This window comes from Talaromyces amestolkiae, assembly GCF_001896365.1.
Source record: "Talaromyces amestolkiae strain CIB chromosome Unknown scaffold5.1, whole genome shotgun sequence".
Classification (NCBI taxonomy): Eukaryota; Fungi; Ascomycota; class Eurotiomycetes; order Eurotiales; family Trichocomaceae; genus Talaromyces; species Talaromyces amestolkiae.
In genome coordinates, this window is record NW_024468041.1 from 1 (window position 1) to 68,891 (window position 68,891).

The window sequence follows — 68,891 nt, forward strand, 5'->3', positions numbered from 1 at the left end:
ATAATATAATATAAATTTTATTATAATATATATTTTTATATTATTAAGTTTAGGATTATTTAACTCTAAATTCTATATAAAAATAGATATTAAAGCCTAATATTAAAAAAAAAGAATTTTTATTTAAAGATTAAGTATATTAGCTTATAGTTTTCTTTTTATAAGATTTAATAAATAGACCTAGACATCCCTAGCTAGATATATTAGGATTAGGTTATTATTATTATTATAATATTATTATATTATAAGAAATATTTTATAGAATAAGATTTCTATTTATTAATAATATTATTATAATATTTTTTTTATTACTAATAATTAATCTAGTAAAATTAGGATTAATTAATAGTACTAGATTTAGTAAATAAACTATAAAAATTATAACTATTTCTAGCTAGATCTAGGCGCGCAATTTCAAAAATTCGATTCATGTGGACGGAGATGTTCGTSAACCCTGGATATAAGCACCTAATTCAGATAGCCAAAAAATGTGCTATAACCCAGGTGGTGCTTTATCTCGAGTGCCAGCAAACTGTTACGAAACCAACTTGCATGATACTAGGCAGAATCTAGTAGTACTATTAAAGGAAGGCGCCTAGTCATAGCAGCTAACACTACAACCAGTCAATTCCACGACTTAATACACGGGCGGTTAGCTAAAGGTACGGGCTTGAGAATAACTAAGAGAAGGTATATAATATAAAAGTATATACTAAAGTATACGTAGGAATATATAAGTAAAATATATATAGAGTATATATTTTAAGAATATATATACTAAAGTATATATTAAGAAAAAATCTATATAAATATATTTATTTAYTATATATTTAGTTATTCTTTATAGCTTTTTAATATAAGTTATTTAAATATAATAATAAAAATTAGTAAAATATTTATATTTATATAGATATTAAGCTATATAAAAGATCTTTTTTATCTTAGTTATATTAAGACTTTAGTGTTCTATATTAATTATTATTATTCTATTTACTTAGTCTACCTTATTAACAATAACTATTAAACCTTTATATGGTTTAATAAAGCCTAGCGTACCTCGACACAACGCTGTTTAACTAAGGTGAATCCAGGTCCGTGACATAATTGAAGCTATTAACGATTTCTAATTCCTATATGCAGTTATTAGGGTAACTCGATGGATAGCTAAAGTTTATTTTTTCATAAGAATAATAATAAAGTTGTGTAGGAACAGGCTTATAATAATAATAGATGGAGCAGAATAGGAAAAAATTTTGGACTCGCGGGGAATCGAACCCCGGACCACTCCCATGCTAAGGGAGTATTATACCACTAAACCACAAGCCCTTGTTGTGATTCGTCGGATATCTTTGAGCTATATTGGCAAGCAGTATTTTATCTTACTTGAAAACTAGTCTTTTTCACTAATTTTACATACATACCCGTCAGTCACATCGGCTCGTAGTATATGAATATCTTATTTCGTCTTCTTTCGAGGCTTCATCGGTCCACCTAATGTGAACTTCTATGACTGCCAATGAGAAGATATCTCATTTTTCTCTACAGAAGAAACCTTTTCTACATTTCCCCATATTCTATAAACTCTCCTTGCCCTCGCTTTTATATATCATCGAATGATACGTACGGTATAAGAGGGCGAGGCGTAGAGTTAATTTTTCTTATCTAGGTCAAACTAGTGACCTGTTGGGTAGACAGCTCAATAGAGTCATTGAATCAGGAAGTCCTATTGTCTTAATAGCAGATGCTTGGCCGGACACCAGTGACTTGTCAAGGAACTCATAGATCTGCATTGCTTCGGGCTAGGTTATTGGTCCGAGTTTGGTGATACATCTTACGTGGATTCAGAGAGTCTGTGATCTCTGGATCAGCTTGTAACATCCTAGTCGGTTGCTGTAGTAGTACTTATCTGACGGTTACATGGTGGACATGATTTATATGCGTACTATGTCACAGTGCTCTTCATAGAATTACATTATCATTATTTCTTTATGCAAGACTCGGGAGAGATTCTGTCGCAGAGCACCAAATTATTTTAGCATTGTGACTGTTGACTATCTAACCATGAGATGAAAGCATGACTACAGGCCTAATAAAGAACTTCCAATGGTCCAGCTATCGCAACATCATCAACCTGACAAAGTCTTACCACCATCAGAAACAATGGCAGTGCCATCTACTGAAGCATCCTTCATAAAGTACAAATAAGCCTCGGCAATATCCTCTGGTTTCCCCAATTTTTTCGTCAAAGTGGATTCCTTGACCTCTTGCAGAAACTCAGCTGGCCGCCCACTTGCAAGTTCCGTCTCAACGAATCCGGGATTCACCACGTTCACGCGAATAGGGGCGAGTTCAATAGCTAGTCCTCGAGCGAGACCTTGTAATGCACCGGAAAGCATGGCCACCATGGGCCAAGTAGGGCGAGGCCGAATATGGGCAGTCCCCGAGGTGAAAGTGAATGATGTCGTTGCTGATTTATTCACGTAGTCAGTTGTGGCGATGACCTTGGCTATCAAGGCCGGGGCAAAGACTCGTACGCCCATCAAGGAGTTGATGACGTGGATATCAGTGCCTGTGATTCCCCCGGCAACGTCAACTCTGTCCCCAGCGGTGAAGACAATGTGATCAATCTTTTGCTCTGCACCTTTCGAGGCAACATGGAGCGTCTCTCGGATTCTGGCTTCTAAGCCTTCAGAGCCGGTCAAGTCACATACAGAGGTGCTGATTTGACCATCTTTTAGGTCTGGATAAGATGAGCGGAGACGCTTGATGGTATTGCCCAGCTTTTCAGACTTGGATCCAGATATGGTAACTTGTGCTCCATGCTCTAGTAGCGCCTCAACGACAGCGTAGCCTATCCCAGAGGTCCCTCCGAAGACGAGGACACGCTTATCTTGCAATTTACCAAGGTATTTGAAGGCTTGCATTTTGTAGTTGAAATACTTTGACAATCGAAGTCAAGAAGAGAGACATAGAGGGACTTTTTATAGACAAAAGAATCGCTATTGACAGCAACCATGCTTCCAAGATGATTTCTCAACATGTAGGACTTGTTTCCTATTTCGGTAATTCTTGAGAGAAACGCGATTGATGCAATTGTGCTTTATAATCATTAAAGAGCGAGAAGATTAATTTGAGCGCAAAGTCAGCTATCGATTGATTGAATCAATATTTAAGCTGCTTATTACTGAATCATCTACTCCTTGAATTACTTCCTTGGGTTGCCGTTGAGGCAATGATACTAAACCACAAACGGTAATTCTTGCGACAGAGTTTGGGTTCGGCATCAATCATCCGATTTGATTGATATCAATTTCCCTTCTTACACACCACTGCGTCGATATTGGTTTTAGCAGGAGAATTTCTACTGGGTTCCATAAAAACCTGCTTTGGGTGGAAGATATCGCAAGGCAACATTCGGTTATTCGATGGTTTATCGCGGGCCTGCACGGGGTTGTCAGAGGTGTAAAGACCGCCACGTTAAGGTAAGCGATTCCTTGCAGTCAGCTACTAATCAGGACCCTAAAATAAATCAATATGGTAGTGTGACCTAAAGCGCCCCGTCTGCAGACAATGCGCAAAACTGAAATTCAGCTGTCCGGGCTATGGCCACGAGCTCGATGTGATCCTTAGGAATCAGACGGCATCCGTTCTATGTCGCAATCGACGGAAAGATGCACGAAGACTTCAGAATCAGTCGTCTGATCAGCAGATACGCAGTACTATGCCCAAGGGTCTCTCGCAAAGCGTGGAGATTCGTGCATTGACCTTTTTGTTCAAGTCAAGTACTATTGTATACAAGAAAGATAGAAGATCAAGTCATGGGCACCTTGACTTCCTTCAAAACCTCTATGACAGAGTTACATCAGACTCAGCCCTGGCGCTCGCCACGACATGGTTTGCTGTCCTGATTCTGGGATTGTGCGACAAGAGCGGGCGCCTTTACCGTAGAGAATTGAATCGGCTCTTGAGTCGTGCAATCCGAAGCGTTTCAGAGGCAATCGAAAATCCCAGGGATAGCATTACGAAAGAAACATTGACTGCCGTTGTCCTTCTTGCTCATGGAGAGCATCTACAGTACACGAAAAAGCAGAGTGACCTGAAACCGAATTTACTAGTCCACCAGGACGGTGCAGAGGCTTTAATCAGGAAGCGAGACAGGTTGAACTTTCAAGACAGCACATCAATTGCGCTTTTCAATGCCGTTCGCCATAATGCTGTCAGTATGGCATTCGCTGGGGTTAGACCTATCCGTGAAAATTGGGCGATGTGGGCTGTTGATAGTGATGACCAGGCTCGTCAATTGTGCGACTGTTATACTCTTGCCACTGAGTTGGATGCGTGTTGTCTTTCAATACTGTCTTTGAAGGATAAGATGATGTGCGCGGATGTCAGTGGGTATGCAGAATTGCAAACAGAACTGTCATCGCTCCTTGAACGTCTGAGGTGTTGGCAACACGCTCTTCCGAGCGAATGGTTCCTTGGTCTGCCTGCAGGTACCCATTCAGAAACCAAGTCATTAGAGGTCTGCTACCTTTTCAACGACTGGAATCTCCTCCAACTAGCTGTCAGGCATCTCCTGAAAGAGCTGAGATTGAATACCATAGGTCCGGGATTCTATGCCTCTGATTTCTCCGACGAGCTGGACTTGATAGACAATGTCATGGCCTCCGAGTCTTTGTTCATCGTTGCCGAGCAGAGCGCTGGCTCAGATCCTGAAAAGATTGACGTAGAGATTCAAGGCCGAAGACTTTTTCGGCAAACGACTGAGAAGTTGGGATTGATCGTCTCGTATGCGTTGCAAAAGCTGGCTTTGCCGCATACTGTCACTCTGTGTTACCGCGAGGTACTGTCTTGGGTAAGGAAAGAGCGATTCAGAGGGGAATGCTATGATTCAACATAACCATTTGAACCAGCCCTCCTTAAGAGCTGTGCGTGGTGGAGAAGGAAAGATTGAATTTGGAGAAGGAGTTATTGAGCAAATTCGACGGATTGTATTAGAGTTGAACCATCGAAATAAAGAAGAGTGAACAAGAACACAATCCTACCTATTGCTATTGCTGCATCATCCTAATCGAAAAAAATACAACTGGGCTTGCTCGATATACTGCATCAACTAGCAAGATCTGATGACCTGATTACATAATTTGATCAAGTGAAGCCCCAAACACACACTGGTATAGCGCAAAACTCTGTTGTACATACTATCTGCTACTCTTTTACCAGCCTGCCGGTCTAGTAGATGATGCAAGCATACATAGGTATCAGATTGAGAGCGTACTAGTACAATCATCAAGACAACTATGAGTAATACTTGAAACAGATCACAAGGTATATCCTAACATCTTCTAGTGGTATCCAAGGAAAATCATTCAAAACATCATGAAAAGCAAGAGTGCCTCCCTCCCCAGTATCCATAACCAAGACAAAATTGAAAATGACGACCGCGAAGAGGCTCGACTAGAAAACCGAGCTTGACGCAAGCTCTATAAAGTAATAGGGGGAGAGTTTATCTATCCTTATGTGCATCTATCCAAACAATCAATCATTTAATAGGGATGTGTACTCATGAACGATGATATATTAGGACTCATCTCACACGTGAGATAAGATCACTTTTAAGCAATCTTTGAAACATGCTCTTCACCTGCTGGCGGGGTAGCGGCAGCCGCGACAAATTCATCGCTATGCGCCGAAACTTTCTCCTGAGACTCCGTGGTTTCAGCAGGACCGAAGCCATACTGAATAGCCATACGCTCAATCTCCTCGTCAGTAAGGTATGGTAGCTCTCGAGCGGCCCGGACATAGCCGATCTTCTCGGTGTAACCCTTGGCAAAGATGAGATCAATCTCTTCAAGAGATCGTCGTGCAGTTTCGGGGTACCAGAAGTAGATAATTGGCAAGAAGCAGGCGTTCACGATCGCGAAAAAGAGATAAGTGCCCCAGCCAATGTTCGAAATCATAACCGGGGTAACCATGACAATCAAAAAGTTGAACAACCAGTTGGTGCAAGTTGAGAGTGCGTTGGCCTTGGCACGGGTCTTGATGGGCGAGATCTCAGCAGGGTACAGCCAGGGTAAGGGGAGCCACGTAGCACCAAAGCTGGCAATGTACGTGAACAGACCGACGGCAGCACCCTTGGCAGCGCTGGGAGTACCAGGAATCAAACAAGCAAAAGTGAGGACCATAGACAAGCACTGACCAACAGTTCCGTAGAGGAAAAGCTTCCGTCGTCCGACACGCTCAATCAGGAACCAGGACATGGTGGCAAAGATGGAATAAACAATCATGTTAACACCACCCAAGAGCAAAGACAAGGTATGTGTTTGACCAATGGATTTCTCAAAGAGAATGGGGAAGTAGTAGATGACAGCATTGCACCCACCAATCTGCTGCATGAGCTGCGAGGAGGCACCAAGCATCATACGACGGAAATGTTGGGTCTTGCCTCCGGTGAAGACAGCAGACAGGGGAGTCGATTTACCCATTTGCCCGGATGCGCGAATTGAGTCCAAGACCAAGGTCTTTTGCAACTGCACGCCATGGGAATTGGTCTCTTCATCCATCAAAGCTGCAATAACCGCCTCGCCCTCCTGGTAGCGCTCTCGCATGAAGAGCCAACGCGGAGATTCGGGGAGGAAGGCCATTCCGGCAATGATTCCAAGACCGAAGACAATTTGGAAGGCAATGGGGAAACGCCATGTCAAGTCATCCGGGCCATATGAGGCACCGAAATCGATCCAGTACGCGATCAGAGTACCGAAGGCGATCACACCACCCTCGATACAGATCAACAGACCACGGTTGGTGGTGCGGGAGCACTCAGCCTGGTACGTGGGGATGGTCGAGGTGTTGATTCCATTACCGACACCAGTGACGATACGTCCGACGATGAACTGCGCAAGGGGAACATGGCCGGGGTATGAGGTAACCTGGATCACGACACCCAGAATCATGATGGTGGCGCCCAACATGACGGATTTGCGACGGCCCAGCCAATCGCCAAACCAGAGAATGAACATGGCGCCAAAGAGACAGCCTATGGTTGCTGTCAGTGTCTATCTCTGGACGGGATGTAGAGCAGTCACATACCAATTTCATACAAGGCAGTCACGGTACCTTGCATGGTAGAGTTGCCATCTGTGGCAGTGAAGACGGAGTTGAAAGGCTTTGCGCTAATGATACCGCTCATGACACCCTCTGTGACGAAGTTAGCCTTTCCTGTGTCAATATGCAACGCGGGCGGGCGACTTACGGTCATAACCAAAGAGAAGAAAGCCCAAAGTTGCAATGGTCGAGATGGACCATGACAACTTCTTGCCGGACATGCCGGCGAACTGAGGAACGGTCATTGCGAGGAGGAAAGCGCCAGCTTGCCCCGTCAAGTATATCTATGTATATATACTGCTGCTGTAGATACTTAGGGTTATAAGCCTCAAGCCGACCTTTCTTTTGTGACCTCCAAGAACCAGCCTGGGAAGAGGAAAGGACAAAAGCACACGAGAAGAGCAGAAAGAGAAAGGACAATGAGGAGAATGCAAGGGCACGAAAAATAAATGCGGAGGGAGAGACGATCTTAAGTAAGCCCGCCCATCTGCACCTTCCCCCCATTGCCATCCGCATCCCCAGCTCTTTCCTTCTCCGGAAGAGAAATCCACAGGTCAGGTCGGGCACGCCAAGAGAAGAAATCGCGCTTTCCTCGAGTCCGACAACCTACGGAGCGTGCATGCATACTACTACTACTACTACTACGTACTGCCATGTAGTATGTATGTACGTAGTACGTATACATGGACGATGGAGCAATGTAACATGTGCCTGTGTGGGCAGACCCTGGTTTCTCTGGCAGACCGAGGCCGCTGACTGGAGGATGCATGACGGAGGAGGCAGCCCGCGTCCAATAGGCGCATGCTGATCTGCGTTTGAGTGGAGAAACCAGTGGAGAGATTTCTGTTTCAGGATAAGCCGGCGTTGTGATCATCTCCAATTGGCTGGACGCCATGCAGGCTGCCCCTTCAGCGGGGGCTGCCCAAGGTTCTCTCCAGCCTCAGTTACCGGATTCATCCCGACAAACGGAGCACCACCTGCTTTCCATGAATCACAGGCTTTCAAGTACTCTTCATTCATCCACAGTACTACTACATCGTATGTGCCATTTATGCTCTCAGTATGGAGTGCCGTTGAGAACCCCACATCACGTGAAAACTGGACATGTGAAACCCACATGTCAAAGATCACGAACTGACAGGCACCCGATATCTACAACAGAGAACTACTGTTGGAGCAGATGCTGTCGGCTACCAGAGTCGCTCGGCTTGCCGCACACAGAAAGCAACCAAAAAAAATAAACATAGCCAGTTCTGCTCTGTTTAACTTTGCTAGGACGTCATCTTGAATCTTCTTCCGCCAAGCAGTTCCATTCGATCTGATTGGGCTGGAAGTTGTCAGAGGAAATGAGATGTGGGGGAGCGCGACCCACATACATAGTAGTACACTTATATTATGTACTTCCTCTCTCAGGCTCTCTGTACGCTGTGTACGGAGTACTCACAGTGTGCCGAAACATCGGTAAACACTCGGCTATCAACTTACTCGGACGTTGTCGGCTTGGTCCGACTGACAAGGTCCTTACTGCCACTGATTGTAGAAAGCTGCACTGCATTGGAAGAGCCATCAACATCTATCTAATCGAGCCCCTCTTCCCCGCTCCCAAGTTCTACTCCAGGTCAATCTGTCAGGCCTTTCTCCATGTGCTTATGTCTGGAGACGAGCCCTGGAGATCCAAGTATCGGCATCTGAGCAGCATGTCAAAGCTCAACCGGGATGAGATCGTCAACTCTCCTTCTACTTTCCGTCTCGGTACGCTTTACGAGCCGCTCCCAATGCAGCGTCTCTGCAAGACTGAGCGTTAGCCTCCCTTAGTACGTACTGTTCAGAAATTACCAGTCTCCATCCACGACCCAAACAAAACTCACCACGGAGACATCACAGCCAGTCACATAACCGTTGAAGGCCGGCCTCTCCACAACGAAACTCACATGGTGGTCACCCTAAGGCATTTACATTGTGTCAAGAGATTTGATTTTAATTTTCCGGGCGGTGTCGTGAGCAATGGCGAGTGGACGATCAATATGTCGGAAACTCATGCCAGCACATAATATTCGAAATAACTTTTTTCGGGCCGTGTACTGACTCGAGAATTGTCTTTTCATGCAGAATTCGTAGGTTTTCACACACGGAAAATCTGCGTTTATTGCCCGAGACCTCTATATAAACTGCGCCGGATACATAGCGACAGGCATATAGTTCTTCACAGGCTACATAGATGGCAACACGTATATCTAAGATATCAGTCACCCAGTCAACCCGAGCCATCTTTCCCAATTCACTCTTGGTATTAACTTACTCCTCATTTTAATTTGATTTTGAAATTATTCATCGACTGCGCGCCACCAATAGAACCACCGGCACGGTATTCAAACCTCGCCTGTTAGTCGGTCACGGTGGGTCTGCTCTTACTCAACACTCTGCATACATCTCCTGTGGGACGCTATCAGAAATGCAAAGTCAGGTTCATTCCTCGCTTTCCAATAGTCGAGCCGCCTTTACCCGGGAAGTGTCAGATCAAGACATATGCTACTGTAGCATTATAGTCCGTGATAATGGATCGAGTTTTGTGCTCGGGTCTGATACGTATTGATCCGATAGTCACACCGCAAATGATGACGGTATGAACATATAACGAGTGCATCGAGGCTTCTCGGTCCCGCCAGACAGCCTATGGCTTGCTGTAATATTTGGCATCTTCTCACGCTGCCCGATGTGCGTGATATTCTTCATCCTCATTGCTAAAGCTTCTTGTCAGGAGTCAATGGTATCAGTGGTGTGTACTCATGCTCTTTCACTTGTTAGCTGTGGTATTTACTTTGAGTAAGAGTGAAAAGGACTCTCGGCTCCTTTGGACTGATTTTTCCAAGTGGATCTTTTTCTCCAAGCATACAGAAGACACCTGCATGACGATAGAATAAATGCTTGCTTACTTATTTGGCCATAAATCGACTTCCGGTGATCATTTTCTGGTTGTCGGAACGCTATATTTGCCACTTTTCTAGACTAGGGACATCGAAGAAAGCCACCTGCATGATAGTATCGTCTCCCATACGCCGAGTAAACGGCGAGTTAAAGGCAAGACGACCTGCTATCAACTCATCATGGTTTCCGCCGAGAGCATTACGCACCAGATGCACAGCAACGCTGCTATCCTGGATCGTTGTTCTCTTCTGCACAACTCTCCAATGCACTCCCCTCCAAAAATGACCAAAGCCAAACGAACCTTATGCCAGATCTGCTTCGTTCTTATTCATGCTCTCAATTTCTTGCGATCGTGACCATTTCTCTACCAAGTCGACTCCTTGCTGACTCTCTAGCGTATTCTACAAGCCGTCCGTCGCCTTGATCAAGGTTGAAAGCTTTGTGGGATCGATCTTGGTGCTTGTCACGACTGGTTCGCCAGTCAAATATGGGGGTGTCCGAACGTCGTGCTTTGGTGTCAAGGGAGCTGGACCAAAGAATCTGCGCTGAACATCCTGCTGGATTTCTAAAGGCCACTTCCATTGACCATCGCCAAAGGCTCTTGAAACCTCTATCCCTAGCACACGTCACTTCATCACCCTTTTCTGCCGGTCTTAAAAATACACTGACTACAAACAGCGAGAACAGAAGAGAGAAGTTTCGTAGATAACAGGTTGAAATGTCTGGGTAAGTTTTTCATTTGAAAATAAATGTATAAATTCATCACACCTATATACAAGGAAAGGTATTGTAACAAGAAGGAAGAAGGAACAAGAAATACTTGTTCCCACTACGAATCTAAACAAGGAAATGTCGACACATATATCATCATGTCTGTATAGTCACATTTCGTCGTCCAACAGCCTCCTCAACGTGGAATCCAAATACAAGTCTGTACAGATCTCGTAACCACGTATATTGCCCGTTTTGTACCATCGATTGCACCGCTCGTGCGACGTCCACGGCCCCTGCAAGACCTGGTGCTCCGATGACCCTAAAGGCAGCGTCGGTGGTGACTAGCTTTTTATATTGTTCGAGCAGTGACACTTGCCATGGCAGCGAGCCGAAGGAATCTGACGAAAGGGATTTGCTGAATGAAGATAGCGTCTGATTACTACCTCGTTGATATCCCGTGTCCATGGCTGCTTTGGTTATGAGAAGCTTCAACCGGATGATATTCGGATCCTCGGCCGACGTCACCACTGTGTTGGTCGATGAAGTATGCTCGGATGTACGTGACCGGCCTGACAACGTCGATGAGCTGGAAGACCACTTGTTTTGACTGGCTTGGACCGCCTGGGCATGTCCAAGCACGAGAATGTTAGGAATCGGTGCATCATCTGGCGAGATCGTTGCAGTGTCCTCAAAGATTGTAGTCGGTGTCTCGGGGTTCAATTGAGAGGCCGAGTCCTCATCCACCATCATCACCGGCGTTTCTCTGGCTTTCTGCATCGCCTCGGAAAAGCTGATTTGACTCGGCCTAGGGGTTCCTCGATCTGGCCGAATCTGCGTCCATCCTTCACGGAAGAGATCGCAAAGCTCCCAGCAAGCTTGAATGGCCGACCCCAAAAGTTCCTCGTCAGGGTTCTTGCCCTCCCGCTTGCTTTGCCGAATACTAAAGAGCATCTCAGCCAATGACCAGCAAGCATGCAGTAGCGAATCCGTCTCTTCCTCAAGGTGCATCCGCTGTTTCATGAGCCGATGGCACAGCGTTATGTAGAAATCAAGGGTGCGCTCCCGGAACATCGGAGGTAAATTGTGATCGCTAGCATTGTAAAGGTGATTGTTAAGCTCAAAGCTGACTCGCAATACAGAGTCTGCGTCTTCGTTCTCTCGAGCGCGGACTTCGAACAAGGCCTGACAAAAGTCCCGGCACAAGTCCAATGTAGGGTCGACTTGCGACGCATAGTCATCCTCTCGACCCTCGTATAATTTTCGACATAGTTTCCAGCAGGATTTCCATGCTAGCTCCTGCATATCTCCTTTGCTCGTCGAATTGAATAGACGTTCGCGATGATTAGAGCTCAAATTAGCTAACGTATTACAAAAAGTCCAGCACTCGTCAAGCGCTGTCCACAAAGCGGCAGTCTCGTCTCTCCGAGTCTGAATGCCTGGACTTGAAAATGAGAATATCTTTCTAGGTGTTGGGTCTGCATTGACCGTTATCATTGCTATTGGTGAGTTGGATGTAGCCGAGGTTACTGATATGTCGGTATCGTTGCCCTCAGGTATATCTGTCTAAAGTCAGCTCGGTCTTCCCAAGTGTTGGAATGATTATACTTACCCTCGAGACTGGTAGAATGGCGCCGATCAAGATCTTCGATTTCCTGCCGCGTCTGCGCGCGAGGTGTTGCTCTATCTGACCAGTCATTTGCTGGAGGGATGGTTGTCGTAAGTGGAGGTGGGGATGCAGGGCTATTGACGGACTTCTAAGTAGAAAATGCGTATAAGTCACGGTCACGATACCATATGTACATGGGATACTAACCTTGTCCGCTACTCTATCGTTGCTGACTATCGTCTCTTTGATATCCGCATCGCCGATGACCGAGGTGTGTTGTCCGTCATTCTGGCGATGGATCTGATTTGGGCCGCTTTTCTGTAGCAAACGTTAGGGCCTTTCTATACGCCGTGCATCAAAGTAGTCAACATACCCCAATAAATTCGCCAAAGCCTGCCGGAGCATGAATGACAGATTGAGGGGCATCCTCATCGGATCGGGGCATCGAGCCAAAGAACTGGGCATTTGGGGTTTTTATCTGCGCAGAAGCATCAGTATATACTCTAGCAGGTAAATCAATCGCGATGTGGTGTGGCATACCGTAAGTTCCGGTTGCATGGAGGTCAATATTCGCTTCCCATGATTCATACTTGGAGGTGTTGTCGCCTTTGGTTCTTCCGCCGCGGGCTCCTCCACGTCGATTGTGTTGGATCCGTGATCGTCGTCGGACGCGACACCATTGTCTATTGAAGTATTTTGATCCATCGTAGCGACAGAAGATGGCGCTTGGTTCCCGGATGCAACGCTAAACCTAGTCCTAACAATTAGCGGACAGCCATATATAACTGGTAATTGTGTGTCTTTACATATCCGACACCGTAGAGGCCGGTTGACTGGAGTTTCGGCGATTCGTCCGCGAGGGCCCCAGCTTACTCAACGACGCGGGGATCAACGGGGACTTCAGGGAAATCATTGCACGAGTGATGGCTGGCAGAACCAATCATCAACCTTTGAGTTTCATGTCAATGGGGATCGCTGTGACTTACCATCACCTTCACACCTGCGATTAAATAATAAAAGTAGTATACCGGAGCTAAGCTGCGACGTAGGATGATTTAAACGGGATGTCACGCAGAATTGAAACAATTGGCCAATGGTTGCACAAAAGTTGCTTTTGGAGAGCTGAGCGTGATGCGCAACAACAGTCGCTGTATGGGATCAGGGTATATATATGTATGTCAACGGCCAGCTAGCTCATGACGTTTTCTGGTATTAAGCTTGCTCGAGGCGTATATAGCATTGTCTGAGTATGCGCATGAAATAAGCGATAAAATGATACAATGACAGAAAGAAATAAAAAGGACGAAAGGTAGAACGAGGTATAGACGAGTGGGGAAGAGCTGTCTGCCTTATCTGGCTGAAGTTCGAAGTCACGAGTGCTAGACAGAAACAGACATTCTGGACCAATCCTTCTGGACGAGCTGAAGCTGACGGCGCGGATGCAGACACACAGACAGGCAGACACACACACAGAGAGAGAGAGAATGGGGGAGAGAGAGTTGAAGAATGAATTGTTGGAGGTGGTGGTGGTACAAGTCAGTAGTCGGCTGCCAGGAAGGAGACTCAGAGAGGGGCCAGACAAAGCAAGAACGGGTCGGGGTACTAGAAGACTACTATACTCATACTTAGTGCTGCGTGACGGCTCACCACTATTGCAGCGCCATCCACGCGCATTGGCTGTGTGTTCCCAGGGCGCTGGTTAGCCCGTCTTTGGCGGTCTTTTTAGTACACGCATTAAGTGCTGCTAACCTGCTCGGTCAGAGTCTGGTGGCTAACGCTCTGCGCTGATTGGCATCGCTGCACCGCGACTGCACCTTAAGCGCCACTAAAATCGCGCCTTTTCCTATTGGCGACATACTCGACCCTCTACTACGTATGTACATACTGGATACTCTCTCGAGAGACGCTATACACGAGAAACAGAGATCGTCCGTCGTCCCAATAGTCCGGTACCGTCAAACCCAATAGACTGCTTAATGGTTGTGTTTGAAATCTTGTATTCTATTTACGTGCTACTAATATATCTTGCGTACCTGACAAAGAAAAAGGACTAGACCAACGCCTGCTGTATGCTAATGCGTCAAACCAACAACAAACTTTTCTTCATGACTCGGGGCTCTTCAAGAACTGGATATAAGAGCATTGATAACATCCTTGAATAGCGCCGTTGCAGGCGGTAATGCAAAAGGCGGTGCACGGTCGAATATGTCCCCAAGATCTTCCAGTCTGGGTGTGGACGTCGTTGGTTGTTGATTGCTACGTGTCTGCTCCAACAGTTTTCGGCCGCCACGACCAAAGATATTGTCAAGGCCAGCGCCCGCGGCTGAAGATTGCTGTTCCGATGCCTCTGTCGACGCAGCCAGCGCTTGGATGTTTTGTTTGGGATGACTGAATCGCCAGAGGTTTGCCGCGCTATCAATGGCAATATAGCCTCCATTGTTCGGATCGGCAAGAAACTTAATTGGGGTCTTTTCCAATCCAGATTCGGTTAACAGAGTCATGGTCGAGGTGCTGTAAACGGCTATGCTGTAGGTTGTTCCGCGGCTGGGTTGACCAGCAGGATTCGCTGCCAGTGTCTTGGTCACAACGGCGAACGTATCTGTAGATGAATCGGCAGCCAATGCAATATTCTTGGAAGAGCCCGAGCTTGACGAGGCAGACTCGGCAGGTGTTTGTACCACATTATCGACCACGTTCCAGACGGCAAGAGACTGTTCAGACAGAATAACCAAATACCGACCCTGGAACTCGACACTTCGAATGCTATCAACAGAGAAAACTTGACGGCTAGAATACACAGACCATTGTCGAGTATCAACGAGATGAACTGCATTCTTCAAACCCACAGCAAGAATAGACCCATCCTCGGAAAAGGTTATTGAGCCGGTGGTAGCATCATGACTAGTATATGACAGGTCTATTGAGGTAGAATTCTTCCAGGTATGTTCCATTGTATTCGATCGAGGCTGTGATTTGGCAACAGTGTAACGAGCAGTGGGTTGCCATACTTTGATGGTAAGGTCCGAGCCAAGTGTGACAAATTCAGATCGATCCGATCGAGTCTTGAGAGAGAGAATCTGGACTGCTTCGCCGGATGCTGCCAAGTGAGGGGTCTCGACACGTGTTGTAAGTTCCCAAATTCCTTGCGCTTCACTCCAATGCCAAAACTTTAGAAACACTTCCTTACGCTTCTGTAACTGCGCGTCGTCGAGAAGTGGACCTAGAGATGCCTCGACGTCTTTCTGGGGCGGACTCCAGGAATCTATGGTAGCGAGCCACTGGCCGTTTCCACTTATTTCCATGAACTCCACATTGGGTGGTAGGATTGGTGTTCCTTCAGGTCCTTTGTGCAAATTCGTCACATTTGTTCGTGCAAGAGCTTGTCGGGAGACCTGTAATCCAGTCTGAATGTTGAACGTTTGGAGGAACGTAAGGCTTGACGAGTCACCGCTGGGACTTGCTAGGAGCAATTGCTCGGGTTGATGAGGATGAAGTATAGCAGGCAACCCTGCACCAAGACTGCGCTCAACGCCTCTGTCGTCGGCATCGTTAAATGCGTCGAGTGATGATGGAAGCTGTAGCCCGTCTATTGTAGCCAACGAATTTAACTCAGTTGCAGAAATCACTGTAATAGACCTGTCTGCTAGTTGAACTGCATATAAAGCTCCAATCGAGGAGAGTATGATGCTGCGGATAGGAGATGGTAAATGAGGCAAGAAATTGCGGCGTCCGGAATCTAGTTGCCAAAAGACCAAAACAGACTCTTTTCCTCCTGAAATGATGTAATTGCCTGATAGTTTGTTAGCCGTCTCTCAACCGCCTCTAACTACCTCGAACATCGTGAAGAAGGATGCACATACCATCACGTGACCATCGAAGAGAAGCGACGGCCTCACGGTGCCAATGCAACCGTTGAAGTAGAGGTAGACCAGATGTACCCTCACGGCCAATCGAACTCAAAACATCATTGTAAACCAGAATGACACCAGAAGCATCGCCAACAGCTATGTCAATTGACATAGTCGTATTCTTTCCGAGACCAGCAGCCTGCGGTTCTCGAACATCCAAGCAAGTAATGTGCTTGACTGGAAGCCTGTACTCTCTCCACTCATATTCGTTATACACGCCCTTCTCCTTAGACATCGGACTTAACGTTCCTATCATGAGATGCTGGCGAGCACAAGCAATAATAAACTGACCACCCTGAACGACCTTGAAATGAGTGATAGCATGCGCAGTGTCGAACACCACAGTTTCGCCAGCAGAGTCTTTTCTTTGAGTCCAATCCGTATTCACAGCAATATGGGAGCGAGCGCCCTTAGTCTTGATTGCAAAGTATGCCATGCGCTGTTGTTCCTCCTCTTGAACTTTGAGCGGAATGATCTCGAAGAGTGACACTTTGACAAAGTTTCCTCGGGCGGTGATTTCTCGACCTGCCTCCCAATCCCATTGTACGAGTTTACCGGAAAGAGTCGATATGTATAGGTGCTGAGGGTCCGATGGCACGAGCTGAAGTCCGGTGACGTGGGACGAGTCTTTCATCGTGAAACTCTTGACGGGTCGCTGCGTCGCCATTGAGTATACCTGAACAGCATCTCCGCGACTCAAGAAGAGATATCTAGATGATATAGTTAGTTATCGATTCTCTCTCTTTTCTTCTCTCACGAGAAACTCAAGGCAAAACGTACTTCTCATCAACTGAGAAAACTGGATCGATATTAAATATATTTCCTCTGAACATCAAGTCAAGAGACCATTCTGTCGATTTCTTGTTCTTCTTTTCCGACACAGCGACAACAGCATCGCCTTTAAGTGCATCGGTCTTGAGACGTTTGCTTCGGCCAGCCTTTGCATCTTGACCGGTATCTGCAGGCCGCTGTCGCTTGACTGTTTTTTCTGTTGGCGACATCTTTGCAGTTGACCGAGCGCAAAGAACGCAATCTGAAATAATGCTGTCAAGGTGCCGCCAGCTACTCAAGTCCGATCTTTGAATCTTTTTTCGATAAAAAATAAAAGTGGGGATCTCAGAAGTCCTGGACTAGCGTCTTGGCGCGAATGGAGCCAATGAAAATGCCGCCCAGCTACTTTTCTTCACTTCCTCTTCTTTGCAGTTTGCACTTCCAAGACAAGACTTACCCTCACATACCATAGCTGTCGCCCGTCAAGACAAGAATCGGCATACAAAATGATTATCCCTGTCCGTTGTTTTTCTTGCGGCAAGGTACGACTTTTGCCCTCCGTCTCATCACTAGCAAAAATCTGACAAGTTCTAGGTTGTCGGCGATCTTTGGGAGCGATACCTGCAACTTCTCGACGACGGTGTTCCCGATGGGTAAGATGCGGTCGCTTAAGTATGCGCTTTGCGATCGTTTGCTGACTGTTTATAGTGATGCTATGGATCAACTTGGTTGCAAGCGCTACTGCTGCCGAAGAATGGTCATGACACACGTGGATTTGATTGAGAAACTTTTGCGGTAAATGCAATCTACGCTACCAACAGCGAGACGACATGCTAATTTACTTCAATAGATACAACTCATCCGAACGAGAGAAGGCCAAGACTCAGGCCTAAGTCAAGACGCGCGCTGTTACGAATTAACGAACTCGAATGTAATATATGCAATGGTTCTTTAGAATGGATTGATTATTTGGTCTACTATATTTTCATCATACTTTTGGACTCAAACAAATCAAGAAAGATGCCTTTTTGCCATGCATGTGGCTCAAGTATGCATCCAGCTCGTCATCCTCTTCGATCAAAAGCAACACTTCGCCGCCTCTTTCGTCCTTTTCAACGCCCTCGACCCTCGTCACAATGGAATCGGGATATTTTGCTTGGACTAGATTTTGCAGCTCCAAAAGAGACGTCGAGCTTATTTTGCCAATCCACGTCCTAGATGCGGTGTGGGTTTGACTTTGCGGACTGATGCGGAAATAAACGGGTATCGATGGGTTCTGGAGTAAGGTGTCGACATAGGTGAAGGCTGGGTCGCTATTTTGTTGGAGCGCTCGAGCAAGTGATGTGTCGTTTGCCGCTTGGAGTAAGGATGGGTCTATTTGCATTTCACCAAGATCGTTTGATGCCATGGATGCACTCGCAAGCGCTTCGGACGCCAGATTGCTGATTCCATGAGTATATGCATTGGAGGCCACGTTTTCTGTATTGTTGTGATTTCGTGCTTTGGCTTGTTTGGAGCTAGAAATTCGTTTCTTTAATGGATCTCGCTTGGCTTGGTCATCTCGAAGGCGTTTCATGACATCGCGACACAGTACCTCAATGGCCTTGACCTTGGTGTTGTGATTAGGATCTGAGAGACCGGGCGCTAGAATCCGTTGCAATAACTCTGACCCCTGAATCCATTGCTGCTTGAGTTCATTCCAATGTTCATCTCCTGCTTCCAGCTTGCTAGTAAAATGGTCGGCTTTCAAAGTACTATAAAATGCATGTCGAATCTGCCGACTCTCTTCTGGGTTTATTCCTAATGCGTTCTTGGCCTCTGCAATGGTCATTCGACTCTCCAAAGTTCGCATGCGTTTGGTGACATCAGTACAGACCACGTCTAACGCAAGATTCTTTGCCTCTAGTTGAGTATCGTCCGGCATGCTGGGATCTACATAAAATACGCTTCTCAGGTGCGGTGATTCACGTATTAACCTATTTTTGGCATCCTGCCATCGTTCCGGGCCGGCAATCGTTTTCTTTAGAAAACCAGCCTCATGACATATTCTTTGAAACTCGTCGCGTATTTGACGATACATTGCAGCGTCCAGTTTGAGATACTGTTTGCTCTCATCGAGAGTGGTCTCCGAGGGAAAACGCGGTGGTCCTGGCGGATCAGCTGGCAAGCCTGCCCAGCCGCGAGTTCGACGACGCCGCTTTTTCGTTGCCCATCGCTCAGCACTCTCAGCTTGTAATCGCTCGAGGCGTTCCTTTCTTTTAGCAAGTACCTCCGGTGACAAGCTTGGTGAGAAAGATGATAACACAGATGGTTGCTCAGGTAGTGGTTGATTGTCGTCGCCAGGAAAATCGTCATGACCGTTGTACATCTCATGCTGTAATGCAAGCACCCCTTCTTCTACGGACGTCTCGATTGGCGACTGGATTGTTGTCTGCGATTTCATACCGTTGGGGACTCGGAGAAGCCATCGATTTTTGGCGCGAACACGCATGAGCTCTCTTTCTTTGATGTCGTAACCCTCATCGTTCAAAATCGTCAACATATCCCGTTGACACACATTCCGCTCCCATAGTTCCTTGACCCGAGCGACGAGTTGTGTGTTTTTATGAGCGGGGTTCTGTTTCGAAGGGAACCCCCATCGTTTGAATTGTGTTTGAAAGGCGCGTTTACTTAGACATAAGGATTAGCTTTAGATCTTCCATTCCCATGAGATTCAATTGAACGCTTCCGGCTTGTTCTCACCTCGGAGCGAATTGATATGTATTCTTCATGTACTCCATAATCTCGTCCAAGCCCTTCTTGTCGACAATGTACATTTGATAGCATAGCTCTCGCTTCCCTTCCCATTCGTATACCATCTTGTCTTGTAGCAGCCAATTGCTGCGAGAAACGAATTGGAGAAGGAAATTGCCGAGACAGCATCAAGTACGTCTCGCGTATCACATATCTCGAGCACTGTCTGCAGGAAAATTCAGCATGGTAATAGCTTGACAGTAAATATCGTAATACGTAGCAAGTAGGGTAAATGTAGCAAGTATGGCGCTCCGTAGTGTTTGCGGAGGAGGAAGGAACGAGGGACAGCGACCAAAGATGCAACTTTCCCTTCTGTCTTGGCGCCAGTTGCCAGGGGCGTCACGTGCCCCATCCGGCCCAGACCGGCCGTTTATTTGTTTCCTCATTCCTACCTCTATACTCCGTAAGCACCACCAGACGCCGTTTGCAAGCGTTGCATCAACCCGTCTGAACTTTTTTATCTCTACTATCTAGTCCACAAGATCGAACACTTAGCACTGTAAGTTATTTTCAAATACTACGTACGTACAGACAGTAAGCACGACTAAAGCGCGAAGTTGATTACCCCTTCGCGACTAGTGGCGTTGGCTGCGCGCTTCGGCCGGGCCTATCGATAGGAGGGACGGAGTACGACGGCATCCCTTCCCTGATTACCTCAGTTTCTGCTACCACCGTACGATGGTCTCTCCTCGACGCTTCAGAGACAATAGACCAGGCATGCACACAGCAACCAAGTGATGATGCACCGTTCTGGGAAGCGCCGACTTCAGTATTGATACATGAGAAGGAATTTTATTGCTCCTATTACTACTGATAACCACTGCTTGTAATGTCCGCAAACACAGCTCACAAGTCATGGCGGGATCACCATTCTGGAAAGTCATCTCCTGACTCCTACAGGTATTCGTCCAGTCTGAGTTCCCAAGTTGCGCTCGATACGCCGAGTACAGAGCCCGCGACCCCGGCAGAGGTCCCTCTCCTTGTCCTGCCGAAACGCCGCAGTCACCAGCATGCAGCAAAGACCAGCGCGAAACCGGCGCATATACGAAAGGCGTCGCGTGATGAACGGTCCTCGACGTCCATCGATCTGTCACGATCCTCCATTGAGCTCGAGGGGCTGGGAATCTACACAAATCTAGAACGAGACATGAGGTTTCAACAGAATCGGCATAGTGTGTCGAACCTTCACCGATCAATCAGTGAAATCTCACCTTCGCCAAGCATAAGCAGACTGGGTCAATCTTATGTGCATCCACGACGGCAATTACCCACACCAAGTAGCCCGCTTGGGATGCCTCAGCGTCACTCTGTGGATGGAGGATACTTTTCGACCGTGAACCGGAGTCTGACGGGAATCACAAGTCCAACGCTTTCCATCCCAGACGACGAGCACGAAGATAATGATAGCAATTCTTTCGATGAAGCAGACACACCAACCACAACATCTCTGGAACTAAGACGTTCTACACCAATAATACTCCAAAGAGCGCAAACCGACACAGCGCTTAGCAGAGCCTCCTCATGGAAGGAATCCGAATTTCTATCGTCAGCTGAGTTGACATCTCATGCAGCCGCTGTGCGAGCTGCCCGGATCGCCTTTGCAGAGAAAGAAGCTTCCAAGGCGCGGAAGCTCGAGGAACAGCAGAAGAAGAAGACGCAGGTACGTGATGAACGTCGACACCAACGATCAGTCAGCCACATGGTGAAAACAAGACCGATTTCTACTGCCGGTGACGAAGAGCGACATCGGCGCACAATCAGCGAGGCATATATCCAAACCAACCGCAACGGACACCAACACCCACGAGAGTCCTACATAGACCTGGAAGAAGACATGGCCCCGGATCGAGTTACGTCCATTCCATCCCTCGCAGGCAGACCAACGACAACACCAGCATCTGCCCTGGGCCCGCCGAAACTGCCCGAAGCAACAAAACACAACTGGAACAAATTCCTTACATGGGGGAAAACTCGCTACTACAAAGCAAAGAGAAAGGTATCCGTGCCTGTATCGACTTTTAGGTGAATTCGCCTACGTACCTGGAGTACAGATAACGCAAGGGTCGAACTGTGCATGCTGGACGGTGAAACAGCACGTACGTACATGAGAAGAATTGTTTGTATATAAGCGATGATGATAGCGTTTTAGCATGCATTCTGGGGATTTGATGTATATAGTCCCGCGAGCCGAGCAATTGCATTCTCAGTCTTTCAATTCTGTGCTTGTAGACTCACTCTTGTACAAGACGTGGGTATTCATTTGGTAGATATCAATGTATATTCATCTTCTAGCTATGTGCAACTACCACGGCTTAATCTCTCCTGCAGCCGGCGGTTCAACTCTGACTGTTTTATCACAGTTGAGTAGACATAACGGATCCAGCGCAAATTTCAACTTTAATCACGTTAGTGCTTGACGCCAAAAAGGGAGAAATGTGAAGTTACTAACCTTGCGCATGACATCAACTGTCGTCTCGCCAAGCTCATGAGGCAGATAGTCCCTCTTGATAAGTCCGACGCCATGTTCGCCAGTAACAGTGCCCTCCATCTCGACTGCGTTTACGACCATGCGATGCACGACTTCTTCGGCAAGAGCTTTCTGTTGATCGTTAAAGAGAATGATTGCTTCGACAGATTAGCATTCGTGAGATAGAACGAAGGGAATAGGCTCACCATGAAAGTTGCCATCACCCACATGACCGCAAATACCAGCTAGTAACCCACTCTCTGTCAAGTCCTTTTTCGTCCTTTCAACGATATCCGGTAACCTGCTGATTGGTACTGCGACATCCGTGGTCCACACTTGGTCGCTTGGATCTCTCTTCATAGCTATGACGCTCCAAAGAGCGGCTTTGCGCGCACTCCAGAGCTCCTTCATTTCTGCGTCGTCGCGGGCGAACTCGAAAGTCTTGCCGCCGGTAGACTTGGATAGCTTTTGGACTATACCAATCTGTTCTTTCACACCGGACGGAGTACCAGAAAATCTAAAGAATAAGGTCGGTGCCTCGGTCCATTCACGCCTGGTCGTCTTGCTGGCATTGATACATTGCATCTGCACATCGTCCAAGATCTCGAGACCGGCAACTTGAATGCCCTCTTCGACAACCCTTCGCGCGCAATCGGCGGCGTGTTGGACGGATGGGAAACTGGCCACGGCCACACTTTCGCTCTTGGGCTTCACGGTCAATTTCAAAGTTGCTTCCGTCACGAGGCCGAGGGTACCTTCACTTCCGATAAAGAGTTTGGTGAGATCGTATCCGGCACTGGACTTCTTGGGTCGTTGTCTTGTCTTGATCACTGTTCCATCTGCAAGGACGACTGTGAGAGAAACGACCCATTCCCGCATGGTTCCGTAACGGTATGCATTCGTGCCCGAACAGCCTGTGCCAACCATACCTCCAATCATAGCTCCTGGACCGGGATCGGGAGGGAAGAAAAGCCCTTCTTTGGCGATCTCTTCGTTTAACTCTTCCCAGCCCACGGCTGGCTGTACTACAACATCGAGATCCTCCTTGTGGAAAGACAGAATTTGGTTCATGCGTCGGAAGTCAACGCACACGCCGCCTCTAGTCGGAGCATAATGGCCTTCAAGACTTGTGCCGCCTGAATACGGTGTCACGGGGATCACTCGCTCATGACATACTTTCATAATCCGCGAGACCTCCTCTGTTGTTTCGGGATAGACGACAATGAATGGTTTCTCGCTGGGCTTTTGTGAATAGGTAGAAAACTCGGAGCCCGAGTGAGACTCTAGGTCGAAGTCGTCGGTAGATACATTTTCCTTGCCGAGTATATTGACAAAGTCGGCCCAGGCAGCTTGTAGGTTTGCGGGGGTGGTGTTGTGTTTGACAGGTTGCGTTTCGGAGAGGGGGATCGTCGAGGATGTAGGGGGGGTGGAGGGTTTGAGTGATCCGAGACAGTATCCGCCAGTAGTGAAGAATACGAGTACTTTTGCGGCAATTAGTCAGTATGGTTTCGTATAGTTTGATGAACGGAGATATGCACCAAACATTAACGCTGCATATCTGGAGCCCGGAGTTTGAGTCTGATACTGCGAAAAGCGCTCCTGCTCTGCGCGCTCTCGTTTCAAACGTTGTTGTGTGCTCTCATACAATTGGCCTTTGAACGACGGCCTGGGTTCTTCCTGGAGTTGTCGCGTGGCTGACAGTTGACGGCGAAACGGCAATGTTGATGATGCTGCATGCTCGGCCAGCAGCGGCTGGCGGAGGCATCGTGCCACTGGGTGTGCTCGAAGGACCGCTCGCCTCATGGTGATAATAATGATGATGATGAGATTAAAGATATCTCGGCGAGGAGGTTGTAGAAGTCAATATCAGAGAAGTTCTCGGTCGAGAAGATATTCGTGATCGGCTTGGCGGCTGCATTGGGCTTAGCCGAGTGCGTCATTCTCACCATCTTTCTCTAATAATACTCTCTAAACTAGCTCTATAATATACGAGATATACACATCAATGGGAACACCATACTGTACAGTCAGTTCTATCAGACTAGCAGGAAGTGTCAAAACACACGGCCATGAACAACCATACACGGAAGGTCAGCCGGACTCCTGGATATACTACACTCGTCTGCAAAGTATAGCACCGGCTAAATCCCCGTCTCCGTAATTGCTGCGTAACGCCGCGGATAATATGCCCAACCCAGCTGGCAGCAGCACGGTTAAATAGACACAGCGTCCAGTTCGGTGAAGGTTCTATCTCTGTGTCTAGAAGCGCAAAGTCTGGATCCGTGAGACGCTATCTATCCACTTAGTGCTTTGCCAGGTGGTTGAGAGCAAAAGTTGAGCTGTTCGCCTTCCCCGCATGCCTATGAGGGGATCCAATTGATCCAGTTATTCAGGCGAGACAACTCAGTGAACATACGCATGACCTGAAAATTTACTACTAGCATCAATTGATATTTTTTTTTAATCTCTTCTCTCCTCTACTCTGTGATCTCTTCGCAACTACTTTCTCTAACAAGCACACGCAATGTCTCTCACAGATACCAAGGCAAGTCCCTTGCTCGTCAACTGGGGTATATACTAACATTCACAGAACCTCTCCTTCGTCCTCGAAGGCATCAAAAAGGTCAAATTCGAGGAACGCCCAATCCCCGAAATCAGTGACCCCTACGATGTCCTCATCAACGTCAAATACACTGGAATCTGTGGCAGTGACGTAAGTCATCAGCGCCTCGGTAGAGCAGTGAACACCGCTAACTAAGTGTGAAGGTGCACTACTGGGAACACGGCGCAATCGGCTCCTTCGTCGTGCGCGCACCCATGGTCCTCGGCCACGAATCCTCTGGCATCGTAAGCAAAGTCGGCTCAAAAGTGACCACCCTCAAAGTCGGCGACCAGGTTGCCATGGAACCTGGTGTCCCGTGTCGACGATGCGAACCGTGCAAATCCGGCAAATATCATTTGTGCATCAACATGGCCTTTGCCGCTACGCCGCCTTATGATGGCACGCTGGCTAGATACTATAGACTGCCGGAGGACTTTTGCTACAAGTTGCCCGAATCGATCCCGCTCAAGGAAGGTGCGTTGATTGAACCGTTGGGTGTTGCGGTCCATGTTGCGAAGCAGGGCAATATCGCACCTGGAAACTCAGTCGTTGTATTCGGTGCTGGTCCAGTTGGTCTGTTGTGCTGTGCAGTCGCAAAGGCGTTCGGCGCAAGCAAGGTCATTGTTAGCGATATTCAACAGACCAGATTGGATTTCGCAAAGAAGTACATTGCGGATGGCACCTTCCAACCTGCCAGAGTATCCGCAGAGGAGAACGCAAACCGCCTCAAGGAAGAGCACGACATCCTTGCCGGCGCAGACGTTGTACTGGAAGCATCTGGTGCCGAGCCCGCTATTCACACCGGTGTCCACGTCCTCAGGACCGGCGGCACATTCGTGCAGGCTGGTATGGGCAAGTCAGAGATGAACTTTCCCATCATGGCGGTCTGTGGCAAAGAGTTGAACTTCAAGGGCAGTTTCCGATATGGAAGCGGAGACTACAAGCTTGCTGTTGAGCTGGTGGCTACCGGCAAGATTAGTGTCAAGGAGTTGATCACGGGCGAGTTCAAGTTTGAAGACGCTGAGCAGGCGTATCACGATGTCAAGGCGGGCAAGGGTATCAAGACCATTATTGCGGGACTTGACTAGCCTACTTAGAGATTATACGTATATATTTGTTCAAGGTGTTGATTAGCGGTAGAATAGTAATAGAATCTCCAAAAGCAGACGACAAAGTAAACCAACTGTGAAGGGGTATATGACAAAATAAAATGAACGAACGTGTGTAAACGCTGAAAAACAGGCAGCCCAGCCAACTGAGTGAACGATCAACAACACCCCCCTCGAGTAGAACCCTGTATCCGGAACACGTCTCCCCATTCTCCCCAAGAATTATTATTTCGCTTCCCGCCCCTCTTCCTCCTACCGTGAAGTTGACTATTGCTATCGTCAACAGTCAACCCACTCCTTACGCTTGCTGCATCACTCATCGTCATCCCCCACGCACCGGAATCACCATACTGAATCCCACTCTGCGGATCATCCGGATCAATCTCACCGAGCTCAATCTTGGTAAGTATGATCCTCGCAAGACGCGTAAACAGCTCATCGACATTCTGGCCCGAGAATGCGGAAACTTCAACGGCGACGGGGATGTTGGACCGAGTCGCCCATTCGATAGCCTCGAGGTCACTGACCTGGCGACCATGCGAGTTTGTTGTTGCCGTTAGCCTCGTTCCAGCTGCGAAATTCGTGCTTGTCACGGAGCGTAAGGAGCCTGCTCCTCCCTTTCCGCCAACACCATCAAACATGTACGAGGACGAAATCTTGCTGCTCGATACACTATTCGCCATTGACGTTGACGACGGCACGTCCTCGTCTTCCGTGTCCAGAATCTCAGTCTGATCATCATCTACCAATAAATCTGCCTTGTTTCCGGCCAATATAGTCGTCAAATTCGGCGACGCCAACGCCCTCGCATCCATCAAAAAGGTCGACAGCGCCGCGAAGGAAGTATAAGACGAAACATCGTACACTAACACCGCCCCCGCAGCTCCCCGATAATAAGATCGCGACACCGAGCGAAATCGTTCTGTGCCCGCGGTGTCCCAGAGTTGCAGTTTGATGCGTTTGCGCCGCGAGCCGGTGCCGATTTTGACGATTTTAGAGGAGAATTCGACGCCGATTGTTTGCGAGGAAAGAACGCGCCCTTATCCGTTAGCACAGGTCGTGTAATTTGCAAATCGAGGGGCACGTACATTCATCCTTGACGAAGCGATGGAGTAAACATGACCTGTTATCGTCAGCATACACTCAGTATGTTGATTGCAGTAATGAGTAACGTACTTGCCAGTCCCACTGGGTCCGATCAGAATCACTTTTGCCAAGTAGTCGTACATACTCTCAAGCTCCTGCTCAGACTATGAGTTGGTGGAACGTCAATCCGAAGCACGTGCATTACTGACCTGAGTCCGGTCCAGGGAGGACGTTGAGGAAGCGTTGGAATGTTTCCTGTGACGAGGCATTGCGTGTCATTCTGTAATTCAGCCGGTATAAGTGTACTACGTAGCGTGTTCTGTTTGAGAGAATGAGTCTAGTTCAAAGTAAGTAGTATTCTGAAGAGGGTTGATAAATAGTTGGTCTAGTAAATAAAGAGGATAGCCCGCCTTGCGCCGAGGTGGTTACGTATCTAGCTAAGGTGGGGCATGACTGAGAAGCAACAACTCATGAATCTACCTGGTACAGTTTCTAATTTCTTACAAGTGTTTAAACAGAAACCTCTCCCGCTCAAACTTGACTTCGACATCCACACCCCCGAACACGCCCATAGCAGCATAAAGATCAAAATCTCCTTCTAGGCCATACACACCGTTAGCCTCCGAATCCAATTCCTCATGCAAATCCCAACCTCCGACTTCAGCACCACCCCTCGTGAAGAACACTCTCACATCCGGTTTTTGCTGCTGCGCAGCAGGTAGACCGAACCTCATACCAATCCCAACAGTCTCACCCGTCCGGAATGCAGTCGTAAACTCCTTCCCGCCGAAATTGTCATTCACGAACCTACATCCATCATCAGAAAAGACTCCAACGCTCGCTCGATCCCAACCCGGCGAGCGCCATGAAGGGTACGGCTGGGCTACAAGCCCTAGCGAAAAGCCGCTTGCGTCGTCGCCAAAAGGTCGACGATGGAATTTGTTGATCGTGACTTCGAAGTAGATTGTTTTGACCCGTTCCGTCACCATGGGCGAGTCGCGCATGGCGTAATATAATGGTAAGAGGGAGATGATGCTACAGTCGCGACAGTTTTTGTCGCTGCGGATGCGCCAGTGGCCGCGGCCGAGGGTGTCGAGAGTGCCACGGTATTCGATGGGTTGGCCGGGACGAATGTCGCCGTCTTGAGTGCTTGTGTAGATTGGTTCCGAGGGCTTTCCATATGTGAGCTTTCTAACCTAGATCTGTAGACATGTAGACATAGAACATACCCTAACAGGCCTCCATAATGGCCTCTCATTGCAAAACTCCTTTGCGCGATCTGTATCACTCATCAGCAAATCATTAAATTATTAAAACTTCCACGGCGCGGGTGAACAACCAGCATCATCACCCGAGGCGTTCCCCGTCTCGGACTCGAATCTCGACATCGCCGGCGGCGGCGGTAGCGTCGCTGTGTCAGGCACTTGTTCTTGCCAGTTGTGATATGGAGGGGGGTTATCGCAGGCCTCATCCTGCTGTTGAGGCGTCCAGCCTGGTGGTGGACCTGGGGGTGGTCTGTACATTTCTTCTTGCTGCTGCGGAGTCCAGCCTGGTGGTGGGCCTGGAGGTGGTCTATACATTCTGATAATCTTTGATTTCAAGAGTAATGTGTCATTGTAGAGAAATAAGATTCATGAAAGGGTAGACAATGAATGACGTACAAGTAGGCAGGCGTTGATGGTGCGCAACCTAGATTTCGAGATGATGCCTGCGTATCCAGACAAAGGTCTTGTTGTGGCTGTGCAAGTGCTGGCCCAAATACGCTCATACAATTAATTACGAAATACTATGATTATCTTTAAGGAGGGATTCAATAGTAGAAACAGATCTTGATGTAAGGCTTACTGCAGTTCAATTTGATAGCCGAAACTTGGCAACTTCCGATACAATATACTAATTCACTGAAGCCCGAAAAACAATCTGCACTCATTCTGATGTTGACCCCAAATCCCCCAAATCCTCCAAAGTGTTTCCTAAATCACCTTGATAGAAACCCTAGACAAGTCTCACCGCAAGTCTGGGGTAATAAGTCCTGTGTATTATGGTTTAACATTGACCAGTCATTGTTCCACCATTCAACGTGCTAGTATTATCGCACGAAGGATAAAAGTATGCTGATACAGCGATAATAACATACGCCGCAATAAGCAAGGCACCTTCCAGGTAGTTACTGCGGCCGTCCAGCATGAGATAGTTGACAATGAAAGCAGACGCAAACAGAGAGACCGTCTCAAACAAACTGAAGTAGAGCGACATCTCGGTGTCCAGAATCCAGCCGAGGAGGACAATGACCGGCGTGACGAACAGCGCAATTTGAATGCTACTACCCAGAGCAACACCGATAGCAAGATCCATTTTATTCTTGCTGGCGACTGTAACCGCAGTGACGTGCTCGGCAGCGTTACCGACAATTGGAAGAATGATCAAACCAATGAATGCCTGGCTGACTCCAGTGGTGCTAACCAAATAGTCAATAGAGTCCACGAGGAATTCAGCACAGACTGCAACAAGAGCAGTGGTGACAAGAAGAAGAATAATGGCCGTAAGACGGTCCAGCTTTGGCTTCTCTTCAGGGTCGTCCTTGACCTCAACAACCCTCTTTTTCGAGACAAGATGCGGGAGAGGCTGAGCGGAAGGGATGGCTGTAGCAACAGCAACTGCTGCTGGACCCGGTAAAGTCTTGTTTAGACGATCTGGCAAAGAACTAGTACGACGGAGACGATTGCTACCGCCAACTCCAGGCGCTGAAGTTGCTGAAGGACCAGGTTGTGCCTGTGATGAACTGAACACATTTGGCGTCAGCACACGTGGCAGGGCCGGTTTGTATGAGATATTGCGTATATTGAATGGTCGCTTCTGAGCAGCGCCATCTGCTTCACCTCCCAGAGGAGGAGCAGGTGTGCCTTCTTCAATGATATCCTCTTCAGAGTTCCGACGCTTTTGATCCTTGGATCGAATGTATCGTGAGCTCTTTCGCTTTTTGTCTTCCGTTGGGCGACTCTTTTGATCGACGGTGAAGTCGCGTGTCGTCACCTCACCGGAAGATTCTGTACTTAACTGCGGACGTTCTTGCTCTGTAGTAACTGCATCATGACCACTGCGTTTGGCATTAGGAGAATGCGTCGAAACGTCGTCAATTACCTGAGATCCGGAAGATGCAGTGCGCACGAATGACGGCAAAGATGGAACCGAGGCGGTATCCTTGGAGGCAGAGCTAGACTTGCGTCTACGCTTTTTGCGGAGAGCTCGTCTGATCCTCTTGACAGTCGTGTGTGATCCTGAGCTCGCATCGCTGTCATCATCACTGGATGACTCGGAGCTTGAAGACGAATTAAGTATATCTGCAAGTACACCAGGATGCGACTCTTCGTCAATGACATGCTGAGGAGTACTTTCGTAGATGTATGAGTGAGATTTCAATTGGAAAAGGAGATACAGGATGTAGACCAAGAGAAGGACCTGCTGTGGTTAGTGAATGTATGATAGTACTAGGATCAGATACTTACCACACTTGTACCTCGGCTGACCTTCAGGACAGCGGCATCTGCATTGGCAATAGTGCTAAAAGATGCATGAAAAGCAGTCTAAATTGTCAGACAAGACCATGAATATACGAGAGATGACTTACAGGTAAAAGTAGACTGATCACACTCAAACTCAATAGACATGCGCTCATTTGCGTAACAGCCGAATTGTACAGCTGTTCGCGGAAGCGTAGACCTCCAAAAAGGAAACACATGCCGAGAATGAGCAGCAGATTAGCCAGAATCGAGCCGAGCAGAGAAGCCTGCACGATGGCGATTTCATCTGCCACCAAGGCGATAATAAAGATGATGAGTTCGACGGCGTTTCCAAAGGTGACATTCAACAGAGCACCGATGGTATCCCCCATATCCGCAGCGACACATTCGGTCGCGTATCCGAGCATCCATGCCAAGGGGATAATGGCAACGGCGTTGAGTGAGAACACCACGGTAGGCGAAATAGGTCCATCATCTCCTGTCGAACGTTGCACTGCGCCCAAGGCGATACCCACGGGGACAAAGAGGAGGAACCAGTTGACCCAGCTTGATAGTATGATGAGCTTGACGGAGGTCCAGGCCTTGTTAAAGAAACCAGGCTTGAGCGCATCGGAATCTAGGGCGGATGTCTTCTCTCCATCGTGGGTATCCACGGGAGTCGCTCCAGTCGCGGAAGTATCGTAGGTGACATGCTGGGAGTGTTGTTGTTGAGCTGGTCCAGGTCCAATTGGACCAGCAGACGGGTGTAGGCCATCTTGATTCTTGGATTGTTGGTTGGTTATAGGTAGAATGGAAGTATCATGACGCGAGTTGGTGCCATGAGGGAGGACGTTGGTGACATAAGAGTGTATTCGATCCCTTATACCGAGACGGTCTATAGGTGGTTCGTCAGGTTCGTTCATCGATGTCGATGCAGTAGCGACACCAGTAGCCGGGGATGTGTTGGAATCCAGAGTGAGATAATAGTTGAGGAAAAAGAAAAGAGGCTTGGTCGAAGTGAAAATATCACACGAGGAAAAACAAAACAAGGGCAGGAACAGGAAAGGAAGGGCAGGTCGAGATAAAGAAGGGGCATTCTTATGTAGGCAGGTACGTACTATAGTTACAAACTACGTACTTTCCCAACTTTAACGATACCTTACGTATTGTTACATAGTACGTATTAAATGGGTTGTTCCGACGCAGCGTCAGTGGCGGTGCGATAGCGATGGATTCGTGTCACGTATTTACGGTCACCACCGCGAGCGCTAGTCCCGATGGGGGAATCGGCTAATCCAATCTGATCCGTCGCAGAGCTGCGATTGGCCGGAGATTTTAGGGCCGCCCCGATGAAGCTGTTAGGCTGAGTTGGCGGGTCTGGGCAGTGTTTCGTTTCTTGAATTCATGATTTAATGATTCATGAATTGACGAGAGCACGCCAATCAGCCACGCGATAACATGATAACAGTTGCGTAACGAGCATACGGACAATCCCTGTTGGGTACTCTGTCTGGCCGTTGCGTGGAATGCTGCATGTCAAGTACGCGACATAGCTTCGCGCTGTGTTTGCGTTATACTGCTTGAAGCAAGAGGTCATGTGTCCTAAACCTAGCATGATTCATTTGTTAGCAACGAATGCGCTGCATCAACTGCGTCACGTTTCCCGCTCCAGACTCCGCCAAGCCAGCCAAGATCCAGCCAAGACCCAGCCAAGTCCCGCCTATGCACAATGGCATAACACAAGCGCATTCAACCAATCAGAGAGCACCACAGATATATGCGAGCCCTGATTGGCCAGCCACTGGTGGCCTTATCAGGAAGGCTTCCAGGCTCGCCAAGAATGCTCTGTGTTTATGTCAGCAAACGTCCAGCCAATCGCAACATCTTGTGTGATTGGCCAGGTTTCGAGGCTGCATCGCGACTGAGACAGCCCATCCCACTACCGCTGATATCATCGCTGGATTGTCCTGCTTGATCTGCCCTTAACGTGTCTGTCTAGAACCGGCAGATCGTATCGGAGGGACACATTATACTCAAACCAGCCTAGTCGATATATCGAGGGAATCGACTAGCCAGCATGACTGAGACATGCACAGAGGAGAAGAAACATCTGTGCTATGTAAATTGAAATTCCATAAGATGATAGACATGAGTACGATTGACTTAAAGCCGTGGTTGCCCGATTGACAGAGCTGGGTGGGCTCCTGCTGTATTTATCCTTGCCAATCCAGGAATCTCTCTTCGTCTTCTACTTCTCACGCCTCACTCAATTGTTTTGTAAATCCGACACCACTCGCAATGGCGGAAGTCTCCCAACCCAGGCGCTCAAGAAGGTTTTCCTTCACCTCACGACGTCCTCAGAGTGCAGTCGTCACAGAAGAGATCAAATCGCAGCCACCAGTAACCACCATCGGCTTCCCAATTGATGCCCTACCGCTAAACTCCGAGACTCAGCAAGAGCGTCCGACGTCATCATGGAGAAACGCCTTCAGACGCTCTCAGTCTGTTGACCGGACCAACAGCAGAGCCCCGTCTGCAGATCGTCGAAGTTCGCGCCGTCTAGTCAAGAAGCAGCCCGGAAATGGATCGCGCAGAGATACGAGCGTATCGTCACAGACCCCGACATTGCCCAATGTACCTCTACTATCGAATATCTCCACGCACATTCAAAGTCGGCGTGGAAGTGGGTCGAATGACGCTAGAGACGAGGGAGTTGTGCCATATGCGAACCAACAGACTGCGCCAACCCAGCAATATGGCTTCGATAGAATTCGGAGTACCACAACGGCAAACACGCAGACAGAAAAACCAAAGAATGATCCTGCTCTGAAAGATCTCCCCCCGGCACCAGCGACCCCTATACTTCGAAGAGTTGGTAGTCCATTCTATCATACAGCTGCTGATAAATCTGCCATGTCATTTAACCACGCGGCTCCTACCGTGGGTGTAGAGAAGAGACAAGGTAGTATGGATACTACCCAAGATGATGATATGATCCCTGCATCTCTACGAGTTGGCCGGTCGAAGACGGAGTCGGAGGGTCAGACTCGAGACAGGGCATCATCACCCATGCAGGAAAAATCGACCTATCACAGTTTGCCTCGGTACAGTCCTTCAGATGTTCCCGCACAACAGGCGAATTACGACAGTATCACGTCTCTCATGGAGGCGGTAACCTTTCCAGAGACACCAAATGCGCCTGAGCAAACTTATCCAAGTGCAGTCGAGTCGGTCAACAAGCGCGATGAACGAATCAAGAATCTACGCCCATTGAAGACAATGTCTCCTCGTCCACACCATGAAAAAACACCATCGTCGTCATCATCATCATCTTATGGATCATCCACATTCTCAGCATTGGGCGAACCAGCAACGCCTATCAGCTCGAATGCCTCTACCACCAATTTTGAAACGACATCCATCAGCACTACAAGCAATACCAGCAAAAAGGAAATTCCCCGCAACACAATGTCTCCTAAACACGACAAATATCTGGCCAAGATATTTGTCGTCTGCTGCCATTGCAATTACTGGCACGATGTACCGTCCGGCATGTACGCACAGATGGTGATTCCAGAATGTCTATTATTTTCTGGACTGCCAGAGCCCTCCAGTTCACGATCCTCCAGATCCTCTAGCCAGGCACGTTCGGCAAAATCGTCAGGCTCAAAGCCGCAGTCCATATTCTCCGAGACATCGTCCTCTTCAGGTCCGTCGTCGTCACCCAAGGCTACCGTCAAGTGTTCGTGGTGTAAGCATGAGATGGCCAAATCGTGCTGTGCTAGTTGGACCACGATGGTTCATTTGATTGAGAAGCATCATTAGTTTGGATTTTTCCTGCATTCCCCTTTCTGCCCTTGTTTCATGTTACTGTACTTTTGGCTCTTGTTTCCGACTGAACGACTGTCTATATGAAACAGCAACGAATAACGAATCACGACATGATAATGATAGATGGATAACAAAGAGTCTGATAAAAAAGGTGATGTACTCTCAGGAGATGTTCATTAGCTACCTAATTATAATGAAATTAATTCATGGCCTATAATATACAAAAACTGCCCTAGTAGATTTGAAGTCAAGCAACAGCATAACAAGCAACCCTCAAACAATCCTCGACATCCTGTTTACGATATCCCGCCTTTTCGCCGAGACAGACTGCTTTATATATAAGTTCTTGAAATGGTCAGTAATCAGGAAACACTCCAGAAACTGTTATCGGGAAAAGAACAACTCACGACTCAGGAACATGTCCATATCAAATATGCGTGTAGGTTGTTTGGTGTTGCTGTCTGTATGCACTACCTTTGACGAGTCCTTTATCTCAGTGGGCACCGTCAAAGCTCCCAGAGACGGATCAATCACATCATCCCCCGTCGTCGCCGGATTCTTCTTTTCGTCAACATACTCTACCTGCCGACTTGAAGGAGAAGAAGAAGGAACATCATCCGGCAACGTCACAAAACTAGCCTGCGTATCAACCTGTATCCCCTGTTCGCGCAGATACCCCTCGACATCATTACTATCAAACCAGTCACCGGCCATCCCTCGCGCCGAGACGCATTCGTCGATAGAGGTGAACTCGTGCGGCGCGTCTGCTTGATGGAAGGGCCAAGGACCGATGAATTTTGAAACTGGGTACAGCTCTGTTGGTGAGGAGAAGGTCATTTCCGGGATGGGTTGTTGGTTGGGGCGCGGATAGTGAATGCCTGCGTTTCCGAGGGTGTATGCTGCTGCTGTGGATGCGCTGGTGGTTGTTGTGCTGGCAGTGGAGGAAGAGGAAGAGGATGTTATAACTTTATAGAATCGGTCTATTAATGCGTCTTTGTTCTTGAAACATAGCGAGAATCGGTATTTGCGGATTATATCTTTGGGGTCGGTGTTGGGGTCTGTGAGTATGCGGTAGGCGTGTTCGGCGCATTGTCTGCGTAGACGGCGCACGAATGAGGATTCGTTGAAGCTGTATGTTGATGGTGGGGGGATGGTGCTGTGTTGGAGCCATGAGGTTGTATTTGTGTCTGTGTTAGCAACGCCTTGAGGGAATGACCCCGCAAAGGAGGATGCGAGCTGGGTATTGGCGTTTCCTGCTAGTGTAGTAGGTGCTTGCTGCTGGACACTATCCAGACCATAACCTTGAAAGAGAGAATCAAAGTTCATAGACGATGCGTTGTCGGTGGATGTGTACAGAGTAAAATTGAATTCGTCCAGGTTATCAGTAATCTCCGGCGACTGATCGACGAAAAGCGCATCACCAACCTCTACCGAGGAAGAATTATTACTCGCAGTCTCATCTATGGGCGACGTGTTCGCAGAATCATACTCCTCATTTCTAGAAAGCTTCACGAGTGCATCTGATTTCTGCACAAGTCTTTGCAGACCATACGTCAAAGTGGTCTGCTGTAGCAATAGACCCGATCCCATTAACTCATCGCGGAAGCTTCCTACTGTTGTATTCATGTCTCGAATAGCAGCGTCGAGCTCAGCAAGTTTCTTGCTCAGAGATGAAATGGTGGCTTCTTTACGGGAGCGGTATGCCCGTTGAGCAAGTCGAATCTGAGTTCTTCGTCTCTGTGCAATAGCAAGATCAATACTTATACCAACAGAGGGCTGTGAGGGACAAACCTCGGCGGCATTCTCATCCTTGTCCAATACGCGAGGCCGACCTCGCTTCCTTTTGGATACTTTATTGTCATCTTCAGACTTGCGATTGCTATTTTTATTTGTGTTCCTTTTTGATTTGGGTTTCTCGTCTGTCGGCATCGTTATGGGCGTTGTAGTATCGTCGTCGTAAGGCAGCAATGTCAAACCACCATAGAGGGTACTGGCATGGACGGCTCTCTGTCGTTGGTCAAGTTGTGCTGGAATTGGATATGAGGAGGAGGATATCAAGTCAATTGGAGAGAGGGACAACGACATGATGAGAATCGTGATGGAGGGAATGTTTAGAAGAGGAGATGATTCAGCTGGAGATCCACTGATGCTCAGTCATTAAGTACTTATACGACTTGACAAATCAACGAGAATAAAGCAGCGATAGCCTCGGCATAGCTCTGTAGTCTCCTATTGGCGGTGTTCCCCAGGCTTACGTTACTTTCGGCGTTTGCGAGTAGGTGGTTAAAGCGGCGCAAAAACAAAGCGTGATGACAAATTACGAAAGATGACTCAGAACGCTGACTAAGAATGCAGCTTATATGCGAGAGGGTGAGTGTTATTCGCTTTACTGCCCTTTCCCGTTTTTTTTTTGGTTCTAGGGTTAGGGTTGGTATTGCATTCTTCTTTTTGCTACCCTATACTTGAGAAATACATAGCTGCACTCACTATATGCCGGCAGCTTGTAAGAAATCTTATATGAGCTGCTATGAAGCAAAGTATAGCCGCATATTGGTCGCGAGAAGGCAAGTTTGGCTGGCCTCAGTAGCCTAGAGATAAACATGTGACGCCTACGTCATTGGCCAATTGGTTATCTTTCAGGAACAGTTTACTTTCTTCTCACATCCTTTTGAAACTATCGTCGACAGATTCCCCTAGCATCTCTTGGCTTTATCTCTTATCACGTACTGGCAGTCAGTATTATCACTTGCTAGAACTCTTGGTAGTTCTCAACATGACATCCAAGTACACACATCTACCCCGCTCAGCCTCGAAGCCATTGGAATGCGGGCTTGAAGTGAGTATATACAACTGCCCTAGAATCAAAGGCAAATAGTTGACGTGGGACAGGGCCACGCCCTCCTTCATGACTCCTACTTCAACAAGGGATCAGCCTTTCCGTCGCAAGAGCGCCATGACTTTGGTCTGCACGGTCTACTACCGCCCAACATCCAGACACTGGACGAACAGGTGAAGCGCGCCTATGAACAGTACTCGAGCCAACCGGACGACCTGGCCAAGAACACTTTTATGGCGAGTATGAAGGCACAGAATGAAGTTTTGTATTATCGGGTACTGCTTCTCTTGTCGACATGTTAGAGTGCGTTGACTGATGGAGATCACCTGAGCAGCTCATCCAAGACCATCTGAAAGAAATGTTCAGTGTGATCTATACACCAACCGAAGGCGATGCTATCCAGAATTATTCCCGTATCTTTCGCAAACCAGAAGGCTGCTTTTTGAATATCCATGATGTTGATCGGATTGAGCATGATTTGAAACAGTTTACGGATAATGGGACGAACGAGGATGTAGATTATATTGTTGTGACGGATGGAGAGGAGGTTTGACAGGAATTTTTCATATCATGAAAGCTAACTGACAATCGACAGATTCTAGGCATTGGCGATCAAGGTGTAGGATCAGTCCTGATATCCGTCGCGAAACTTGTCTTGACGACTCTATGTGCCGGTATCCATCCAGCGAGACAACTCCCGGTAGTTCTTGATTGTGGGACGGATGTATGTGCCCCTTTTTATGTACTGGCCTCGCTAATTGAAGCAGAATGAAAGCCTTCTTAAAGACGAGCTGTATCTCGGCCTGCGCCATAACAGAGTCAGGGGCGAGGAATATGACCAATTCGTGGACCGCTTCGTCACAAGTGCAAGAAAGATTTTCCCTAATGCTTATATCCACTTGTAAGTAGAGCAGACCTGCACCCCATCTAGGCTAACGATTACAAGCGAAGACTTCGGTCTGAAGAACGCTAGACGACTGCTGGAAAAGTACCGCCCGCAAATTGCCTGCTTCAATGATGATGTCCAGGGCACAGGCTGCGTTACCCTTGCAGCCCTCATGGCCGGCTTGCACGTCAGCAAAGTCAGTCTAGGCGATGTCCGGATTGTCATTTTTGGGTCTGGTACTGCAGGTACCGGCATAGCCGATCAGATTAGAGATGCCATTGCTACCGAGAGCGGCAAGTCAAAGGAGGAGGCTGCTAAGCATATCTGGTAAGCCCTCGTTCCGTCTACTTTTAAACTTCTCTAATACAGTAAAGGTGCATCGACAAACCAGGTCTCCTGTTTAAATCCCACGAGGACAAACTAACACCAGCACAAATCCCCTACGCGCGCGAAGACTCGGAATGGGAAGMCCACGTCCAAGCCGATCTGTATAATGTGATTAGAAAAGTCCAACCGCACGTGTTGATCGGGACATCGACCAGACCAAAGGCCTTCACGGAAGACATCATCAGAGAAATGGCTAAACACGTTGATCGGCCTATTGTGTTTCCCTTGAGTAATCCAACACGATTACACGAAGCGCAGCCACAGGACATCAATGAATGGACGGATGGAAAGGCATTGATAGCCACTGGCAGTCCGTTCCCGCCTGTTGAGCACAATGGCGTAAAGAAAGAAATCGGTGCGTCTGTTTGCCCCATTCATCTAACAGGCTCGAAACTGATAGTCGGGTAAGCGGAATGCAATAATTCCACCTGCTTCCCTGGAATCGGTCTAGGCGCGGTGCTGAGTCAAAGCCGTCTGTTATCGGACAAGATGCTGGTGGCAGCGGTCAAGGCACTTGCAGCCCAATCCCCCGCTCTCCAGGACCCWAAMAAGCCACTGTTACCGGATGTTGAAGATGTGCGTGAAATTAGCGTTCATATCGCCAAAGCTGTTATTCAAGCTGCTATAGAGGAAGGTCTGGCCCAGGAAAAGGGTATCCCGGAAGAGGACAAGGAATTGGAGCAATGGATCCGCGAGCAGATGTGGGATCCTGAGTACCGGCCATTGGTGAAGCCGCGGTCGACTTAGTGTTTTTCTTTGTGCGTATAATACATAATTCACATCGATAGTTCGTTGATATACGCGGTGGTCGACTTGCAAAGAGGCAGTGCACAAATCAATCTAATCTACCGCCAATCAGCGCCAAGCGCCCTAGGTAAACTCGCTCAGCCTCAGGMCCCCGAAGCTAAACTCCGCGGGCGCGCCTTCTCCCATTGGTGCCTGTCTACGTAGCATCAATGATGTAAACTCTTTCGGATGTTTTTTGCCTCTTCATTCCTTTCTCCCAGTATATCACCCCATGCCCTCTCTGACTCACCTGTATCACCATCTTCTTCATCCTCATCATCATTCTTAAAGGCTTCGTTTTGATTGCGACTACCTTTTTTCACATCAACATGAAGACATCTTTAATTACCAGCGCCCTCCTCCTTCTCTCACCCATTGTATCATCGCTCGCGATCCCGCAAACGGATCTAGTCTCTCTCGAAGAGCGAGAGGCACTCGCAGCGACAGTAATCCTCGATGCTGTCGATTTAGAAAAACGACGTGGTGGCGGAGGCGGCAAGAGTGGTAGTTCAAGTGGCAGTTCGAGTGGAAGTTCGAGTGGCTCTAGTTCCGGCAGCTCAGGCAGTTCATCTGGCAGCTCTGGATCTAGTGGTTCCAGCTCAAGTGGTTCAAAAGGTGGGAGTTCAAGTTCTAGTGGCTCAAGTTCGAGCGGTTCAAAAGGTGGAAGCTCCAGTTCTGGTTCATCCGGGTCGACTGGTTCCATAGGAGGCTCAAAAGGAGGCTCTTCTGGAATTAGCTCAGGCTTCGGTTCAATTGGCTCAAAAGGCAGTGGCAGTTCAAGTTCAAGTTCAAGTTCTAACAAAATTTTTGGTGCAGGCTCTTCGGGCAGTACCTCGTCATCGAGGTAATACATCCACTCACATCCGTAGATTTTGACGATGATGCTGACCGAAATAGTAACACCGGAGGCGCAACAAAGGCAGGATCAGGAACTTCCAGATCCTATGGAGGTGGAAGCTATTATGCCGGTGGCGCAACAACTCCCTATGCTGCCGGTAGTCGGTCCTCGTCCGGCATCGCCCCGTACATCCTGGCGGGAGGTGCTCTCGGCTTCGCAGCAGGAGCTGCATGGCATTATCCGTATGGCTATTATGGATATCCTTACGGAGCGCCGTACTACTACCACACCCCGGTCAACCACGACGCCCAGAACAACACGGCCAATTATACCATGAACGTGATTTGCTATTGCGAGCAATATAGCGAGTGTGGATGTGACGACAACAATAATTCGACCTTTATGAACGAGCTCATCGGAGACCCTCCCAAAAACTCAAGCGCTGTGACCATTATCCAGAACGGAACGCATGAGACGGCGTACGTTAATGGCACACTTGCAAACGGTACTACCTCGGCGGACTCTTCAATTTCGGGCGCATCGATATTGACTTTGCCCTGGAAGTGCACATGGCCTGTTGTTGTGATTGTGACTGGTATGATGTATGCTTTGTAATGATATTGGCGGTTTACAACGTCTTTCTTCCGTGTTTGCTTGCTTGTTTGTTTGCGATGATATGGTCATTCGCTTTGACCTGGCTGTGGCTTAGTACTTGTACATAGGATTATACCCACTCGCTATAGCTATGATAATGTTGTTCTTATTGCTTAATTATCTATCTACCTGTCCGGCAGTGGCGCCACCACAGACGCGCAAGGACTTACGTACGTGCCACGAAGCTTGCTAGATTATACAACACGACTTTTACCTCTACCTACATAAGTTACCACAAACATACTACAAAGTAGTACGATACAACTGCGAGAAGTGACAATTTCATTCTGTGATCTAGTTATCTTCAAAATTGAAAAATATCAATCTCCGATTGACCGGGATCAGCCCAATCTGAAACCGCTCTCGCAAAGCCACCAAACCATGTGGGCCTGTCTATCATTATCTAGTATTTCAGCGTATTGAGATTCATCTCACCATGTGCTGGTTTTATATGGCAATGATATGCTGTCGATCTGTGTTTCCAAGCTTTTCGTATACCAATGAAAAATTCCTTTATTGACAAGATGACATGCCGATTGTTCCCTCGCAACAACTAAATACCCACAGGAATGTGTAGAAATGTCATTGCAGCCGGTAATACAGATACTACCCGCGTAATATACGCAAATTAAGCCTTGTTAGCGCGGTCCTGGCCCGTTTTCTTCGTACGTCAGTAATTAATTTGTCTCCCGTGTTGATGGTTGACATTCCTCTCTTCTATATCTTCTCTCGTCTTCTTGTCTCGCAGCTTTGATAGTTGTTATCCTTTCTTCAGTTGCTTCATTCAATATTGCCAGCAGAGTCAGCATTCGTTCAGCACTCTTCTGTCGTCCGTTCTTTGCATTCGCTAGTCGATCGCTCTTCTTGCAACTTTGATATCTCGATCATCTACGCATATCAACGTCTATCGAATTGTCCAGACATTCAAATAATAAACAAACCAAACAACATGCATTTCGCTAAGCTCCTCGTTCTCCTCACGGCAGCTGCTTCCTCTGCGGTTGCCGCATCAACGACAACCATCACCATTGTCAACGCACACACATCAACAACCCCAACTCCAACTCCAACTCCCACGCCGACACCCACGCCTTCCTCAACTTCTACTTCAACCACTACCACCTCATCGTCATCTTCTTCAGTGGTAGTCATCCACACACCCTCATCCTCCAGCGCCCCGATCCGACAATCCAGCTCCTCAATCGTCGTCAGMCCCTCCTCCTCCGCACCCGCCTCAAGCGTCGCACCAATAACCTCTGTCGTGGTCGCAACCGCCTCCGGGACCGGACAAGCAGCTACATCGACCTCCTCGACAGCTTCAGCAGCTTTATCGACAACTTCTTCTGCCGCTGTGGCAGCACACAAACAAGTCGCGGCGGGCGCTGTGATGGCTGGCGTGGTAGCTGTTGCGGGTTTGGTGATGATGTAAATCGTCTGGACCGGTACGAATGAAGACGATCAACGAAAGACAGCCATATACTTCGGTTCATTCTCGGCATCACTTCGAGGATATACATACATTCGCCAAAATGTATATATCAATTTGACTCTGCAAGCACGCACTTTCCCTTCGCTTCTGGACTTTCTTATACCCTTCTATTCTACGCAAAGTCGAACTGTTCGGTCGACTGTTTTGTTTATTACTTCTTCTAATGTGCCAGACACATCAGTCAATCGTTAGAGATTGACTATTCATTTTTGGAATACATACTTATACATGAACTTTATCTGCGTACCTAAGTGGAAGCAACATTCTTTAATCAAATAGAATTTATATAATACAAAAAGAAAGCAAAGAGCAAATCTAGACGGACAGAGTTGGGTATGTACTTTTTCAAAGTAATAGTCTCGTATAGACTATGTATGACTTACTATACTTACAGATCAAACGGTAATCGTACCATCCTTATGCGTCGCTTCGTACCTGCTCAATATTAGTATCCTGAAGTTTGTTAAAAGAGAAGAGAAAGAAAGAAAAAATACCTCTTCCCCCTGAAAGCCCAAATCCCCCAGTTGCCAGCCGAAACATCACTCGGGTCCATATCATTCAAATCCCACCTCAGACTCCGGAACCTATTCTCGCCCGGTTCAAGCAGCACATCAAACTCACCCGCACACTTGTCGCGCACCCAGTTGATGTCGCGCTCCAGGTCGCCCTGCGTGTAACCCGTGCATATGATGGGAACTTTAGTCTCGAGGAGTTTGGGGAGTGTGTCTGCCCATTCGTGCGAGCTTGCTGGGTGGCCTAGACCAGGGTGGAAGAGCATGAAGCAGTCGAAATAAGGGTCGTAAGGGTAAAAGTATTGCGCGTCGTGCATGGTGTGAAAGTAATCGACGTACGTTGTAATTTTCATTTGAGGACCCAGTCGATCTTCGACGATTGCGCCAAAGGGGTTGGAGGCTGTGCGTTCGGGTAGTGGGAACTCGTCGTCGCGGTTGGCCATGCTCTCGGGACCGATGAAGATGAGATTGATCAGGGCGTTGGGGAACATGTGCGTCAGTTGAAGCCAGACTTCGCGGGGTAGAGAGGATTCGGCGCGGGCTCCGAGAATGAAAATGCGGACTGGTGGTGCTTTGAGTCGGAGGCCGCGGATATCTTTGCCTTCTCCTTGTTTGGGTGGATGGAGGGTGTAGCGGAGGGCTTTTCAATCAGTTAAAATGCAACAAGAAAAAAAAGGAGGACTCACCACTCAGACTCTTCAAGCCCTCAGCCGTCAATCTGCCTCCCTTGTGCACAGTATACGGACTCAATTCATGTATAACACTCGCAATCGTAGTCGGATACGTCAACATTCGCGTCACCTGCCTCATACTCCTCTCATTATTAATTGCCTCGAATTCCCTCGTATACAAGAAAGTATCCCAATTCGTCATGTTCACCACGAAATTATCATCCTGTGGTCCGGGGTACGTGAATTCCGGGAAGAAGCGACCAGAGACCAAGTCATGATCATCTTCGTTGATTTGTCGGATTGTCTCGCAGACCTCGAGATGGGCTTCAAAGTCGTCCATCCAGTGTTCCTCCGAGCAATACAACGGGACACCGCAGTCGGGACATTCGAAGTGGGAATGGGCCGGTGGGAGGGTTCCGGTGGCTACTTCCTCATCTTTGGCAGTGCCTGTAGGTGCGCGAGTCTGCTGATGGCTCGGATGCGGACAGAACGCATTCTGCTTAATGAATGCAGCTCGTTTCCGGATTATGGGTGAAGGCGACGAGGAGTAATGATGGAATAGATTATCCGGTCGTCGTAGAGCAGCTGTTTCTCGTGAGGTAGTGTGAGGAGGCGCGACTGCAGCGGCAGATTGCACATTACGTGTAACTTGCTTGCTTGGTAATATCAACGAGCTTCGTCCGGCATTTACTCCCACCGAAGAGGTCTTGTTCAAAGCCTTGAATTGACTGCTGTTGGCGCCATTCTTAATCCGTACCGGCAAACTTCGCGGGCCCGTTGTCGTGGAAAAATTACATCTTCGGCTGGCCTGCGAAGGGAGGCGTCTGAAAGTAGAGAAAGTCATTCGATGGTGAATGTGAGATTTGAGGACCTGCGTACAGCGACTACACGTAAATTCGCTCACCATTTCGAGGCCAATTGGATTGGACGTTGACGGATGTAGCTGGTTAGCTGTTGCTCGAGAAGCGGATGATTATTAGATATGAATCACGTGATGTAACTTTTGCCAGATACCAACCAAGATATGGTTTGGATGAAAGATCTCTCTGACATTTGTTCAAAATGGTATTATAATGATGCATAATGTATACTAATAATATATAGTCGTCGTAAGAATGGATATAGGCTGGCAGCAACCACTCACGTACACCGTACAGAGACCACAAGAATAGAAAATGACAAACTACCTGAAACCACAGAAAGAATACCACTAGAAGATATCCTCCGATTTGGACCAATCGCTAACCTCTCTGCATTTCCAATACTCACCAGTAGACTGCCAATACTCCTCCCCAGTAACCGGACACTTGGCCTTTTGGAACCACTGAGGAATAAACTCTTCGCCATTCTTCTCTCGTTCTCTTCGTTTGGCTCGCTGTTTCTCTTCAACGCGATGCTTCTCCGATGCTGCAAAGTCATACTCACCGTCCTCCATGGCCCGCTGGTCGGGACGGAGTCGGGTATCAGTTGGTGGTAAGAATGGTCGGAGACGGTCTGGAATCGCGTTCAGGGTTAATACGAAGGGTGTTAGATTGAATGGGATACCGCTGGGCCGAACGTTGGCTTGCCAGAGCAGGATAGCCTTGGACGATTCGTCGTTTTCTGCAACGGCACCCTCCTGCCCTGATACTGGGCGCGCAAAGATCTTGTCATTCCATCTTCCACCAATGTTCCATTTTGTAACTCCGGCAGCATCAACTACCTTTCCGGTGACTTGATACGCTGAAGACGCTTTCCAACCGCGGGCTTTGAAGTCTAGATAGCAAGTCTCTCCGGTCTTCCAGTTCTTGACCTCCATCGGTCCGTAGTTATCGACGGTAGGGTTACCCGTGATGATACCAATGACTGAAGAAGTCACCTTTTTCCAGGTATATATCTCCTCGTCTCCTGTGATAGGACGTAATTTACAGAACCATGTTCCTAACAAGTTGATGTCGAATGATTTTCCGTAGAACTTGGATTTCAGAGCCGATTCACCCTATCATCAAATGTCAGCACCCTTGGCTCGTACTAGAATGGGGAAGCCTACATAATAGTCCCATCGAGGGGATTCAGCCCAGGCGGCACCAATCGGTGGATGGTGGCTGACTTGCTCAACATAGAATCGATACTGCTTGTCCGGTCGAGTATATTCAAATGTTTCTCCCAAGAGAGGATTGAACGGTTTGGCAACTCGTCCGATGGTAGATGCATACTCGCTAATAGCATAAGCAGCGACATAAAGTAAGCGTTCCAGTGAATCGGTACGATCTGCAGCAATGTCTAGAAGATCAGTGTATTCCATGTCTTCAGCCACACGCTGAAGGAGCGAGGTAGGCTCGTTGAAAGATACCGGAAGAGTCATCTTTGTCATGTCTTTACCGATCATAGATTTAAGAATACCCTATAAGGCAACACGTCAGCATGTGATCGTTTCTTATTGTTTTGATTGACTCACCCAAAGAGAGATTTTCGGCCTGTCATCCTTGTCCATCTTCAATCTCGTCCGTATCGGATCTTCGTATCCCTTGTATGCTGATTCTATAGCAGCAAGCTTGGTCGAGCGCAAGTCAGCAGCTTCACTATCAACAGTTTTTGATTCGACCAATTTCTCGCTAGAAAGTACCGCGCCGACTTCAACGTCTTCATTGTCAATGGCATCGAAAAACTCCGCTTCATCGTCAGAATCTGACTCGGCAAGGTCTGCATATTCTGATATAGTCTGACTCTTTGTTGCAGTCTCGTCAATTCTGACTTGCTTAACTTCGCTGGCCGAAGTTTGTCGTGTTCTGTCAACCAAAGCTTCTGCTTCTGCTTCTTCGAATGTCTCGATCTCCCCTGTGTGGTCTTTGTGGTCACCAAACGGCACACGTCCCACATCAGCTCCGGCGGAGTTTTCAAGAACCTCCTTAAGCGCCTTCTTCGTCCTTTTGCGCTTTTCTTCCGACTCGCCAACTTTGAGCTGAAGCTCTTCATGTTCCTGCACAATCCGCGCCATACTCTCCTCCCACATTTTACGTGTGTCAGATTCTTTGTCAAGGCGGTACTGCCAGTAGGCATCTCTGTCGCGCGAAATCTTCAGCAAGTTTGCGAGGAGATCGTTGAGACTGCCGACGGCTGATTCGTAGGTGGACAATGCTTGATCAATAACGGGGTTTGATACGGTCAGTTCGGGGTTCTTGGTTTTCTCGGCTGAAAGGGAAGCAGACACGTTAGACAACAGGTCTAATTGTAATTTCGCTGACTGCGCCGTAATGTAGAAAGCATCCTTGTTGGACGGTTGGGCATCATGGCTCGAGGCATAGTCGTGATAGTTCTCATAGTCAGCCTCTCCATCAAGACCACCAGGTGGTCCGGCGGCACGGTTAATGTCAGTTTGAGCAACACTCTGGGTGTAGGAGTCGTAGGCCGAAGCATCATCATCGCCAAGCGGATCGGCGGTGGTGCGCGATGTATGAGTATTAACACGCGTGAAGCTAGACTTGGGGTCGGTCACCACGGAACCTCCTTTGACATTGAGCTTGGAGCTGACCGAGGCAAGCTCAGAGGCAGGTCCTTCGGACACGCGGCTGTCCACATTATGTATTTTTGCTTGCAAGAACTCTGCGTCTCTGGTTCGTCGCTTTTCTTCTTCCTTGGCTTCATCTTTGGCCCATTGAATGGCATTGTTCAAAGCCCAGAACCATCTCTTTGCTTCCACCACATGGTTCGCTTTTAAGTGATATTTCACGGACGACTTTCCAAGGATCTCAAAACGGGTCTTGTCCTGCGCATCCATGTGTAATTTTGCAATACGCATGCTGATAGCGCCTCGACAAGCGGAACCGGCGTCGTCTAAAAACGTTTATTTTAGCCTAAATGCTTTCCTTTTCAGAGAGATTATAGCAGCACTAACCTTGGTGTTTGTAATAACTCAAGACTCCGTCCTCAAGGACAAACCAACGTAGCTTGAAACCTGACGTGTAGTTTGTCCATTTCTTCAGGTAACCCTTCATTTCTCTTGCATCCTTTCCAGCAAGAGTAACTTCTGCGCTTACAGCTCTGCTAGAACTAGCAGCTTGAGAGGGCGCATTTCCTAGGATTGCTCTTTCTTGGATACCGCGCTGTGCGATAATCGCAGCAGGCGATTTCTTAACAATTGCTCGTGTCTTGTCGTCCTTTGTCACGTCTTGGGGGAGTTTTCCCTTCTTATCACGTCTGAACGGATCGGCGCCATGTAGGAGCAGAATCTGTAACAGTTTTGTGTCCTTCTTCCTGGCACCTTCATGAAGCAAAGTTCCTCCTGATTGTGCTGTAACGGTATCCGTCACCAATTCTAGTGCGTTCACATCAAGGTTACCTTGTACACGTGGTTCTACAAGTAACTTCTCCAAGCCTTCGTAGTCTGTCCGAACAACCATATCCTGAATCTGCTTTGTCTTGGTATCAATGAAAAGCGAACGAGAAAGCTGCAGCTTTTCAAAAATGTCGGGGGTACGCGCGAGGTCGAGGGCAGTCTGCCCCCTGTAGTTGGCAATGGAGTCATCGATTTGAGGCAGATCTAACAATGATTGGACGACCGAGTCCCGTCCAAGCTGGGCCGCAAGATGCAACGGCGTATTTCCTTCACGGTCCCGAGCATTAACATCGATATCTGCCCCGCTAGCCACGACATAATCCACTACTTGCAAATCCGCACATTGTATAGCCAAATGAAGTATGGTAGTGCCCGCCGCTGGTCCACCGGAGGAACTTTGCTCTTTGGCTTCTCTCAGCGCCTTGGATATAGCGGTAGTATCGCCGCTGCGCAGAATCTCAAAAAGACGGAATGTCTTTACGGATTGTTCAATTGATGCGGCGCTGGTTTCGGGGGTATTCTTGATAGAGGCCGGTTTCTCGGGGCTGTCGAATCCCCCCGCATGAGAGGAAATATCACCCCCAGATACAGACGGCGATTCCATTGTGATTTCGGGTCCGACCCTTCTATTACTTCGTGTTTTGGTCAAGGACAGTGATGAATTTCGATTGTGTTGCGATTCCGAGAAGGACGACGATCCGACTGACGTGGGCGAGGTGCTGCCGTTGTTATTCTCGTCTCGGCTGTCGCTCTTTGACTTGTCGCGATGAAGAAGAGTTCGTGCCAAGCCACTCTTGGATCGCTTATGACTGTAAGAGAGATAGAGATTAGTTATGGTTTTGTAATATTGGCGAATCGCTCAAAGTTTGATTCAAGGTTGTAGTCAAAGGGGGGTAGATCGCAATGACGAAATGGATCGGATTGCAGTAACGTCAACGGTCAAGGTACACGGGGTATCTAAGACTTTTGGAGTAACTAAGTTTCATATACTCCGGTCCTGACGGTGGCGAGTTGATGTGATTTGCAAGCTTGATGTTGTGTAGGATGTGGCTTTCTGGTCGATTTACTTACCCAGCTCCGGGTTCGGTCATGGTCCCAGCAACTGCATAACACCGCAGCTCAACGTTACTCGTTTGGTCGGACAAAGCAAGCAGGACAGGTATGCGAAAATGAGTCAAGAAGGAGAACAAGCTCGATGTCCAAGTAAGGTTACAGTTGAGTATGTAGGTATTGGTAGAGAATGAGGAGAGTATGGTGGCGGGGAGGTAGATTGGTTCTTAGTGAGATTGTTTATTACTGCGGCGGTGTCCTTAGACTCCTTAACTAGACTGCGGAGACCTTAGTCACCCTCATTAACTTCAACACATCATCCAACTTTCGTCTACTCTGCAACACCTTCCAACGCTATGTGACTCCAACAATGACTAACAAGCGGACAGATTTAGAGCATTAAATGATCTGCCCTCTTTCGTTGACCTAATTGATGCTGTCAAAACTCACCCGACCGATATGTAGCAAGCGGTGAACCAATGAGTGACTTGTATAAGTCCACGATCTGTTCGACGAAATCCTACGTACAGCGCTACCGGTGCAACTCCTATGGCTGTTGAGCATACCGGCTTGATACGGAACTTTCGGCGCTGTCAGTACAGTGTCAAACAACCTTTTGAAGAGGTCGGTTTCATCATGGATTGCATAGAGTAGTCGACAAGGAAAGGGTATGCACATTAACTTTGCATGAACACAATCATTTTTCAAGTCATAGTGATGATCATCTGGTCATACTTCATGAATGTTATTACATTTGATTCTATATGCAAATTAGATGTACATGATTCTATCCCATTAGGAGTGAATAGTCAGAGTTAATTACCTCCGCTCTCCACTGACCAAGAGAATAACACTTCCAAGCTGTCTCCTCAAATCTTCACGATCAACATCATGCGTATCTTCCACCTCACCCCACTGATCAGTTTGGTGAGTCACCTCCAGGCTTGACGCATGGGCAGCTTCTTCGACGCCAAATCGCGACCCATCTTTTCCCTGTTGGACAGTCTCTTGCAGACCGGAGAAGTGTTCACTCCATTCGACCACCAACCTGACTGCAACCAGTAAGCTCTTACTAGCAAGGATTCCCCTCTCAAGTCCCGCCAATTCATAAGCTGGGAGCGCCGAAATCCAGCTTCGGATCGTCTCCAAGGTATTCTCATCCTGCGGCGTGGGCAGAATACTACTCTCGTCCAAAACGGGTTTGATTTCGACATCGGGCCAGACTGTTCTGGTCAAAAAGTTGATAATTTCTCCAGCAACCCGAGCTTGCTTGTCGCGTAATGTTTCTTCTTCTGGCGCTGGTGATGCCTTTGATAGAGGGTTGTGAATCTCCTTCCCGGGAACCCAGCACAGGAGGGTATCTGTTTCGAGATAGCGCATGGCTGTTCGTGCGATTTCTTGTCGGATTCTTTGTTGACCCAATTCATCTTCTCGTACGATATCGGCCGCGCGAGTGGTGAGCGATGTTAGCGGTATAAGATGCTGTTTGAGCGCTTGCTGGGCGGATGTGAGGAGATCCCATTCTAGAGCAATGGCTTCGGCCAGATGTCTTTTGGTGCTGGGAACAGTGAGGATGGCTTTTGTAGGACTGCGGACTGGTCGGGTGTCGAGAAGTATTTGATAACCATCTGAAATCATCCATCCAGTCAGTAAGTAATCGAGACGTATTCCTTTTTAGGGAATATCTCTAAGCGTACCTGGTGATTCCTTGACATTGACATCCTTCCAAAACCGTTTTTTCAGAGGAGTAGTTTTGGCTTGCGATACTCGTGCGGCGGATTCGGACGTTTGACTTTCTTGCTGTTGTTGCGGAACTTTCTGTTGGTTAAGTCCCGCTCGTCGCGAATCAAATTTAAACTCTGCAGCAGGCGTAGGGGCTTTGGGGGGTGGCCCATGAGCCGTAATGGGATGAGCAATTGCCCATGTTCGTGTGGCGCAATGGAAACAGCGGACGGACGATGATATCACGGCAGGKGTAGACAATCGTTGAGAAGAAGACAGGATTGTCGCAGCTCGACGGATTTCAGGCCTCATTTTGCAGCTTCTTTGATAGAACGAGAGCTAGACAGTAATTGATGAGGACTATTGACGGAGCGTTCATGAAGCTTTTCTGGTGACGATAGGAAAAGTATTGCCGCTAAATGCCGCCTTTTATATGTAACCCTACGTAATCCTACACAACCCTAAGATCTCTATGCATCAACGCCCCTTTTATATCGAGATATACCAGTTCAAGTGACATTTAAGTTTGAAAGAAGATATTATTGCTGTGGTGTGCGATTGAATGACATGTAGCTCATGTAGTGCAGGACTTCTATACATGAGAAATCAAGCGAACATACCTCGCTACATATAGAGGCCCTGATGGTCGGTCCATCGTTCACCATAAGGTATGTACCACAAATATTCTATTATTTGTAAATGTTCAATTGCAACATTCAAGAAATATAAGATTCTTGGTTGTTTGCATGGGCATAGACTATTATCAAGTAACAGCAAGCATATTCTGCCTTCTTAGGTAAGGTAAGGGCATCTGAAGGCAATTGCTTAAGTAGACTGAACAAAACTTCTGAAATGGGTTAGCTCTAAAATTATACCACATGCATCGGAATAGCTTTGAGGATTCATATAGTATAAGTTCAAGCCAGAGGCGTGCTGAGAGTATTTCCAGTCTTGAAATCTACATTGAGACATGACTATTCATCCCCGTCAGCAAGGAATGGCTCTGATGTAGACATACAATCGCAAGTCTCGACATGGTAGTAAGGTTAATGGCCTCAAAATACTACGATTGATAGGTTACATTTTTGGATATACTATAAATGACTGCCAAATGAGTAATGCTGGGCTGTCTGTCCTTGATCAGACAGTCTTGGAACATGTCTAGACAAAGAAAGTAAGTTTGAAGCCACTCGTCCGTAATTGACACACATTTAGACCAGATTGTAGGAGGAAGGAGGTATATGACTTCATCCCAATCTAGAATGACGCTTGCCAAATCTAGGTATGCAGGGGCATTCACTGACTGATCAGAGATCAGCAGATCTGATAAGAGTAGGATGTGACTCACTCTCACTCAAGAAACGCCGTGCCAAGCCTGATCTTCGAATTGTTTCCCGTCTAGGCAGCTCGTACTCTTTTAAGTTATTTTGAGCTCAAGTTCTGCGACTTCGAATTGTGAGTCATTCTACACAGACCATGGTGCCCAACATCCATTTCACAGATCCCGATGTTGCTTCTTTAAGGCCTAAAAGGGTCTATAAACGTACCCTCATATACGTCAAGTATGCACAGAACACACGTGTTCACAGATCCTCTGCTGGAGCATGTAGCACGTACGTCGTAGTTGATACTAGATGTACTACTAGATATGTACCTTGTCGCACACTACCCTCCATGTATTCAGATCTAATTAGATATACATGTGCATAAGTAAATGCGTCAAACATGTACTTGACCGAGTTAGGAATCATAATAGTCTGACATCTGGCGTTTAGGTCGGTAGGCTAAAGTATGGGGGTATCAACATCGGTTGATGTACAGGAGGTCGAATCAATAGCGATATTCCACGACAGAGCACTATGTACTTCGTGGATAAGGGGCGTGCTCGATTAATCGGTTGTCTTTGTTTTTCCCAAATTATCAGGCGGAGAGTGTGTGAAAGTATCGCGTAGACTTCTTCGTACTTGTTGGGACATATTACATCGTGGACGAATTATTACCCGTTTAGGAAATATATTGATCGACATCTTGACATGGTCAATCAATACACACTCGAGCGATACAGTCAATTAGGCATGTAGAGCCTCAGAATAATTCTATTATATTCTCCTTCAGCTGGCAAGTCCGTACACGAACATGATAGATACTCTTACAACAGCAAGTAACACAAATGCTATTGACCCTTCGCCAAGTAATCGGCGATGACTCTTGACTCTCGACTCGACTTTACAAATCAAACAATATTTCTAGCACATTATTCAAAGCCTTGTTTCAGACGCACGATGTTCCTAAAAAGGACTTCATGGCGTTCCCCAGAATTTTCGGTGTGATTCTTTCCTTATTTCGTCTCATGTTTCTCCGGGGAGTCTTCCCTGTACTCCACACCGGCGTCTATACAGACAAAAGAAAAGAATCTCATAGTACTACATAGTGGGTAGAGTACATACATCATTGATATTCAGACTGCATGAAACTGGGGCTAAACTTCTCTGCCGGTCAAGCATTAGTCTCTCGGGGGGAAGTCGACTTGCATTTCCGGATGCACTATGAAGTATGGAGATGGAAGCGTTGGCAGCCTAACATCCTAACATGCATGCATAGAAGCCATGCATGAAAGAAAAAAGAAAAAGAAAAAAACAGGAGAGAAAAGTAAAAAAGGTCGCTAATATGACGGGTGAAACTATAACTCGCAAATTAGTACCCCAAATGACAATTAATTTAATTCTTACACGCAACATGTACATATGCGGAGTACTCCGTACATACTACATACTATGTAGTAATGAATGATCGGCCTTTGAGTAGACCCTGACTATATACCTAGGCACGCCCACAACGTTGTTTAAGTCATCAGTGGCAGCGCTCCTGACAAGGGCCATCTCGTACGAATACCGAGGTCATGAATCGGAGGATGATCTGTTTTCTCGCAGACAAATGACGTTTTAGAGCACATTGTGAGAATGATCTTGCCTTTATGGCGTCAATCGATGCTTATACATGTTGAATATTGATGGTACATTAGATCACTCGATGTCCGGATTCTCTCAACACAAAGCTTGTCGAGTTTTGTCTAGACTCATTTATCATCACGATCCGGTTTATGCACTGAAACTATATTCGTAACGTAATTCCTGCCTAGATTGAAATACCAATATGCTACTGAGCGCCCTACCTAGGTATTGAAGTAGTAGCTACTGTACTGAGCAGGAATTCCGGGTTAGTCTAACTGACAGCTAAGTGTTGTATCTTCCGAACAAAGGAAAGGAACGTGGCTGAGCTTCTAAATCCTTACATCAGTGGATCCTATACTCTATATCATATCAAATTATTGTGGAAGGTCAAATCGCTCCGATAGCATCAGGATTGCCGAGTCCTATAATTCTACCCCTGAATGAATGACCCTGGTCTAGGAAGCACATGCGATACTGGCCATGTTGCAGAGAATTTCTTGTGCGTGGCCCTGTTCCAAGTTTATTTGGCTGTTATCCTCGGGAGAATTCAAGGAAAATAACATCTTACTCGTACCTGCAGGGAACTGAGATGTTAGTGCTCGTTATAGTCATAAAGTGTAACATGTGATCTGAACGACGCCTTCAAGCAGTCTGACACTTTGTTCCTTAAGAGAGCCTGAAGAGGTTAGGATGATGCCACCTGCCTAATTCGGTAGGTAGCTCCATCCTTCGAGTCTGGAAAGCTTCTTCCTACTAGTTCCTAGTAGCCTATGTGAAAAGATTGGTGGATCCGGTGAATCTATTAGAATGAGCTCGCCGTACGATACAGAGCACAATTACTTTAGAATGATCGTCGGTGCATACATGACTTACTACCAGATTTGGACGGAGCGTCTCGTGAAGTTTTTTTCTCTCTTGTGACCACTGCTAGGAAATCATTTTGGATGCTACTTGATTTTCTAGAAAGAGTAATGAAGTTCACGAGTTAATCAAAATATTGCAATTTAGACCGAAGGATTACTTGGTCAATTCGTAGTTAGCTATGTTAGTATTCGCTAAGCAATTAGCAGTGTAACATTCCGCCTTTTTCTTTCTACCGGTAGGTTTTTCCCTCCACAATTGATAAAGCCCATTGTTTCCGAGTCTCTAAAAGAGGACAAGTGTTCATTCGTCGGCGAGATAAAGAGAAAATCTGGAGATGTCGCTGATGCTCACTGAAGCATGATCGACTCCCGTTGAGCCGTATCCCTTGCCGTTCAAGCCCCGCCTGTTTTACCCTTTTCTTTTCTTTTCTTTTCTTTTGTCTAACGTGGATCATGATCCTTTTAGGAAATGTGGACGTCCGCAATTTGAATCCTCTCGATTGGTCGAATCCTTCTAGAATGGAGTTCTCTATAGGGGTTTAGTGCAGACGCTTGATGGGTCTCCCGAAGGATTGCCATTCTCCAACTTCCCTTTGCTTTTTTCTCATGACGTGCAGGGGACGGAGAATAGAAAAAGATATTGCAATCAAAAAAAGAAATGAGCGCGACATGGCACTTGTGAGTAGTATGCATGGACAACGTAGAAGGTGTCCGCTTTTCATCTTTCACGTCACCGATGTTTCTATCAATGAGTCGTAACTGTCAGACACCCAACTAGATCGAAGATCGTGAGCTTCCACGCCTGTGTAGAGGCGCATCGGCTCGGCATAAGTTCGGATACGTTGTCGAGGACTATTTTCTTACCGAGTCTACAAGTTGTCTGGCTTCCGATTCGCTCCGATCTACTTGCTGTGCTTGCCTTTTTCAAGTTGCCTGTCTTAGAGAAATTTATCGGCCTAGACGACGGCAGCCCGACCGGATGATTTTTAATGGCAGGGCCGATATGACTATGGAGTAGGTTGAATTCGATCTAGGGTCTAGGGCACAGGTTAGGGTTATGCGATCGCAGGTCTGCTTGGCTGCTATCACGAAAATCCACCAACAATATACGACATCAACGATGTGTCCCACGGCTGTTATAGAAACAAAGTAAATTAGCCCAGAAGACAAAGAAACAAAATGAACAGCAAAGAAGCGAACCCTCGCCTCGTGCATCTTCGCCGCCTCGGCCGTTTAGTTTCCCTCTTTCTTCCTCGCACGGACTCTTGGATAGATTGAATGACCGTGGCTATTGGAGCTTGAATTTATTCCAACCTATCAAATGCATCGCAAAAGCTGTATCAGGACTATAAGGCTACTCGATACTATGTGAGACTAATAACTCACTATCGAGACCAACATGTACAAAGCAGTAGTAAGTAGTTTTTGCCGATGTACCCCTTCAACCATGCAGGACCACCGAGGAGATAGATTTGGCTTGGGAGTCTCGGCCTGGTCTATCTATTATCTAGTGCATCGATCGAAAATTTATCCGAGTTCGATCGGTTCATCTGTAGATATGCTAAGGAAAAAGACCAACTGTTGGAAACTGAGTCGAGACTCCGCGACCTTCCGAACGCTGTATCTCTTGCAGGCCCGGAAGGCGATACTCGATATGCACTCCGTACTCAATAGTGCAAGCAAAAGCGAAAGAAGGTTTAACCGGTCAAATGCCTAGAGTACGGTAGTCCGTACTCCGGAATTCTAGGCTAGTTTTGCGGCACTGCCTCCGGATATCTGTCCTCATGTTAGCTGCTCTAGACTTTGCACTGACCAAGACGCTTCTGCACTTGACACATTACACACAGACGGCAGCGTGGAGGGCCTGTAAGCCATGGCCTGAGACTAGATAGTCATCATTAAAAATAGTTACTTCTAATGAGGGGTGTGTGTCCGAGAGATCTTTAGCTTGCGATGCATATTCAATTCATATCTAAGGCAGACATTCGGTGGGTTTCAGATTATAAACCTTCTACTCATTGAATAATTGCTTGCATCAGTCTGTACCTACCTAGCGAGGTAGATAAATAGCTCGGAATGTCCAGACGATCAGGGTCCGTTCGACAAGATGCGACTAGCCACACAGCCAGCCTTCTCCAAGGATTAACGAACGCATGGACCTTGTCGCAGTTTCGTCATCTCGGATTATCTTGCTCAGACATGATCTTCTCTTCTAGTCTGTTTTAATAGGTCTCAGCTTACACCTCTTCAGCCTCTTTTTATTCAGGAGCTATCGTGACCAGGACAAGGTTTGGTACGCCAATAAGAGTCGCGTAATCAATTCAAGGAATCGGCTGAACGATGCTGGGAAGAAGGTCGTTGCGATACTTTTAATTCAGGGAATAGCGATAGAAATCGTAATTTCGGACCAGGATGATCTTCCAGATGCCATTGGCTCTCCATGTATTTAATTATCGTCAACTGGTATAAGCATGATGACAAGAATGATGGTTTTGAGAGCGCAATCACCATCGATACTTCCAAGCACTCTTCGCAAAGCCAGAATTGATTGCAATAGAGTCACCCCATATTATGCCTGACTCTGGCTATGATCGCTGATCAGTCTGTCACCTTAGACTAGCTTAGTCCATACAACCTCAAGTTCACATGCACGTAATAATCAAGTTGAACCTAATTATTATGTATTGTTTGCTAGTTTCTTGTGACCAAGTCAGTTAATTTGTGCTTACTAGTGTTACTAGCATGCTAGCCTCGTACCCTTCGCATGTTAGCTTAATCAGGACAGTGATATTATAAATCGTTCTAATTTAGTTTCAACACATGTCGTCGCCCGACGTACGACGACGTGCTCACTGCAGACTTGACGTTCTATGACAAGGAGTTATGCAGAATAGAAGCTTAAGGATGAAAATGGTTTAACGGCATTATCTTCCGGAGGCGCCGAAGTGGGAGGCGAAAATACGTTTTACGTACCACGAGCTGCTGTTTGCACGGACCAGTCAAGTACTACATAGCGTCGTAGTAAGTTTAGTAACATTGACTCAAAAGAACTATGTGGTTCCCTTGTAGCGGTTGGACAAATGAATGCGCACCAACGGGTTACGTACTTAATATGGCCCAAGCCCTAAAATAGCCAACTTCGCGAGAGCTGCTTCCTGAGCTAAGTCACCATTCATGCTAACGATTGTTTAAATTGCTCAAATTAACGGGCTTACGACCTCGACTAAGATATCATACAAATCAATACGCTCTTACTCACCCCGGAGCACACACAGTGTTGAGCTAATGCCTATTTAGTGTGCAGGATGGGTTGACCAGCTCCGCATTTGCGACGGTGGCCCCTGCACTGCTTTATCTCCATCAAACTAAACTCAAGTCATCTTAGTTGACTCTGTCTGTCGTACGGTTTAGTCTCTTACTCTGGTTCGCTCTCTCCACGCGTCTGTCGTTGGTAGACTTTCCGGTGTATGAGAAAGATTCAGTTGTCACAAGGATTGCCCGAGACACAAGGATCACAGAAAGGTCACAAGAAACAAAAAAAAAATCAAACATCGGGCTGCGTACGGATTGCCATCGTGTTATCTTCTTTGCCTGGTGGGGATACAGAGAGAGGGGCAAAAACAGACGTCAAAGGCAGATCTGATGTACGTCTTCGGTTTCAGTATTGTCATCACACGAAACGTTGCCTTTTCTACTTTTGTTGTTAATTATGAATTATATCTGTAGACATGCTCATTGGTCGATGTCCGAACTAGAAATGAGATTTGGATCGACTCAAGCGATTCAGCCATTCATCGGGTGAGTGCCCTGTGCTACATAGCGTTACAGAGCACATAGCAACATACAGCTCGTTAAAGGATCGCTTATCACTTAACTCCACGGGTAAATGGTGCAAACCGTAGGTAGACAAGCAATTAGAGCGAGCGAGGGCTGTTGTTGGAGTCGGTTGCTGAGGGGTGGAGAAACTCAAGTACGACGCACGAGCCGAAGCGCTTCTCGTCAACCAGTCGCTGCTCTTTTCTGCCTAGAAAGTTTAAGCAAGATACTTTCGCGCTGACTGACTGTTAAAGTTAACTCGCAAGTATAGCCGGTCTTGTGTTCTTAATTTGTTCTTGGCCGGTGGCCACAAGATGCTACATTACGCTACAGGCAGAGCCATTCGCCGCGGAGTACTCTCTCTCGATCCCAATCATGCCCGCAATCAACGAAGTGGGAAGCCGAATTGAATACAGTAATCTCGTACTACTCTTGACGACTAACGACAGAACAGACCATCCCCCCACAGTGGGCTAACCAGGGCTAATCTTTAGCACTAAGGGCTAAACCGAGCCACTGGCCGAGCTCCGTGAAGCGCCGTACGGGGGAGCACCTAGGTAGCATAAGTATATACGCAGAACAAAATGGAGACAAGAGTGCCACTGGCCATTTTCATTTGATAATGAATCAAAATGGACCCAGTATGACTGCGGAAAAATTTCAACCTTTTTGGTCTTTTGGTCTGTTTTGCCCCATTTCGTCTCCGAGCTCTACTACATAGTTTTATGCCAGTGCCACTGTTGAATCTGGATGATCATGCTGCGATCTGTGCAGTTTCGGCTGGAGAGTCCTAGCACGATCTGTTGACAAAACACCTCGGATAGTACCTAGGTATACAAATCAAACTGCTCTAATATACATACACCGGAAAACCAAGAAAATGAATATCTTCAGATCATTGATTACCCTGCAGAGAAGTCCTAGGTCCGCTAGAGGCTTAGAAAATAACAGCAATACTGACAAATAACTACTAAACTAAGGTATCAGCTTGCGCATTGACTGTGCCGCCCTAAACCTGAATTTGCCCAGACTCTTCCTGTCTTTACTTTTATCTCTCAATTCAGCTAATTAGCAGCCGAAACTAACTGCATGCAGACTTAATCAACAGATTTTGGCTTCCGAAAATTGTGGGCTGAATGCGTACGTAGTCGTAACTAAATACAGTAGTATCATCGCATACATGAAAAGATGGAGCTTCAGAAACGAGAACCGGGTCGCAGCCAGTCAGAAGTCCTCTTGCACATCTGAACTAGTTGACACTGAGTAAAGAGTCAAAAACTAAGATGGGCCCTGGCCCCTGGTCGCATGTCACTTTTCAGCCTGGTTGTTTTTCGTCTCCATCAGCGGCGGCAAAGGGAAGACCCCCAGTCTTTTGCATGCTCCGTGATATATTACTGTGCTCTTATAGACTTGGCTAGGTTAAGTATGGTTTTAATATCTTATTATGAATTTCTCTTGAACCCACCCCGTGTATTTTCCCATCTAGATCCAGGACCCATGACGCGCGCATCTGCAAGACTCTCTTTTTGTAAATTTATCCCGGCAAGCCTGACGCAGTTCTGAACAAGAAGGTCGACTGTTTTTTTTTTTGATTATTTCATGCTCGGTCTTCCTCTCTTTTATTAAAATAGAAGACATCTGTTCTCTGGTTTCCGTGTTTTCTCTGTTTTTCCCTTTTCGCATTCCTCTGCACTTCATCTCATTTCAACCCTCATCTCAATTGAGAAAAAATTGACAGAGTTGGAGTCTCTAGCATTTACTGGAATTGCTGATTTGGGATTTTGAAAATCATGGACATTGTTGTTGTCAAAAAGTCCTGTTGATTCTCTTTTCCGTCTTTCGCTACAGCAGTATTGATATTGGTTGACTTACAATCGTTTTGAATCGAAGTTGATTGACCCGGTACGAACCTACACGCCACCCACTGAATAACACAAGCTGATCTCACAAATGCAGATATAAATAACAAATCTGGTGTCAAGAGAAACTGGAAATCGGAGACACATTGATCTGACTATCCCGAAGGGTTTTATGTGCAGCAGTGGGTGGGAATGACTATATCATTGATTTTACATCATTCACTTGTCTTCTCCTCAACCAATACTATTGGCTTCGTGAAGGGACAGGAAATCTAGCTGCACAATAAGACCTCTGGTTGATCAAGTCTCGAGGAACAAGGAGCACGCATCCACAGTCATCATGGCTTTCCCATTCATGAGGAGTTTCATTCTGCTCTTGTCAGTAGTAGATTCAGCCCAGAAACCAAACAGAAGGCAAGCAAGTATAACTGACATTCTACTTTCAATGCTCTAGTTTATACCGTTACGTACGCTTGGTAGTCAATCTATGGTCGTTTTACACATTCAAACCGATCCCCATTCCAGAGAACCCCAAATTGACCGCTGAAGACGTGACGGTTATTGTGCCCTCTCTGGAAGGATGTGGCGACGAATTGGTCGAGACGATCCGCACGATCCTGGACACCAAACCACATGAGTTGTTACTTGTCACGATCGAAGCGAATCGCAAGGATGCCGAGAAGATGTTGAAAGCGATGCCCGCATATCTCCACGACCGCATTCGTCTCTTTACTATAACCCATCCCAACAAGAGACGCCAAATGACTCGAGCTATCCCCGAGGTACGCACCTCAATCACTATATTCGCCGATGACGATGTGAGCTGGCCGACTACCGCATTGCCATGGATTTTGGCCCCATTCGACACCGACGAACGCTACGGTGGAGTTGTTACATGTCAAAGACTGCGTAGGGCGGTTAATGCGACGTTTTCAGAAAAGATCTGGAACTTCCTGGGTGCCCTCTATTTGGAACGTCGAAACTTTGACTGTGCTGCCACGACACATATCGACGGCGGCGTCCCATGCCTCTCCGGAAGAACAGTAGCGTATCGGACCAAGATTTTACAGGACGAAGTCTTCACTAACGATTTCACCAATGAGGAATGGTGGTTTGGCAAATACCAGCTCAATGCGGATGATGATAACTTCATCACCCGTTGGATGGTCTCACACGGCTGGGAGACTTATATCCAGTATCATCCAGAAGTTGAAGTCAAGACTACTCTTGAAAACAACCCTAAATTTCTAAAGCAGTGCGCTCGATGGTCGCGAAGCAATTGGCGAAGCAATTTGACCAGCATGTTTGCCGAGCGCCATATCTGGTAGTAAGTATTCCTTTTTCCACACTCGTTTTGCATCATTCGGATCCTTTTTCCTCCCAAATTTTTTCATAATCACATGTATGTGCCAAACTGGTCGTGTCTTGCATTAGCACTGCTTCTTGCATGCGCCTAGTTCTAGCTCTAGATGCAGCGCACGAACTGGCTTGCATAAATCGGCAGGGCTTTGACAAAATCAGCCGGAGCCAGATGCATGTAACAACAAGTTGGGGGTGTGGGGGGAGAAAAAAACAAAGAAAAAAAATATGAGATCGGTACGATCGTTTGTTTTTGTCTATCCTGTTTCGGAGAAAGATACATATCTTGTCTTAGGGAAAGACAATCATGTTTCTCATCATTTCCTGCTCTGTCATACTCGAGACGCGAACAAGAACAAGCAAGGATAGTCAAGCTAACAAGTCGCAGTCGTCAACCATGGAGTACTTACGCCGTTCATCTCACCACTCTCTCCCCCCCAGCCCTCCTCGGCGATTGCCTTCTCATCTATCTATGCCACAAAGCAACCGAGACCCTCGATGGCGATGTGCACTGGTGGGCAATGCGCGCACTAGGAATCTGGATGCTCATCAGCAAATTCATCAAATTGCTGGGTCACTACAGACGATATCCCGCCGACTTCCTCTTGCTGCCTGTGTCGATTCTGTTCGGTTATTTCCACGGCGCCATCAAGATTTACGCGGCAGTCACACTCAATGTGGTAAGTTATACCTTTTTCTCTTCATTTCTTTTTCTTGTTTATTTTACCGGAGTTTCAAAATTCAAAGATCAAAGAGGGGGAGGGGCTGCAAGCTGCACGAGCCGCGTTAGGGCTTTATTACTAGTTTAGGTTGAGACCGGCCGAGATTCTCTCCTGTCCACACCTGCCAAATTATGGGCACTTTGTCCCCCCGGAGACTTTGTTATCGTGTTCCATACTAATTAAATATCCCAAGCCCCTTGTTATGCACTCAAATTTTGTTTTCAGGTCTTGTGTGTATCATCGGCCGCGCTGGTGGCTCGTCAGACCTTGTTTTTAATTGCGTTCTCGAACAAATCGATCCCACGCCACCATCTCATTTATTCAGGGAAGAGAGATCGAAGAAAATGAGCTAACAAAAATTTTGAAAACAGACTGCCTGGGGAAGCCGAGAGGGCGCTGACGCCAACGATGCCGAGCGTATGAGAAAACGTTCCGATATCGAACGCGAGAAACATGTCTCAAGATTAGCCTCGATATACCCTCTGAACAAGGTGGTTTGGCCTTCTTCTGGGTATGCTCCTATTGCCTAGGGGCTGTACTGGTACATTTGACTGTAGGACTCGATCCTGCTATGCCAATTTATCTTGAATGAATGAATGAATGAATGGATGGAGAACAACAGCCTCTTTTTTATACACGGGTCATTGTAATTTCAATGACCTCGTGTGGTACATAACTTTACACTCACGATGCTACGATCAATTCCACATCTTATACATACATAACATCTTGCACACCTCTCTCGAACCGAAAGCGAGCTGATGAGAAACCTCCTTTACGAGGAAACCTCTTGTGACTATACACCACCATTTGACAGGGCTGACTCGCCCCTATTGACCATCACGACTGCTTCATATCCATACTCATACCCATTGGCCGATGTTATACTATATCTCGTCGGATCTCAGCTGGAAACAAACAGAACAGCTTATGCCACACATCCCTTAACTGCTCTCTCCATCCCCATCTCTTCTTCGTCCGCCAAAAAGCGAGATAGAAGAACGGACCACACAAAAAAGAAAGAAAAAATCTCGTACTGGCGTGTAATAGTATCAGGGCAAAAAAGCATCTCTTTCTTATCGAACCTCTTCATCATGGAAATGATCTTCATGTGACACTTTTTTGCTCTTTGTTTTTCTTTTTTTCTAATCCCTTTTGCTAGACAAGAAGTTCGCTATTGGGAGGCTATCTGTCAATTTATGATCTTGTTCTCGATAAACTTCGCTGCTGCTGCCATTGCTACTTTCTGCTTGCTCCGATCTTGTTCTTCGTTGCTTGTGATATTTATTGGCAGGATCTTCTTTCCTTGCCAGAACCGGTGTTTGACTGTATATCTTGCTATATACATGTTTTGTCTTCTGCCATCACTGACCCATTTGCCAAATCAATTCTTTTCCAACATTGCAAAACCCGCTTACCTGCTTACTTATCTGCTTACTTCTGAGCTTTATCCTATCTATCTGAGAGTCTTCTCTTGCGAATCTGAATCCAAAAAGTGTTGGGCTCATGAGCAAGTCTCTTCTTGCTTAGTGGCCATCAACTTTTTTGTTGTTGTACGGATTGTTTTTGTGCTATCAATAATCATAGTAATAATATTGAACTTCTCTCTCTTCTCATCTTTGGCGTTGCTGGTGTAGGAGGTGAAATGAAAGTAGCTGTAGAGGTCTGCAGGCTCGTTCGTTTCTGAGACGTACACAGCCCAGAAAATACCGTAGAAATGGCCTACCTGCTCGCCTAAATAGTTACAAACTGGAAATATTTCAATCATATAGTCGTAGATAAGTAAACACCGTATATTGTGCTAGTTGACATCTGCTATGGATATGGGTATAAGGCCAGTAACTTGCTTGCTTGATCAATAACATAGGAGAAAGGCAAAAGCAAAAACAAACAGGCAATGCAAACCTAGAATTAAAGCAAAAAGTCAAATGGGAAAAAGAACCATGTCATTATTTACCATCGTCCMCCCCCCAATGTCCCCGCCATTCGTCCTCCACTACTAGCTACCAGACTCTGTTTCACAATCGCATCTGCAGCCGCGGCGGCCGCCAATCGCTCCTTTTGTCGGCTGCGGTCACGCAAATAGCCAGCTGCTTCGGGCCTCATGCGGAGGATTCTCAAGATCATGTCATCATTGGGATCGGCCTGTGCTTCTCGCCATTTCTCGGCCTTGGCTTTGCGCATTGTGCCCATGTTACGGACGAACATGACGCTCTTTGCGCGCCGGACAGGGACGCCCAGCATGCCTCCTGGTCCGCCGATGCTGCCGGGTCCGCCGGGTGCCAGTAATTTGTTCTTGTTACTTTGTTGTCGTGCAGCATTTGCCGAGGCCATTCGTTCCGATGTTCGAATGAGGGTGTCTGTGGACTCAAAGTAGAAGAAGATCATAGACTGGATCTCGTGGTATTTGGGCGATTTCAGGATATCCAAAGAGACACCATTGGATTCACCAGTTACTTCATCGGGGACTTGGAAGAAGGTCAAAAGTAAGCCTAGCCACTTAGAGACGATATCAACTTCTTGTTGTGTAAGAGGTCTTTGATGTGAAGGTTTGTCCGAAAGTGGAGGGACGAGTAGGCCCTCGATAGTCACTAGTACTTCCTTCCACAGTCGAGCCATGACCATCTTCATAGCCTCGGAAGTCAGTGTCTTGTTCATAATTTCAAAGTTGTCGTTAAAATAGGTAAAGAGAGGGTCCAGGGCTGCTTCAATTTCATCCTGTGTTGGCATTGTCGAGGTATTTCCGGTACGATTTCGGCTGAGAAAGCTGGATATGGTAAGTCCACGATTGAGCATTGCTTTAAGAGCTCTACGTGAGAGACTGTGACTGATATAGGCAGAAAGCTTCTCACTTATCAGTACTGCAAGTAAAAATTGCTGGCAACTAAAGATGGACTGAACATACCTTTTCTGTGATCTTTCGAGTCATTTCTTTCTCAGTTCGCTTCAATGTTCGGAAGCATTTGCCAAAGTAAAATTGAATATCATCTCGTTCACCTTCCATGCTCACGCGTATTAGAACTCGTCCTTGAGTATCCAGATCAAGCCAGAATTCTCGAGGAAGGAAATCACTGAAATGCGCGGGATCTAGTTTGAGCGATGTCCGGCCGACATAGTCGTGATCTCCAACTGCATCCCAGTCCCAGACGGTGGCAATGATGTTCAGCGGACCTTTGGTTGTGATATCAACGGTATCGTCCCATCGAGGATTCAGATTGCGGTAGACAATATGAGTTTTGGCTATACGTTTTTGATATTCGTCCGTCAAGACGACATACGGGTCGCTCCAGCCGTTAATATCACAAGCCTTCAAATCTTCTCCTTCGACGATTTTCACAGTGAAGACATAAGTGGTCGCTTTGCGAATCTTTTGCTGTGTGATGGGCGGTGTATTCCTAGCAATTATGTCTGCGCAACCATCCACGTCGATCTCTTTTTCCAACTTGTCGAGCTGCGCGACGGCATATTCAATATTGTTCAGCTTGACGAGTGACTGAAGGGTAAAAATTAGCTCTGAGACTCTGCATAACCTCCATGTTCAACCACTTACCTCTGGAAGAAATTGGAACGGCTCGATCTTATCCTTGTTGGCCCAAGCATCCTTCGCCATTTGCATAAACTTTTCCTGTCTTGACTGAACCGCAGAAGCTTCCTGATCCGGAGACAGCCGATCCATCTCTCTGGTAAAGCCTTGTTCGAGTAACTCACAATATCGGGCTATGGCTTTTCCAATCGATTTGGATAAGGCTGTCATGAATTTCGCATACTGGACATCATCCTCCCACCGCAAGTTCTTCATGTCGTCGACAACCTGATTGAACGAACGGAATATATCAATCGCAGAGACACTGTGTCGCTTGTCATCGGGTGGAAGATCATTTGGATCATCGCTCCGGACGTTGAAAGTGTCCTGTTTGGCAGCCTGTTCAATCCAGTCCATAAATTTCGCATCAGTACCTTGAATCCAGCGCCATACGAAGTCGGAAAGTAGCCTTTCCACCGGGACAGAAAACGGGACACTATTAACGTCAATTAGGAGATTACTATAAAAAAAATCCGAGCAAGCATACCCTGGAAGTGATTCTATATGGAGACGTCTGACATCAGACAACCCTTTGTAAAGATCAAAGCCATCCTGCACGGGAATCTCTGAGCCTTGTTCCTTTTCTCGTTCCAAAAGCCGAAGAATAATCTCGTGAGCATCGTTTGCGTACATTGGGAGTATACAGCTGAGTAGAATGTCCAGTGGATTCACCCTGTAAGTTGAGTCAGCGAAACTTACTAAAGATAGCATATCATGTCTTTATCTTACCCCATGATTACAGGATTGTTCTTGTAGCGCTTCTTAATTTTCTTTGCTAGCTGCATGATAGACTCCCCCAGCTGGGCGACATTATAAGCTTCCCATTGCATATGATCGGCCGGAATGGCTTCATCAAGGAGTCTCTGGTAGCATTCTTTGGCCTTCTCAGTGAGACCCTCTTCGACGTACTTGGCAAATCCTTCCAACTTGTCAGGAGTGTCTTCAAACTGTGGGTCAAGTCGGACGTGATTGTCCAATATGTACATGACTGGACCTATAGGGTGAGGCTTTGCATCGTAGCAATGCATCATCACATCATATAGCTCTCGCAAGAGGGCTTCCTGTAACGCGGATAAGAGATCACGCATCAACGAGATATCCGGCAGAATCCAACGATTCCTTTCAAATACAACAGAAGCTAGTAGACTGTTTCTCTTCTTTCCTTCCTGAGCCGGCACCTGCTTGATAAAAGTGAAAGCAGCATCGACCGTTTTGATATCAATTTGCTGATCCACAAACTTCTCGCGAATGACATCTAGAAATAGAACAACCCGAGAGGAAGCCGGAATGCGCCAGCGTAAGCATATCTCGTTTAGTAGTTCTGTCGACTGTTTTGATAATAGCTTCAGAGATGGAACATCAGAAGTTGCTTCTGTGGCTTCCAGTTGCTGATCTTGAAGGTCATACATCAAAGCGCGAGACAAAATTGCCCGATAGAGGGATCTCGGATCTGAGGGAATGAAAGTATAGACGTGATCGGGCTCTGCGCCATCGACTAGCGACAAAGAGCTCAAGTCAATAGGTTGATCAATGACATACGAGATACGATTCGACCTGTTGGAAGTTGGAGATGACAGCTCAGAAAAGGTAGAGTTGACCGAGTCCTGCGATATGAATTGTGGCAAAGAAGCACCATTTGTACTTTTCGCAAGTTCTGGATTTGACTGCACAATCGCCAGCATCATTTGCGATAGGTCCGGCCCTTCACCCCGTTTCCAAATTTCATAAGACTCGTCGTCAGGGAAGTCGTCTCTAGACAATGTTTTCCCCGTTTTTAATGTCAAGTGCGCTTGATAGTTCTTCAGGTCCTGAAGAGCAGCTTTCCCAGTCCAATCATTTTTGTTCCGGTTGATGTCATCCTGCGCTTGGAAAGTACTGATTCCAAATATCCTCGCAACTACTTGTACCAACGGCATATCTTTAACATCGTAGCTGATCGGCGCAAGCGTCTCGATTGTTTTGGATGATCCGTTCGTTTCGGCAAGGTCTTGGTCGTGAGATAGGAGTTTTGACTCTAACACCGCCAGCCTGCTGGTGAGTTCTGGTCTATCCTTGGCCCAATCGTGTTCCTTGAGAATGAGTGTGATGAGACGGACGAAAAGTGCGACATGTCTATCCACCATGAGGCTCCAGCTGTCATCCGAGTGATCTTTACCTTTCCCTAGCTCCTTTGTGGCATTCGAAAAGAAGATAAGGACAAGATCTTCAACACGGCGGTCTGCCTCCATTCGCCGCTTGAAAGAGGGGTCCTTCAGGGCATTGAGAAAGACCGCAAAGGAACGTATAACCACATGATCCTGATACTCTTTCCTTCTCTCCTTGCCCATGAGTATGCCCGTAAGCCTCTTTTCTAGCTCTGCGATGAAGCCATGGGGAAACCTTGTGCTTTTTGTATCTCTCAAGCGAACAAAGTCCCCCAGCAGGTCCTGGAACGAAGAAGATGAACGGCGAGTATGGGTCGATGCTTGCGTAACGGTTTGCGTGCGTCGTGCTCGAGGTTGAAGCAAGTGCGACAGAAAGGCGACTCGGAGAGCATACGAATAGGCATCGGCGGAGCTTAGAAGTCTCCGGCGAGAGTTCGACAGACTGCGAGAATGTGAGTGTCTGGCCTCATTCTGGAGGTCGGTCAATTTGCGGTTGATACCGCTTGGCCGGTTAGAAGCTGTCGACATGTGATGCAATGGGTGTGTGATGTAGCCCTTGATGCCGGTTGGGAAGCTTTTATTGTACAGGGGACTGGGAGACCATCAGGTACACAAAGCTGACAGCGCCTGTGGTATAGGGGACGGCCTGGCGCTGCGACGATATTTAAAGAACCGAGCAGTACCTTTGAAGATCAATAAAAGATTAGTCGTTGCAAGGATATCGGCGCAGACGCTGGTCGTTGTACTGTACTACGTAGTAGGTTTATTGATGTTTTGAGTGAGGGGTGAATCTGAAACAATAGACTGACGTAGGCAGGCGGGKGCTTGGCGGCTAACAGTTAACTTAGTTAGTTACAGGAATATTAAAGCTAACTCAGCTAAGAGAGGCTGGTGCTTGCGCGCCAAGGGACCAATTATATTCAAATACAAATATACATATTCAACTTGGCTTCACCATGACCTGTGCCCAAACTAGACAGCACTTACAGCCCGGTCATGTAGATACGGTGTATTATTGCTGCAGAAGACCGT

General features: G+C 47.1%; 18 protein-coding genes across 18 annotated transcripts in view; 7 read left to right on the forward strand and 11 right to left on the reverse strand.

Annotated features, from left to right (window-relative positions):
• Positions 1–2,126: 2,126 nt before the first annotated feature.
• Positions 2,127–2,924, reverse strand: BHQ10_003145 (uncharacterized protein; the record flags this gene model as incomplete). Its single annotated transcript, XM_040875369.1, has 1 exon — positions 2,127–2,924. One exon carries the CDS (start codon positions 2,922–2,924, stop codon positions 2,127–2,129), a length of 798 nt encoding a protein of 265 aa, XP_040731649.1.
• A 501-nt stretch (positions 2,925–3,425) lies between these two features.
• BHQ10_003146 (uncharacterized protein) lies at positions 3,426–5,027 on the forward strand (the record flags this gene model as incomplete). Its single annotated transcript, XM_040875370.1, has 3 exons — positions 3,426–3,482; positions 3,542–4,855; positions 4,914–5,027. 3 exons carry the CDS (start codon positions 3,426–3,428, stop codon positions 5,025–5,027), a joined length of 1,485 nt encoding a protein of 494 aa, XP_040731650.1.
• A 588-nt stretch (positions 5,028–5,615) lies between these two features.
• BHQ10_003147 (uncharacterized protein) lies at positions 5,616–7,349 on the reverse strand (the record flags this gene model as incomplete). The annotated part of the gene is made up of 3 exons (XM_040875371.1): positions 5,616–7,036; positions 7,090–7,197; positions 7,253–7,349. The coding sequence occupies 3 exons, from the start codon at positions 7,347–7,349 to the stop codon at positions 5,616–5,618; spliced, it is 1,626 nt and encodes a 541-aa protein (XP_040731651.1).
• A 3,547-nt stretch (positions 7,350–10,896) lies between these two features.
• BHQ10_003148 (uncharacterized protein) lies at positions 10,897–13,054 on the reverse strand (the record flags this gene model as incomplete). The annotated part of the gene is made up of 5 exons (XM_040875372.1): positions 10,897–12,302; positions 12,353–12,497; positions 12,557–12,667; positions 12,723–12,827; positions 12,890–13,054. The coding sequence occupies 5 exons, from the start codon at positions 13,052–13,054 to the stop codon at positions 10,897–10,899; spliced, it is 1,932 nt and encodes a 643-aa protein (XP_040731652.1).
• Positions 13,055–14,469: 1,415 nt separating this feature from the next.
• Positions 14,470–17,258, reverse strand: BHQ10_003149 (uncharacterized protein; the record flags this gene model as incomplete). The annotated part of the gene is made up of 3 exons (XM_040875373.1): positions 14,470–16,139; positions 16,210–16,967; positions 17,038–17,258. The coding sequence occupies 3 exons, from the start codon at positions 17,256–17,258 to the stop codon at positions 14,470–14,472; spliced, it is 2,649 nt and encodes an 882-aa protein (XP_040731653.1).
• A 758-nt stretch (positions 17,259–18,016) lies between these two features.
• BHQ10_003150 (uncharacterized protein) lies at positions 18,017–19,886 on the reverse strand (the record flags this gene model as incomplete). Its single annotated transcript, XM_040875375.1, has 2 exons — positions 18,017–19,697; positions 19,771–19,886. 2 exons carry the CDS (start codon positions 19,884–19,886, stop codon positions 18,017–18,019), a joined length of 1,797 nt encoding a protein of 598 aa, XP_040731654.1.
• A 764-nt stretch (positions 19,887–20,650) lies between these two features.
• BHQ10_003151 (uncharacterized protein) lies at positions 20,651–21,847 on the forward strand (the record flags this gene model as incomplete). The annotated part of the gene is made up of 1 exon (XM_040875376.1): positions 20,651–21,847. One exon carries the CDS (start codon positions 20,651–20,653, stop codon positions 21,845–21,847), a length of 1,197 nt encoding a protein of 398 aa, XP_040731655.1.
• A 276-nt stretch (positions 21,848–22,123) lies between these two features.
• Positions 22,124–24,091, reverse strand: BHQ10_003152 (uncharacterized protein; the record flags this gene model as incomplete). The annotated part of the gene is made up of 4 exons (XM_040875377.1): positions 22,124–22,216; positions 22,271–22,446; positions 22,495–23,769; positions 23,827–24,091. The coding sequence occupies 4 exons, from the start codon at positions 24,089–24,091 to the stop codon at positions 22,124–22,126; spliced, it is 1,809 nt and encodes a 602-aa protein (XP_040731656.1).
• A 721-nt stretch (positions 24,092–24,812) lies between these two features.
• BHQ10_003153 (uncharacterized protein) lies at positions 24,813–25,978 on the forward strand (the record flags this gene model as incomplete). The annotated part of the gene is made up of 3 exons (XM_040875378.1): positions 24,813–24,858; positions 24,901–25,001; positions 25,055–25,978. The coding sequence occupies 3 exons, from the start codon at positions 24,813–24,815 to the stop codon at positions 25,976–25,978; spliced, it is 1,071 nt and encodes a 356-aa protein (XP_040731657.1).
• Positions 25,979–26,224: 246 nt separating this feature from the next.
• BHQ10_003154 (uncharacterized protein) lies at positions 26,225–28,665 on the reverse strand (the record flags this gene model as incomplete). Its single annotated transcript, XM_040875379.1, has 8 exons — positions 26,225–26,251; positions 26,302–27,038; positions 27,088–27,122; positions 27,176–27,249; positions 27,295–27,340; positions 27,590–28,257; positions 28,315–28,364; positions 28,422–28,665. 8 exons carry the CDS (start codon positions 28,663–28,665, stop codon positions 26,225–26,227), a joined length of 1,881 nt encoding a protein of 626 aa, XP_040731658.1.
• A 466-nt stretch (positions 28,666–29,131) lies between these two features.
• BHQ10_003155 (uncharacterized protein) lies at positions 29,132–31,508 on the reverse strand (the record flags this gene model as incomplete). The annotated part of the gene is made up of 3 exons (XM_040875380.1): positions 29,132–30,544; positions 30,592–30,669; positions 30,714–31,508. The coding sequence occupies 3 exons, from the start codon at positions 31,506–31,508 to the stop codon at positions 29,132–29,134; spliced, it is 2,286 nt and encodes a 761-aa protein (XP_040731659.1).
• Positions 31,509–32,883: 1,375 nt separating this feature from the next.
• Positions 32,884–34,410, forward strand: BHQ10_003156 (uncharacterized protein; the record flags this gene model as incomplete). Its single annotated transcript, XM_040875381.1, has 1 exon — positions 32,884–34,410. The coding sequence occupies one exon, from the start codon at positions 32,884–32,886 to the stop codon at positions 34,408–34,410; it is 1,527 nt and encodes a 508-aa protein (XP_040731660.1).
• A 390-nt stretch (positions 34,411–34,800) lies between these two features.
• BHQ10_003157 (uncharacterized protein) lies at positions 34,801–36,501 on the reverse strand (the record flags this gene model as incomplete). Its single annotated transcript, XM_040875382.1, has 1 exon — positions 34,801–36,501. One exon carries the CDS (start codon positions 36,499–36,501, stop codon positions 34,801–34,803), a length of 1,701 nt encoding a protein of 566 aa, XP_040731661.1.
• Positions 36,502–37,189: 688 nt separating this feature from the next.
• Positions 37,190–39,272, forward strand: BHQ10_003158 (uncharacterized protein; the record flags this gene model as incomplete). The annotated part of the gene is made up of 8 exons (XM_040875383.1): positions 37,190–37,252; positions 37,306–37,527; positions 37,587–37,799; positions 37,848–37,952; positions 38,020–38,153; positions 38,199–38,465; positions 38,513–38,880; positions 38,935–39,272. 8 exons carry the CDS (start codon positions 37,190–37,192, stop codon positions 39,270–39,272), a joined length of 1,710 nt encoding a protein of 569 aa, XP_040731662.1.
• A 368-nt stretch (positions 39,273–39,640) lies between these two features.
• Positions 39,641–40,764, forward strand: BHQ10_003159 (uncharacterized protein; the record flags this gene model as incomplete). The annotated part of the gene is made up of 3 exons (XM_040875384.1): positions 39,641–39,926; positions 40,128–40,155; positions 40,209–40,764. 3 exons carry the CDS (start codon positions 39,641–39,643, stop codon positions 40,762–40,764), a joined length of 870 nt encoding a protein of 289 aa, XP_040731663.1.
• An 886-nt stretch (positions 40,765–41,650) lies between these two features.
• On the reverse strand, positions 41,651–50,874 carry BHQ10_003160 (uncharacterized protein; the record flags this gene model as incomplete). Its single annotated transcript, XM_040875386.1, has 11 exons — positions 41,651–41,691; positions 41,745–42,206; positions 42,705–42,727; positions 42,787–43,444; positions 43,491–44,093; positions 44,745–45,453; positions 45,505–45,858; positions 45,913–47,288; positions 47,350–48,599; positions 49,664–50,468; positions 50,538–50,874. The coding sequence occupies 11 exons, from the start codon at positions 50,872–50,874 to the stop codon at positions 41,651–41,653; spliced, it is 6,618 nt and encodes a 2,205-aa protein (XP_040731664.1).
• Positions 50,875–60,391: 9,517 nt separating this feature from the next.
• On the forward strand, positions 60,392–62,662 carry BHQ10_003161 (uncharacterized protein; the record flags this gene model as incomplete). Its single annotated transcript, XM_040875387.1, has 4 exons — positions 60,392–60,429; positions 60,506–61,378; positions 61,799–62,090; positions 62,504–62,662. 4 exons carry the CDS (start codon positions 60,392–60,394, stop codon positions 62,660–62,662), a joined length of 1,362 nt encoding a protein of 453 aa, XP_040731665.1.
• Positions 62,663–64,085: 1,423 nt separating this feature from the next.
• Positions 64,086–68,891, reverse strand: part of BHQ10_003162 (uncharacterized protein) — a gene marked incomplete at both ends in the record, with an annotated part of 5,777 nt that continues 971 nt past the window's right edge. The window contains 5 exons of the mRNA XM_040875388.1: positions 64,086–64,976; positions 65,038–65,625; positions 65,683–66,151; positions 66,203–66,388; positions 66,445–68,451. Of these exons, the coding sequence (XP_040731666.1) occupies positions 64,086–64,976; positions 65,038–65,625; positions 65,683–66,151; positions 66,203–66,388; positions 66,445–68,451 (4,141 nt within the window). The remainder of the gene's footprint in view (positions 64,977–65,037; positions 65,626–65,682; positions 66,152–66,202; positions 66,389–66,444; positions 68,452–68,891) is intronic.